Source organism: Delphinus delphis, chromosome 2, assembly GCF_949987515.2.
Source record: "Delphinus delphis chromosome 2, mDelDel1.2, whole genome shotgun sequence".
Lineage (NCBI taxonomy): Eukaryota > Metazoa > Chordata > Mammalia > Artiodactyla > Delphinidae > Delphinus > Delphinus delphis.
In genome coordinates, this window is record NC_082684.1 from 39,991,007 (window position 1) to 40,053,474 (window position 62,468).

Consider the following 62,468-nt stretch of genomic DNA (forward strand, 5'->3'; position numbering starts at 1 on the left):
AGATTTTTTTAAGTAATCAAACAATTTTTTAAATAAAATCTTATCACTGGAATGAAAAAATGATCAGTAGGTTAAATAGCAGACTAGATCTAAGTTAAAAGAGAACTGCTGAAGTGGAAGACAAATCTGAAGAAATTATGAGATGGGGGAAGGGAGGAAAGAAAAGAGAAAGAATGAGTATCACTGAACGAGTGGTTAATAGATATGAAACACAGAAAGAGAAGCTGCAACATATGTCAGTCTAATAATGTTTAAGAAGGAAAGAACTGGTGTCAGGGGAAATAGGGGGAGAGGTAATGCTCAAAGAGATAATGACTAAGAATTTTCCAGAACTAGGGAGCTGAGAATTAATATTGAAAATGTCTTGAACAAGATAAATAAAAATGAATCACCAAAAAAAAAAAAAAATACTTCAGGGCTTCCCTGGTGGCACAGTGGTTGAGAGTCCACCTGCCGATGAAGGGGACACGGGTTCGTGCCCCAGTCCGGGAAGGTCCCACATGCCGCGGATCGGCTAGGCCCGTGAGCCATGGCCGCTGAGCCTGAGCGTCTGGAGCCTGTGCTCCGCAATGGGAGAGGCCACAACAGTGAGAGGCCCACGTATCGCAAAAAAAAAAAAAAAAAAAATACTTCAGTATAAATCTAACAAAATATTACAAGATCTGTATGAGGAAAACTATAAAACTCTGATAAAGGAAATCAAAGAAGAACTAAATAAATGGAGAGATACACTATGTTCATGGATAGGAAGACTCAGTATTTTCAAGATGTCAGGTCTTCCCAAATTGATCTATACATGCAAAGCAATCCCACTAAAAATCCCAGCAAGTTATATCGTGGATATCAACAAACTGATTCTAAAGTTCGTACATTGAGGCAAAAGACCCAAAATAGCCAACACAATATTGAAGGAGAAGAACAAAGTTGGAAGACTGAAGTTACCTGAATACAAGATTAACTAATAGTTACAGTAATCAAGACAGTGTAGTATTGGAGAAACAATAAACAGATTAATGGAACAAAATAGCCCAGAAATAGAATCCCATAAATATAGTCAACTGATCTTTGACAAAGGCTCAAAGGCAATACAATGGAGCAAAAACAGTCTCTTCAACAAATGGTACAGAACTGGACATCATTTGCAAAAAAATTAATCTAGGCCCAGACCTTACACTCTCCACAAAAATTAATTCAAAATGGATTAAAGACGTCAATGTAAAACACAAAAGTATCAAGCTCCTAGAAGATAACATAGGAGAAAACCTAAATGACCTTGGGTATGGTGATGCCTTTTTAGATACAACACAAAAGGCAGGATCCATGAAGAATTGATAAACTGGACTTCATTAAAATTAATAACTTCTGCTCTGTGAAAGACAATGTCAAGAGAATTAGAAGACAAGCCACAGACTAGGAGAAAATATTTGCAAAAGTTACAGCTGATAAAGGACAGTTATCCAAAACGTTCAAAGAACTATATAACTCAACAATAAGGAAACAAACCACTCAATTAAAAAAATGGATCAAGACCTTAACAAACACCTCACCAAAAAATATATTCAGATGTCAAATAAGCATATTAAAAGATGCTCCACATCTCATCAGGAGTGTGGATTAAAACAATGAGATACCACTACACTCCTAGTATCTAATGGCCAAGCAGAAAGGCTCTGGGTTCAATGAACCAGTCATCTCTGGTGGTAAGGATGAAGTTCTGTACTGAAAACAGGGTCTTTGGGAAGAGCCCCAAAATGAAGGGAAAGACCACTGGACATCTTCACCTCCCAAACTCACAAGATGATAAAAGCTGGGCCTACATGCTTGCATGCACAGAGTAAGAGACAGAAAACACTGTTCAAGGGTCACTGAAACATGAAAACATTGTTCATGTTATAAAAGTAGTTTTGACCTTGATGACCCTCTAAAAGTCTTAGGGACCTTGACCACCCTGGGTTCTCAGGTCCACACTGTGAGAACTGTGTAAAGGATGGGATCCAGGAAAGAGGAGGCTCAGAGTAAAGAAACAGACTGAATTTAGCAAACATTTGAATGGTTACTCTATGCAGGTCACCATGCTTATTCAATAGAATGACAAAGTTGAGGAAATACACCTAAAAGTAGATCTTTTCCTCAAGGGGCATATAGAATAGACAGAGGTTAAAACAGAAAAATATAACCGAAGAGGTATAGGTAAAATGAATGACGGATTCTGTTTGGGAGAGTTGATAAAGACGTCAAAGACAAAACAGCATGTGACTTGGACCACCATGGGGGAGAGGCACCTTTTTAAGAAATTAATTTCAGACTCTCCCTTTCTATTCATTTTATAAACAGTGATTTTATCAGATAAAAACAGAAATGCTTGTCTCAGGGAGCTAACTCAGTTTCTAAAGACTAAGATAGTCTTATCTCGATTACAAGGAGCTAATGACTCTGGTTACAGCTATTTTACTATAGAATAGCTTTCAGGTGATAAGTAGTAATCAAAAATGAAATTGCTCCGAGTTTCAAGAAAGGGACATGAAATCAAAATCAATACTTTCCATTAGGCAAACCTTTTCCGAATAGTTTCATTTTCTAAGCTCTAACTAACTAAGGGTCAATAATTTTAAAGGGAGAATTCAAACGGTAGTTTGTCATTGCACAGAACAATACTATCAGGCAGTAAGGAAATGTCTAGTTTCCAGGTATCTGTCACCCTCTTACTAAGTCCAAAAAAAAATGATTTGAAATGGATAAAACCACTTGTAAGAGTATACAGTACAAGCATATAGAGCCTTAAAATTTAAATAGTCTCCTATCCCCACGTGATGCCTCACATGCTAGCAAGCCTTCATAAAATCCATTTGCCCCTGAGAGAGAAGAGCTTCCCTTTGACACAATTCTCACCCCCCTCATTGTTCTTACTGTGCTGTTCACCAACTCTCAGCTCAAATTTCACAGCTTCGTCCTGACGTCCTTTACTTTTTAACTTCTCCAAAAAGAATGTGAGTGTTTTCATTTTTATAATTGTGTAACAGCTTTCATAAAATGAATCCACAAGGCATGCAGTCTTCTGCTTATTCAAGCTCCCTGCAGCAGCATCTCATTCAGACGGGACTTTCCCAGTGACAGTTTAAAGGCCAAACATTACCTTCCCTGCCCCCCTCCCACTACCATCCTTCCTACAGCACATCAGCTCTCTGGCAGGAGGGAGGAGGTCAATTTCTTTTCTGAGAAAGGCAATTATCATTTCAGATTTTACCATCCCAATGTTATCTAAAGTTTAAAAGAGAAATGTGATACTCCAAACAAAAATACAATTGAAGATGTAGATACAAAAGTCTCATGGGAGTATGGCAGATAGAACCTAAGATGGTCTCCAAATGTCCCCATCTCCTAGTAGTCATGCCCTTGTTTAATTCCTTCATTCTGAGTTTAGCCAGAATCTATAACTTGCTTCTAACCAATGGAATATGACAAAGATTTTAATACCTGTCTTGGTAGGAGACTCTGTCCCTTCCTAGCTTTGATGAAGTAAGTGGCCATCCTGGGGAGGCTCACGTCTAAGGATGACCTCCAGCCAAGAGCCAGCAAGAGACTGAGGCCCTCAGTCCATCAGCCCACAAGCCCAAGCCTTTTCAGGGCCTGAGTCTTGCCAACACTATGTGAGCTTGGAAGGTGATCCTTCCCCAGTCACGCCTCAGGCCTTCGGATGAGAACCCAGCCCTGGCTGACAGCTTAATTGCAGCCTGGCAGACTCCTGATCTCCAGAAGCCCTGCCCAGACTCCTAACCTAGAGAGCTGACAAATGTGTGTTGTTTTAATCCACTAAGCTTGTTGTAATTTGTTATTCAGCAATAGATAACAAATACAGGGAGAGCACAAAGAAAATAACACACATAGCTATAATTATGACAGTAATGATCACCCCGAAAATCTAACAATTGATTTTATGCAAATAGACCCATTAGGGAAAACACTGCAATGCACCTGTAAAAAGTCTAAGGAAAGGATGATAGGGGCTGAGGGGTGAAGGGTTGTCTTCCACCTCCTCCCTGTAGAGAAGCAGGGGCGGGCTGGTTAAAGGCAGCCTAGCTTCTGGGGACTCTACAAACCTGAGATCGACAAAGTCAGCGTGTCTCAGCCAAAACTCAAAGGAATAGTGAAACCAAAGGAAAACAAACAAACAAAAAAGAAACGATCGGCAGGTACAGAGATTACAGAATGAGCTGGGAAGCAAGAGAAACGGGGACTAACAAGATGGGCAGTGAGAGGGCCTCCCAGGGCAGGAGTGAAACAGAGAAACGCTACCCTCAGAACCTGGATGGCCAAGGTCAGGACCAGCAGAGATAGCAGGCAGATGAGGTCATTATATATGGGCATTACTAGAAGATTAAGCCTTTTTAGAGCTCAGTAATGGGACCACCAGCAGTATCCTCAGGCTTACCATCATCACTGGACAAGCTTTTATAAGACTTCAGAGCCAGCTCTGAGGACACACCCTAAAGCAACCTCCACCCAGTGCTACAGCTACCCATCAGTCATGGCCAAACAAGAGGCAGGCCACAAAGCCCAGAGAGATCCCCGAGAGCCAATCAGCAGAGAGGATCCCAGAATGCTCCTGGATCTTCAGTAAAAGAAGTAGTTGTTGGAGCCCCTCTAAGAGCCCAGCACTGAAACCTCCCAGGTTGTTAAAGGCTGTACGTACACATATGCACCACAAGCCCACGTACTCACATGCTGCGCCACACTTGCACAAAACAATGAGCACTGGAAAAGAACACATCACAATTAATACTGCTACGTGAAATCTGAGTTCTGCACCTTCCGGTGATTTCTCCTGGAGTCTCCTCCCTGCAGTCTTACATTTCTAAACAGATCATTTGGTCTTCATTTTATATTCTTCACAAGGAAAAATGGAATCAATGACTAGGGACCCCATTTCTGAAGGTCGGACCTTTCTTGTAACATAAGGCACATACTATGGGAAGGATGTTGCAGGGAACGAGGAGACAGACAATTATTTGATGGCTACTGTGTGCATGATCTCAGTTAATTCTTGCAACTCCTCAGAGTGGAAAAAGACAAAGCCTCCAGGAAGTTAAACAACCTCCCTGAGGGTACCCAGCCAGTAAGTGGCAGGACCAGAGTTCAAAACGTGGGCATCTCTGAAACTAGGCCTGTGCTTTCTTCGACCATCCCACAGAGAGTTCGTCAATCTTTTGAAATTTATATTGCGCTAACTCAATCGAAAATCTAACTTTGATTGGTAACAGATTATGATTAAAGTAGTATATAAATATACTAGTATATAAGCCAGGGAAATTTTCACATAGCGTGGATAAAATCATTATATGTCTTAACCTTTGCTCCACTGTAAGTCAAACTATAAAATGTGACTTAGTGCATTCCTAAAATTAGAACTCTCAAAAATATTATACTCTGGTAATAAGAAAATCTAATGTAAAGGGATAGTATCTATGCATAAATTTAAACTGCCTAAAATCAGTTGTGCATAGTCCCTTAATGCAAGGTTGATAACTGCACATGAGAATTTTGTTTGCAATATGTGCTTCAGATACCTCCCTAATTTATTAGAAAGAGCTGTCAATCATTTTACCATCATTTTAACATACATAATCATTGTCAAATGGCATAATGGGCATGTTTTAAATCAATCCATAATGCTAAATAATAGTAATTAATTACTAAATGATATCCTAGTGATCTAAAAGAATAAATGTCATCCACATCTACCCACACTCAGGAGGTTTACTCCTCCCAAGAGATCTGGCCCGTTTCTATTACAAAACATTAGAAAGTCAGCTCAATCGAAAAAAAATGCTTCACTGGACTTACCAAATCAAAGGTGCCACGCTGAAATTAAAACTTAGGGAATTCTACTCAAATAGTATGAAATTAGTCATTCTAACTTTCAGAATGTTTCATTAGGAAAACATCAAATGAATAAATTGGTCCAGAATACTGTCTCCTTACCCATCTTTATGTTTTCTTCAGGAATTTAATTCTTGGTTTAAAAACAGAAGGAGGAGTTTGGGAAACAAAACAAAAACAAGCAGCGTCTCAGACTCTTTCTTCTACACCATTTATAATTACCCAGGCTTTGTCAGCTTTTCAAACTTAGAACAAGTGCACAACACATATTTGTCAAATCAGTGCGTTTCTCAGAACTCTGGTTACTATCCTGCAACACTAACAAGTTCTAAATGCTATCATCTTGTATTACAGAATTGTTACTTTTCTTAAGTGCAATAGCAGCATGAGGGTTATGGGAGGAAAAAAAATGTACACAGAAGCACACTGAACATCAGTGGTTAAAATAACATGATGTCTTGGAATTGCTTTCAAAATAGCACCTAAAAACAGGGGAGGGGGAGAGCGGGTATGTAAATGCAAAATGCTGATAATTTTTAAAGCTGGGTTACCTGAGTACACGGGGTTCATTATACTATTCTCTCTTCTTTCATATGCACATGAAATTTTCCGTAATAAAAAGTTCTGTGAACATCGTCATCTCAAACCAGAATTAGGAGTCCAGAATTGTGTCTTTCGATATTATTTCTTTCAAAAAGTAAACTAAATAGTATTAGAGCACAATGCCTAGAATTACAGATCAGCATCCCAGTGCTGTCATTTATGGGGTTTTTTTAATTGAAGTATAGTTGATTTACAATGTTTTGTTAATTTCTGCTATACAGAAGTGATTCAGTTATACATATGTATCAGAAAGGGAATGTAAAAAAAAAAAACAATACCTTTTAAAAATCTCACTAAAAACAAAGAAAAATACTTAGGAATAAACCTGACCAAGGAGGCAAAGACTTAAATGCTGAGAACTATAAAACACTAATAAAGGAAACTGAAGATAATTCAAAGAAATGGAAAGATAGCCCATGCTCTTGGATTGGAAGAATTAATATTGTTAAAATGGCCATACCACCCAAAGCACCCTACAGATTTAATGTGGTCCCTATCAAATTACCCATGACATTTTTCACAGAACTAGAATAAATAATCCTAAAATTTACATGGAACCATACGCTTTGTTTTGTTTTTCAAATGTACAGAAGAGTTGCAAGAATAGTACAAAGAACTCCCAGATTCACCAAATGTTAAGATTTGGCATATTTTATCTCCTTCTTTCTTGTATAACACACATATACATGAATCTGCACACATATACACAAACAGTTTTCTCCTAAACCGTTTGAGATTTAGTTGCAGACATCATGTCCCCTTACCCCTAAGGACTCTGGTTTCCCCTAAGGAAGACAGTCCCTTCCAAACTGCAGTAAAAACATCCTATCCAGGGAATCTAACATTGATACAAGGCTATTATCCAATATACAATCCAGATTCAAATTTCCCCAATTATTACAATTTGTCCTTTGTAGCATTTTTTCCTGATTTGGGTCAGATCCAAAACCATCTATTGCATTTACTTATCTCTGTAGTCTTCTTCAATCTGGAACAGTGCCTCAGGCATCTTTCATGACACTGACTTTTGTGGAATGTCTCCAAATGTGGGCTTGTCTGATAGTTCCTCCTGATTAGAACCAGGTTATGTGTTTTGGGCATAAGTGTCGCTGTATCCTTCTCAGGGCTTCAGACCAGGAAGCACAGGATACCAGTTTGCCCCATTACTAGTGATGCTAACTTCAACGGTTTGGTTAAGGTAGTGAACCCCACGTTTCTGCACTGTAACATTACCCTTTTCCCCTTTGCAATTAATAAGAAACCTGTGGGGAAATTCTCCAAAAATGTAACTATTCTGGCCTTCAAGTTTTCACACAATACTTTAGCATCGTGGATGACTACTGTATGAATCAAGTTTTACTACGATGGTTGCAAAGTAGTCATTTTCTAACTCTTTTTGTCTATATTTTTTAGTTGGCATCATTTCCAATCATAATAAATATTAAAAACTTATAAACAAGTTTACTCAAGAATTTGAGTACTTCTTCACTCAAAGTCAAGCAATTTTCTTTTAACTCCTCAACATCCTAAGTCCTGAACATCTCAAGTGTAACTGTTTAGCAGCGATCCCTAACCTTTACCTGCTTAGAGCCTAAATTTGATTTTTCCCTCCCCTGCTTTCTCTTCCTTCTGTCCTCCAGGACTAAGCAGAGTGGAAATTGCTGCTGGGATAAGTAGGATGGGTAAGAAGGAAATTCCAGGTTGTCGACCAGTAAGTGGAGGGAGGAATGGCCTGTGGGGTAGCAACTTGTGGATGCACCCGGCCAAAATGACACACTACCAACCAGTAAACCAGGAGCAACCAGATGGGGACTAGATATTTCCCCGATGAAGCCAAATATTCATCCACAACAGCCCCAAAGACCCATCCACCCAAGAATGCCCCGAGAGTTCCAGGGCATAATACAATTACATATTTCCAACATTGCCCAAACATGCCTGGCAGTTCCTGAGAAATTAGGCTTATAAACAGACTACAGCGACTTTAACAATAAAGACTCATAAGGAGAAGTATTAGTAATGGAACGAACAACATAAATGGAAAAAAAAGAGAAAAATACTTCACTATGATCTGGAAACACAAAACTATCGGCAACGCTGTAACCGAAAGTGGGATCCGGCAGCTTGCCACTCAAAAGCCAATAAAGAGGCAAGGTTGGTGGAAAGGAAAGTTTGCTTTATTTTTGGATGCTGACAAACTGGGGAGGGGGGTGGAGGGAGGGGCGGGGGGAGGCAGATTTCTGTCCAAAGCCCGCCCCCCACCCGACAATCAGTGGGCAAGAGCTTTTATAGGTGAAGGGAGGGGGCAACATGCAGAAACAGTACAGTCAGCTGTGCCAGTCATCTTGAAATTGGTCGTGTGGTGGTCTGACCAGTATCATCATGATTGTTTTAAATACGATTAATTTTTAGTTCCAGGGTCAGTTTGTTCCCACTTCCTTGAGGCCAGTTCTTGGAATTGTGGCAGCTTATGTCATGGCTACAGCCTGGTCATCATGTAGTTAACTTCTTCCACCTGGTGGAGGTTTTAGTATCCACAAGACAGCTCACAGGATAGGGCTCAGAATATTATCTATAGTCCTTGAGGAGGAACTAAAGGTCCTTAATTATGCTTAATGACTAAACTGTTATTATTTACTCTCGTTGGACTGTTTTCCTTTGTTTCTGCATTTTCTCACTTCTCTGATTAAACTTATTCTACGACTAAAGTTTTCCCACAGACAAAAGGCAGGCGGAGGACATGGGGGGCAAGGGCCATAGGGCCCTGCTCCATTTCAATACTTATTACTGAGAAACTCAAGAAACATAGGTCAAATACGCCACCACTTTATATAATAACCAGGCTGCTCACATTAACAGGGTTTTGGGGGGTTTTTTCCTACTATAGTCTCACCTTCTTTCTATTACAATTCCTCCCAACTGTTTCAACCTTTTAAAGATCTTATAAGCCTGAGTTATACAAATAAAAACACACATAGCCCAAGGGGAATTTAGTTTGAAGGTCTCAAAGATCCTTATCATTTCACCATAACTCTCTGAAAACCAAGGTGAGGCTCTCAGATTCTCCATTCTTCCCCTGGAATCTGCCCTCGGTCACCATGCTGTCCGAACGTAAGGACATTTTCGTTCTATTTGTTACATTCTTTTTGGTGAACATTATAAGTTGCCAGGCAAATATTTTTTAAATATCTCTATTTTATACACATTTACATGCCACATTCGTAAAGGAGGTCCTTCTGGATTCCTTCCAGAAATGACTGGAGAGGATTCAGGTTTTGCTCAGCTTTAAAACTAATTTTTCTCTCAAGAGGAAATTTCCTGGGGGACAAAAATAGAGAAAGCAGTCAGCTATAGCCCTAAGGCAACAGTGCCCAGGTTTGATTTATGTTCATGAGGCCATGTACCCGACACACAGTGACAGGACTAAAGAAGGGACTGTCACTCTGTGCTCCTACCTGCCTCTCACCTGTCATTCCCGCACTTACAGATGAGAGAAGGGCAGGGAGCATGGTTGCTTCGCCTGGAACTTGATAGAAATGTAAAATTCCCGGACTACAACCCAGACTTACTGAATCACAGACTCTGGGAGGGCCAGCAATCTGGTTTAACAAGCCCTCCAGGTGATTCTGATACAGATTAAAATCTGAGATGTATTACTTAAAAAAATAATGATGTCAAAGTATTTCTGAAAGCTCTTGGAGTAATTCTAATAAGTAACCAAGCTGAGATCACCTTTATGCTAACTGTAAGGGAATTGTGGGACTGTAAGCTGTAGATATGGTCAAGATTTGAAGAGAATTTTTCAAGACACTGGCTGAGAATACTTCCCTTCTTTTCATTTCCCTAGTAGAGACACATAGTAAGTCTCTCACTCTACTTCTGAATGAGAACAAAGACAAACTAATTATCCTCTACCTCTGGAAACCTTTCATAGTTTCAGCTCCATGCCAGCTGAGAACGAACATAATTAAGATTGCACCTAAAAATCAGCTCAAGAGCTAAGCTGCTTGAATATTACCATTTTTTCCATAAACAAAACAAATGGGCTAAAGTTTGATTCTTCAGTAGAGCTGAATATAGCGTGTAAGGAAGTCGAAGAAATATTTCTCTAAATAAATTGGGCAGAGAGAGCACGGCTGATTTTTTTTTCTAGGATACCAAATGTATCATCTTTACCCTAAATATAAGAAAATGAATAATGGTACACTGTCCCACAGCATTTGTGGGATGCAAAAAATTGCCTATAGATACTTCAGGCCCCTTTGCCTTTGTTTTTAAGAAATACAAGAATAAGGCCAAATCTAATTATCTTCCTCTTTTTTGAGTATTACTTTGTTAATAAAAGGCTAAAGCCATAATTTCTTTTCCTAGACAAAAAAAAAGTGAACTAAACTACACCTTTTATAAATGAGCAGAGAAAAAGAGAGGCTTGGCTCAAATTAGCCAATTTTATTATAAACACCTGATCTAGATTTTTTCATTTAAAAAGGGGAGAGCATGCTGGTATCTCCACACATATAAACTGATGGCAAAGAAAGAGGGCAACTACCCTGTACTAAGAGCCTACGATGTGCTCATCACCGTGCAGGAGATGTGACAGATTTGTCCTGACTTTAAAGATAAAGAAACTGAGGTCATTTGGAACCTTCCATGGTTCCATGGAAGTGAATTTCAGAGGTTTCAAATACAGGTCTGTTTGGCTACAGAAACCCATGTTCTCTGCACTATAGCAAAGCTGTGTTCTTGTCTGGGATAATAGTTTGTTTAAAAGAAAAATAATAAATTATTGCAGAAATGCTGACCCCCATCTTCCCATCTTTGTCCCTTCTCACCTTTCAAAGATGCCTACCAAAGGGCCTCTCCAGCCAGTACACCATTCATTCATTCATTCATTTAAGCCCCTAACATGTGCCAGGTCTGTACTAGGGGCTCAGACACAACACCTCCTGCGTGCTAGGTACGCGGCAGGTGTGACCAGTGGTTTTACTCGGACCTCCCTTTGAGGTTCCACCAACACGCACCCAGCTTCCAACACAGCTAACTTAACCAGCTTTCATAGATGTGATTCCATTTCCAAAAGCACTGAGCAATAAAGCAGTGGTGCCAAGATGCCGAAAGCAGGCCAACCCAGAGCCTTCCAACACTTCCGTTCAGTAGTTTTAACCTGACACGTCCGCGCGCTCACCTCGTTCACTGTCCATGGTGACCAGATACGGTCTCCGGCCGCTGGGAGCATGGCCCGCCTGGGGCCACTGGGCGGCCGATAGCTCAGGCCACCCTTATGCCCAGAAGGCGAACCCTGCCCAGAACTCGGGGCGAACCCTGAATTCAGCGCCAAGAGCTCGCGGCGCCTGGGTGGCAGGGCTCCCCAAAGGTCGGCTCTAGCCCGGGGACACCCCCCAAAGGGCTGCGTTGGCAAGGCCCTCTGCCCCGCGGCATCGAGCGTCCCCTCCACCTGGGCGTCCACCGCACGCCCTTCTGCCACATCCCTCCGGGACGGGCTGCCAGGGCCGCCTGTGCCTCTCCAGTCCTGCCCGGCCGCAGAGGGTGACGGGCGGAGGGGCGAGAGGGCACCCGGCCGAGGCTCCCGCGGGCCCTGCACAAAGGCGGGCGTCGGAAACAGGAGGACTTCCCACCCCCGGGCCCCGCGGCCTCACACCCGCGGCCTCCGCCTCCCGAGCGCACTTACTGTCGGTCGCCATGGTCCGGCCCGGGGCTGCGGGGCGGCCGCCAGCGCCTGGGGTACCGGCGCCGAGCCGGGCCGGCGCGCTCCTCGCCAGGCCCCGCGCGCTCGGGGGCCGCGCCGCGCACAGCCCCTCCCGTCGCGCGCCCCCGCCGCGCCGCCCCGCGCCCCGAGAGCCCAGGCCCGCGGGCAGAGCCGGCCGAGCCCCGGAGCCGGGCGGCTGACTCACCCCTCCCCGCCTCGAAGCGCTTGTCCTCCCTCCGCGACCCTCCCCCTAACACAATGAACGCAGCCCCTTGGAAGAACGCTCCCGGCCGCGCTCCTTTCCCACCAGGTTCCCCGCTACGTTCTCGTTTCCGTCTCACCTTTTCCAATGTCCACCTCATCCTTGCCTCGACCTTCCTGCCTGCGGCTTGGCACCTCCAAACACTGGAAGGAGCAAAGCAGGAAAAGAGAGTTGAGAGTGGGAGGCGCCGCTCAGCCAGGTGCAGGACACTAATCTCCTGGCCCGAGAGCTCCTGGGAAACCCGCCCAACACTACCCTGGTAGGTTCCAAGGGTCCCGTGCTTCTCGTGTTAACCACCTGTTTTGTCTCCAGTGTGAAATCAGTGTCTGGCCCATAGTAGGCTCTCAGTAAATATCTGTTGGGTGGGTGGGTGAATGGCTATATGACGGAGGCCTGCGTGAATAAATGAAGGATTGAATAAATGGCCAACTAACTGGATGCCACCTGGATGAGCAGCTGATTAACAGAGGACCACCGGCCCAACCCAGCCCTACCAGCTGACTGTGAGTGGATCCTCGAGTACCCTGAATCAGACTGAATGAGGGAGCCAATGAATGAGTTTTGTGCCTCCCAGGCCCTTCGTGATTCAGGAGGGCTCCAAGCTGAAGCCATCTGTGAGAGATGTATAAATGTTCCTGAAGTCCAGAAACCAATTTCCGATGGGCTCTTGGTATATCAGGGGGAGTGGTACCTGAGACCCCCCCCCCATGTCCCTGATGTAAACAATCAAATGACTCAAACATGTGTCCTGAAGTATATGGTGGCTGTTTACTTCTTACAGACACATCTGTTTGCTGCATTTGGGGAAGCACCTTCCACCCAATCAGTAGGGATCCCAGTAGGGATCACCCCAGCCCTGGGCTAGACACTGAGAAGACCCTGAAGTAAGGCAGGGGCAGAAGCAGCTCCCATTTGGCTGGGCAGACACAGAAAGCAACCAGGGAACAAGCCAGGACTCCTTTCTGATCCATCCACAGAGCACAGATGAGGGAGACATGGATATTCTGATTGGGCCGCATATCCAGAGCCAGTACATCTGAAGTGGGACTGAGGGCATCAATTTTTTGTTGTTTGTTTTTGATCGTTTTGTGTTTAACACAGGTGATTCTGAAGCACACTTATAATTAACCTCAGAGATCTGACTCATTTGGCTTTCACACCAACCCTCTGTGGTAGGCCCCAGTGCAGAAAGACTTGAAATGGGTTAGATGGAGAACGGGGTGGGGGGGGGGGGGGGGGCGGGGGGGGGGAAGGATTAAATATGACCCTGGAGTTTTTTTTGTTTTTTTCTTTTTGCGGTATGTGGGCCTCTCACTGTTGTGGCCTCTCCCGTTGCGGAGCACAGGCTCCGGACGCGCAGGCTCAGCAGCCATGGCTCACGGGCCTAGCCGCTCCGCGGCATGTGGGATCTTCCCAGACCGGGGCACGAACCCGCGTCCCCTGCATCGGCAGGCGGACTCTCAACCACTGCGCCACCAGGGAAGCCCAACCCTGGAGTTTTGAGGCTCACAAGCCAGGAGGTTAAGCTGATTTGAGGGGGAAGATGGTGATTTGGGTTGAAGTCATTTGAAGGGTCAGAAGAACATTGGTGAGGTTCTTTATTCATTAATTGAGCCTACCTGTGTAAGTCAGAAAGAGGAAAAATCATAACTCAACGTATAAGTTCAATAATGGTTTTCTGAATGACCAGTTCGAAAGCAAGTTTATTAACCTGGAGCCAGATGTCAGATGAGGAGGGTTAAGGAATAAGTAGACCTCAAAGAGGTAGAGGCCCTGGTATAGATAATTCTCTCCAAAAGTTTGGCAGTACAGGGAATGAGGAATGGAGAGCTTCAGAGGAGAACAGGCTTCAGGTGAGATTGGTTTTTTGTTTTGTTTTTTAAGATAGAGGATTGTTCAGAAGGAAAGATACTTCTGCCCTTATATTCAAATATGTAAAAGAAAGAAATTCGCTTTTCTACAGCTAAGTTAATTTTCTGGCCCAAGTCCGAATTCCACCTATTGTTAGGAACCTTGATTTGAGTCAGTTCGTGATAAACTCCATCAATTCAGAGGCAATTCAGAGACTTCCCTCCCCACTTTTTCTTGCAGTTGTGGAAACATTTGGAGGAAAGGGTTATAAAGCATCAGGAATGTGAAGAGGTATTTGGCCCTCGGGCACCGTGTCCTCCCTGTGAGGGACCACTTGTCTGAATTTCAGAGCTCATCAGACCTCCTCAGTCAGGAATGACCCCCAGTTGTCTGTCCACCAGTGCGGCATCCATTGTCCTCTTGCCCACACCCAAAGCCTCTCTGGGTCTGACTCTTTCTCCTTGACCTTCCCATTGCTTTTGAGGGGAAAAAGCATGACGTGCCCATGCCATTCTGGGGAAACAGGGAAACCTGGGAAGGAGTCTCAGGCCTTTTCTAACAAGCCACACACACAATCACTTTTTTGTTATTCTTTTACTGTAGTGATGAAGAGGAACTCTGCATGGTTTGCCAACAAACAGGACGTGTTTAATACGGTGTTAGACAAAGATCCCCCTAAGTCTCAATTGCCCCAATCTATCTGTAAGTTCTATCATCCCCCACCGGTCATTAGCAAGAGGACTTTTCTCTAAGAAAGTAAAAGGAATGAGTACGGGATGTTTTCAACTACATACAATGCATAAGGGTGGCTTAAACAGTAAGAACGTTGTATTGTCTCCTATTGTGAGGAATCCAAAGGTGGGTGGTCCCTTGGTTAGTTTGGCATCTCAACAGTGTCAGTGGAAAGTCAGACTCCTTCCCTCTTCCTCCTCAGCCGTTCTGAGTCTGTTGGCCGCAGTCCCCGCTCATGATCACAGTAAAATGAAACCTCATGTCCTCACAGGACAACTTTCCAAAAGGAGGGGGAGGGCATTCCTTCTCATCTCTCTCTGCAGTCAGGGAAGACAATCTTTGTGAAAAGCTCCCTCCATCAACTATAGCTGCAGTGGAGGCTGGGAAAGCAAATGTCTGTTATTTTGAGCTTCTCTGACATGAGGTAGGTTCTGTCAACAGGAAGAAGGGAGTAGGGAAGGGCTGTTAAGAATCTCCTCAGTTCTCTCCTTGATGACCCTTCCTCTCTCCATGGCCCAGGAAATCTGTCTCCCAATAAGAGGCTGGAAAAATGACTGTTAAAACACCCAGTTTTCTTGCAAATCTGTGTCTTGTATGTGGACCTTAGCTTTTGAAACTCAAAAGCCAAGGTTTGGGCCCATTTGAGTTCTCTACACAAACTAAGGCCACAGATGCCAAGGTCTACGAGCCACAACTACTGAGCCCACGTGCCACAACTACTGAAGCCCGCGCACTTAGAGCCCGTGCTCCACAACAAGAGAAGCCACTGCAATGAGAAGCCCGCGCATTACGACGAAGAGTGTCCCCTGCTCGCTGCAACTAGAGAAAGCCTGTGTGCAGCCACAAAGACCCAACACAGCCAAAAATAAATAATAAATAAAATAAATAAATTTTTTTAAAAAGAGACATGGTAAATAAAGTTACATATTAGGAGTGAAAACTACCTAAGTCCATATCAAGCTAGGATTCCAACACACTTCCAAGGGGAGAAGAAGGAGCCACCGCAGAGAAAGGATCTGAAATACAGAGAAAGGCGGGAATAGGTTTTGGATGAGAGTGGCTGGCATCACCAGTGTACAGAGTTCCACCTTGGAGAGAAAGATGCATTTTTCATCTCAGAAACTTAAGTTGAGGAAAACAGGCTGATGAAAGTCCTCTTTGTGGTTGGAAGAGGGAGGTTGAGGGAGTGCAGGCATGCTCTGTGGCCCCAGAGTTCCCTGTAATGTAGGACGCATGCTGAGTTGCCAGCAAGGAAGGGAGCAGAGAGAAGGTTGAGGGCTTAGGACAGTGGGAACGGTTTAAACTGCCTCTGTTAGGAAGGTGAAAGGGAATCCAAGGGATGAATAGAAGAAAAGGACTTCCGGTCCACAGCAAGGACCCACCTGGAATTAGGCCTCGGGAGCCCAGGAAGCAAGGCAGCCATGTGGAAGCTTTCTCCAGCATCACTGGGGAAAGCAGGGGATGGAAGGAGATGGGACTTGAAGGAAGGCAAAAGACAGAGGAATTCGAGGTCACCATGTCCCCATAGCTACTAGCTACAGGGCTCAGTGGGTTGGAAGGATAAATGAAGCCACAGCAGGAGTGAGGAGGGACTGGGAGAATGCAGAGGCCCAGGGCCTGGAGCCCCTGAAGACCTAAGTAGGAGGACAGGCTCGAATGGCCTGGGAGAACGTTTGCTCTTGGGGCTGTGTATCCATAAGGGGAGTCGGGACAGGGAAAAGACTGGACCAACCATGTGTTCATAAAATGCTTTAGCTAAGGTGATTACTGAAGTATTACTGCTGCAGGGCTTTTCTGACTTTGCCATAATTGTGACTCAAATGTCACCATCCATGTTGCTTGAGTTCACTTCCAGAATAAGAGAGGACAAATACCTCTTATACACATGGCGTACACGTGGCATGGAAATCACCGTATAGGCCCTCTGAACCTTGACCTGTGACCACATCCTGTTGACTTTATCAGCACTCTGGCTATAAACAAGCCTGAGAGCAGGGAGCGGGGAGGGGCTGCAGCCACTTTCTGTGGGTCTGCATCACGGCAGAGACTAGTTTTGGTTGAAAAAGCTATTGCTTTGTCTCTTTGTTAGAGTAGGTGAAAATAGAAAAATTACTTTAACTATGATTTGTGCATGTAGCCTGCGAGCTTCTGAGCAATATATCTGACAAGAGAAGCGAGGAGTTTTTGTTTGTTTTATGTAAAACTTGCCTTTGATTTTCATTTGGACTCTCTATCTGTCCTAAGCATCTGAACTCTCAGAACATTCAGATATGATATGGATGATGGTAATAGACAGAGACAGCTTTTTCAAAATAGGCATTAGATAATAAGTAGATCATGCTCTGATTTAACCCTTGCAAGTCACACAGGGGATGGGCTAATCAGGTACAAGTCCGGTCCAGAAAGTGGAGGGAAGGCCTGGGTCCTGGCCCTGCAGTTTGGTGATTAAGTTCCCAGCAGTTGCTGGAGAGAATCAAGGGCTTAAAATTTAAAAATCACAGCGCTTATGGTTGCCTGTCTCCCACTGCAGTTGCCTCTTAGCTGGTCCATACATGATGCCAGGTAAATGTTTAAGAAATCTAAGGTGGAATTTAGAAGAGGTAAGGGAGAACAGCCAGTCTCAGGAAAAAGTAAGAGAGGGTCGGGGAACCAGGCAGAAAAATAGGTCAAAATGATGGCTTTGCTGTTCAAAACTCTTTATGAATGCAACATTAATTTCTTTTTCTTTTTTTTTTTGTGGTATGCGGGCCTCTCACTGTTGTGGCCTCTCCCGTTGCGGAGCACAGGCGCCGGACTCACAGGCTCAGCGGCCATGGCTCACGGGCCCAGCCGCTCTGCCGCATGTGGGATCTTCCCGGACCGGGGCACGAACCCGTCCTGCATTGGCAGGCGGACTCTCAACCACTGCGCCACCAGGGAAGCCCTCTTTTTCTTAATAGTGATGAAGGGCAGCTTATTTGTTTAAAGTACATTTTAGCACTTTTTTTTTAAAGTAAAAAATACATAGTTATAGAAATAATACTAAAAAGCTCAAGCATCGTATACGAACCCTGGGATCATGTGTGCCTGGAGGAGGGGCGTGCAGGGGCCAGAGAATGCATCCTAAGAGTTCTCGATTTTTGCCAAAGGCGGGAGTCGGCCAACGTTTACCAAGTATGGGCCTCAGCGCAACGGGTCTAGAATCACCCCCCAAGAACTTGCTAAAAATGCATATTCTCAGACTCCAACCAGCACTTACTGGATCAGAAGCTGTAGCAGTGGGACCCTGGAACATGCATATTAAATGAGCTCCCCAGGTGTTGCCAACACAACCTAAAACTGGAGAACATTTGACCCAAGTAAGCGTTTCCTCACAGGGTAATAAAGCTGCCTGGAGACCTGGAACTTCAGACCCGGGAGTTTCCGCTTTGGTCTTCTCTGACAATGGAGAGTGGAGGCCTTGATAAGCTACTAAATGCTGAGAGATCAGCCACTAAGAAACAAAGGCAGTGCTAACAAACTTGTTCAATAGGGCTTCCCTGGTGGCGACACGGGTTCGTGGCCCGGTCCGGGAAAATCCCACATGCCGCGGAGCGGCTGGGCCTGTGAGCCGTGGCCGCTGAGCCTGCGCGTCCGGAGCCTGTTGCTCCTCAACAGGAGAGGCCAGAACAGTGGGAGGCCCGCGTACCGCAAAAAAACAAAAACAAAAACAAAAAAACTTGTTTAATAAATGGCTCTTATTTAGATCTAAAGACCTCTGTTTAAAAATGAAGTCCATTCCTTCTTTTTATCCTTCATAAAGATAAGAACTGGTCACAATTCTCAATAATTAATTCTTCATATCATAAGAAAAATCTCCAAGAGTTATGGGGCCACATAGTTGCTTTCTTGCCTCCAAGCTAAGTAACTCCGATTCTCTGTCAAAATACTTGTTTGTTTTAGCTAAAATAACAAGATACAATTTTTCAGATCTGTGTTTTATTTAAGGAATAACTCTTGGACAAGGAGGGAAGTATGGCTGTCAGGAAATAAAATACCCACTTCACTTTACCTCTGAGTATTTAATATTTTTTCCATTTGATATAAGAAAACAGAGCTGGATAAGTGTAAGGGGAAATGTAACTAAGTTTTAAAACATTGATCTGCAATAATAATATATTTCAAGGTAGAATAAAATTTATGGTTTTAGTAACTCATTTTTATGTCATTCTCCTTAGTTCTATTTTCTAACCCTTTAAACGTCTTGACCTCTTGATCTTGTGCTTCCCTCTCACCAAACCATCCAGTTTCTCTCCTCAAGCAAACTTCTGAAAAGAATGATCCATCCACAGTGCATCACTTCCAATTTAATCCTCAACACGCTACTAAAATTCACCCTCTGGAAAAAAAAAAATTCACCCTCTGTCTTAACGCATTCAGACGGCCATAAACTTGGTGGCTGAAAATACAAGCATTTATTTCTCACAGTTCTGGAGGCTGGTGGTTCCAAGATCAAGGCAATGGCACATTCAGTGTCTGATGAGAACTTGCTTCCTGGTTCACAGAGGGCCATCTTCTCACATGTGTCCTCACAGAGAGGAGAGGGAATAAGAACTCACTGGGGCCTCTTTTATAAGGGCACTAATCTCATTCATGAGAGCTCCACTCTCATGAGCTAATCACCTCCTGAAGGCCCCACCCACCTCCAAATACCATCACGTTGGGGATTAAGTTTTAACATGAATTTTGTGGGGACAGAAACATTCAACATTCAGTCTATAGCACCCTCAATAAAGGCAGTGACTTTCTAATTGGCGAACTCAAAAGGATAATTTTTGGTCTTTATTGTATCATACTGCTGCATATGATGACTAACTTACCACTCTCTCCTTGAAATTCTATTCCCTCAACTTGTGTGACACTTTGTTTTCTTACACTTCCTCCTGCATTTCATATCGTTATCAATAGTTCTTCTCCAAGGTCCTCTTCCCCTCAAATTTTCCTTATATTGGTGCTCCACCCTCAGTTCATTGCTCTATCCTCCACACTCCCTTGGTATCCTATCATCTCTCATGGTCTCAACAACCAATCCTTTGTAATATGTGTGCAATCTCCCCTGAGATTCAGACTCATATGTGGTGGTTAAAGCGTAGGTTCTGGAGCCAGACCACATGGGTTCCAACAATGGCTTTATCACTCAGCAGCTCTGTGATCTTGGGCAAGTTACTTAACATCTTTGTACCTTTGTTTCCTCTTCTCTAAAGTGATGATAAATTAATAACTCCTGGGACTCCCATTTCTGGCAGTATGACAGATCAGCTACTTTCAAAGGCTATTCTAACTCTTCCCGAATAAATTACTATAAAAATAATTATTCATGCATTCCTGTGCTCACTAAAAAGTAAGGAAAATTTCCAAGGGGAAGATGAAAACAATGGGCTAAAATTAGAGCAATGGCAGTAAGTCATAAGCAAGTGGGATGGAGACCAGTGAAGCAGAGTTGAACTGCTGACTCTTGCAATCAAGAACCCAAACTTTGAGCCCAAACTTGAGACTCCAGGGATTTTAGAGGTACAAGAATATTACTATTCCTGGCTCACGGTAGTGTTCCTGATGTTTTTTAAAACTATAAAACTTAAATCATTTATTGATCATTCACTTTTCTAAAAAACACAAACGTGAGAATAAAGGTAAACATACCCAAGACTCACCAGCCCTTGCAGAATAGGAAGAAGCCTGGACAGACAGCATGCAAATGTTTTTCCTTATACCTAATGTCTGCACTTCCTCACACATTCTAGAGTCCCATTTTTTGTCACCTCTTGCAGGAGAAAGGAAACTGAAGCTACAAGAATCATGTATAAGAGGGTCACAACAACTTTAAAGCTTTTGATGCTAACGGCTGGTACATTCTAGTTTGCAACTCTGATAAACGATATTAAATAAGAACTGTCAAATACCTACTCCCAGCTAACCTTTACTGTCATTCTTTGAAACTGCATCTCTGGTACTATTTATGCTCCTTCATTGTAGCTGTTGTTTCTCCCAAAGCACAAACCTAAAAGCCAGCAAAAAACAGCAAATGTAAGTCCCCTTTAAAGGGAAGCATCCCAAATTAGGCCCACCAGCTCCCACGTGTTAAATTCAAGAAATATATGAGCTCCAAATGAAAATTACCAAATACAGCAAGGATAGAACCAACCATGAGAGAGAGAGTTAGCAGAAACAACAAATAATAGACTGATTTGTTCAATTTCAGATATTGAAATTATCAAGTACAGAATGTAAAATAATTATGTTTGCAATATCTCATGAAATAAATGATGAACTTAAAAAACTGATCAAAGAATGAGAAAATATCAAAAATATCTAGGCAGATATAAATAAAACTCTCAGAAATGAAAAAACAAAGTGAAAATTTAAAACTCAGTGGATGGAGCCATGGCCTGGCTAGGACTTAGCTCCCCTTGGCACCAAGAATTCCAGCCTAAAGAGGCCTGCCTGGAAGGCCACGCCTCACTAGTTTTATTTCATGTAGTCACCGAGACTGTACAAATCGCTGGAGATACTCTCTTCATTTGATCAAAACTTGATGTCAGAAAGTGTGTAAATCCACCAAAGGACAAAGAGATATCTGACTATACAGCCCTGAGGAGACAGGCTACATTTTTCATTTTCTTCGCTGAAGCATTAAGTCCCAATTATGTGGAGTGCAGTTTTGTGAATGAATTATACTTGTAAATATAAGGGATTTTCAGAAAGAAAGCTAATAGAGTTATTTACTGGTACAGTAGGTATATGGGTAATTTTGTTGGTAATTCAATTTTTTTTTCCTTTACTTAGGACCATTTAATGTATCCAAAAAAGCTTTTTTTTTAAACTCAAAATAGATAAGATCACAGTCTCTTAAAAGCAATACATTTAATACATTCATAAGATTTCAAATGAGTGCATACATGCTATAGGTTTTCAATCTTCCTTGGACAACACAAAAAACACAGTACTCATATTGCAAGTTTTGACAGGAACATGAAATCTCATTTTGACTCAAAGACAGGTTTAAAAAATAATAAAACCAACACTGAACTAATTGAGCACCAGCAGGCTTCCTTAAATCTTCCATCCTATCCCACTTTTGAAATCATATGGCTGCCTTCTATACCAGCATTTCTTCTTCCCTACCTAACAATTCGACAAAAAAATTAGATAAAAAAAAAATTATAGATGTGTCACTGAATGAGTACCACAACAGGCTAAAGAAAAAAAAAAGCCCACTTATTTGTTGAATGTTGAAAGAGGAGAATAAGATTAGGTGGGAAAACTGTAAGTCGTTTGATTCATTCACTTCACTCTGATATCAGAGCACAGGAACTGTGCTCAAAGGAACTAATAAAGATGCCAAGAAAAATCCCAACATTATTTATAAAAGGAAGGCTGCACTCATGTCTATGAAGAGCTTATAATACCATGGAAAAATATTTAAGTTATAAAGTTAAATGAGAAAGTAGAATACAAAGCTTATACTCAGTATGATCTCAACTACGTAAAACCAAGCAAAAAAAAGGCTAAAAGTTCAAAATGTTAAGTTAGTGGTTGTATTTAAGTAGTGTACCTAATTGGATCTTTTCTCTTCTTTATTTTTGTCTCTTCCAACACTTTCTCTACTGGGGAGTTTTGTTTTTTGTGTTTTTTTTAATGATTAGCTACCAAAAAAGGATGCCTGATAGAAGTACTGAATTTGAGTTAATGAATTTAAGTCCAGCCTATAGGAAAGGATCTGTACATGTATCAAATTAGAAAACATTCCAGGCTACCCTCTGAATCCACAGTGTGTTAGCAGTAACTTCCGAGAGGCTGGAGGGCTTTGTCCTCTCCTCCAGCCAGGTGCAAAGTGTCACCAGATCCTGCCTGATGAAAACCTGCTGAATCGAACAAAAATGTCATGGATTTACAAAAAGGAACAGAAGTACCCACATTTGGCAAAAACCTATTTATAGTACAGGAGTAGCTCTTTAATACTATGATTAAACAAGGGGATGGCTATTTTCTCCTATCTTCTGTGCAGATAGCAAGTTTCAAAAAAGCTATCATCAATAAGAACTGTGGAAAGCCAATCCTGGCTTAGAAACAGAAATAAAACAGCTCTGCAACAACAGTGGACAGAGAAAAGCCACGATTTAGAAAATTATAAAAATTGCTTTCTATAAAATTGATGCCCTTGAAAACATTCGTTTACTGTATATACTTTAAGGTCCCCGCCCTCAAAAAACAGGGTGAAAACCTCTAACACTTTCTACCAAAGTAGCCACTGGTATGTTCATTCAGCAAACACTGAGGGAAGGCTCATAACGTGCGAGGTACTGGAGTGTCAAAGGGCAGACGGATATGCCCCTGCCCCAAGGACATCTTGGTCTCTCAGAGCGGGACGCGGGCACATCACCAACCATGATACAGGAATGAAAAGGAGATGCCACTGCTTTCCTACAACTCAAGAATAAGCTACAATTCTCACTGAATTATTTACACAAAAATCCTTACACAGAAACTTTCCTGACTCACTAGGAGGCAAAAATGCAACTACTTTCCCTTGATAAATACTTCTAGAAGGGACAGGCATTAAATTACATTTTGTGGTATTTGCCCTTAAACATCACAGTGCCCAGTAGTGAGGTCAGTTAACTATCTTTTAAGCAATGGAGCATTTTTACTCCAAGAATGAGATACTTTGAAGCCGAGAAAAACTGACCAGCCCTAGATCTAGATCAAGACTTGTCAGGACTGTCAAAAGCCGAGATCCAGGAGTGTAAATTTCAATTAAAATCTTCAGTCTCCTCTGCCATCCACTGATTTTCAATATGCTCCTGGGGCAACCGCTCCAGGTCCTTCCACACATTTGGGTGGTCCTCCAGATCTTCCTAGAGGGATCTCGCGATGTCCAGTCTCCTGTAATCCTCAGGCTTGACTAGGCTTCGCACAACCTGGAGGCACCACTGTTTCAGGGTGTACACTGGCAGTGTGATGTTTGCAAAAATAGGCTGTCCATCAACATTGCGAGACGGCACAAACAGCTCGGTTTGGTTAACTAGAAGCCCATCAGATGTCCCAGCATCTAGGAAGACCCAAAGATGACCCCGGTAGCTATGGATTCGGCGGCCCGTGCTGGGGGTCAGCGTCAGGTAGGGCTGCACCTCGCCGTCGAAGTTGAGCCACACGGGCAGCACCACGCGCGGGCTGCGGTTGTAGAAGATGACCTGGGACGGCTCGCGCGTGTTCACTGAGCGCACCATCGGCCGCGGCCGCCCTGCCTCCATCTCCTGCCGGGAGCGGGGCTCTTCCGGGTGGGACTCTTCCGGGCCGGAATCCTCCGCGCCGGCCTCCTCCGCGCCGGCCTCGGCCTGTTCCGCGTTCCCCGCCTTCCGGGGCACTACCTCTCGGAGCCTAAAACTCGGTAATTCAATATTTTGTCGGGTGTCAATGTTAACACTAAAGAAAATAAGCGGGCTTCCCTGGTGGCGCAGTGGTTGAGAGTCCGCCTGCCGATGCAGGGGATACGGTTTCGTGCCCCGTTCGGGGAAGATCCCACATGCCGCGGGGCGGCTGGGCCCGTGAGCCATGGCCGCTGAGCCTGCGCGTCCGGAGCCTGTGCTCCGCAACGGGGGAGGCCGCAACGGTGAGAGGCCCGCGTACCGCAAAAAAAAAAAAAAAAGAAAAAAAGAAGATAAGCTATGTCTTTTGATTGGTTGATTAATCTTTATACACAGAATGACTTTCTAGACATATGGCCTCTAAATAAAGGACAAGGTATTTCATTTTTAAATGTAATACCATTAGTTTCTGCTGAGAAAATTTTATAGGCAACTAGTTGAAGTTTACAGAGATAATACCTTCAGTTAACCAAGTATAATAATATAGACAATGTATCAATTATGCTGCAAGAGACTAGGAAACTATGAGATAATCAACTATTTAAAACATTTAACAAAGGCAGAAGAGTTAACAAATTTGAGACTATAGCAAAATTCATTTCAGTTAAATCATTTACACTATATGAAGTTCAACAAATTATGTGGGTTAACTGAAAATAGTTAACTGAAGCTAACATAGCCCAATTCATTAAGTATTATGGTGATAAGGTATCCGAAATCAACCTGTAGATAATTATATGAAAGATTTTTTGTCATTTATCTTAAATAAGACTTTTTAAAGCCTCATATTGAAGTGCTTGTAAGAAAAGCACTTTTTTATGTGAAGGGAGAAGCTGGGAAACATTAAAAGTAAGCACATGACGACTACAGAGCAGGGGACATCCACAGCTATCAGAGCTGCCGCGCCCACTACAAGACAAAGCACCATTTTACCAGCCATGGCTCTGATGAGGCGGTCGCCTTCCTGTCCTCTGTAATCTTAAAATAAGCCTCCAGCAGTTAAGATAACGTGAAGGTGCCTTTGTTCCTTGCAGCTAAATAGGATCCTGTCCAGACTGTTCTTAAAAAATCCAGACCCGCCGTATACAGCATATTAAACCAAATAATTCAAGCAAAAGAAACACCACATAGGGGCTTCCTTGGTGGCGCAGTGGTTGGGAGTCCACCTGCCAACGCAGGGGACACGGGTTCGAGCCCTGGTACGGGAAGATCCCACATGCCGCGGAGCAACAAAGCCCGTGAGCCACAACTACTGAGCCCACGTGCTGCAACTACTGAAACCTGTGCGCCTAGAGTCCGTGCTCTGCAACAAGAGAAGCCACCGTGGTGAGAAGCCCACACACCGCAACAAAGAGTAGCCCCTGCTCGCTGCAACTACAGAAAAGCCCACACGCAGCAAGGAAGACCCAACACAGCCAATAAATAAATAAATAAATTGATTAAAAAAAAAAACCACATAAAAGGGGGTTATACAATGTGCAATGAAAATTACTACATAGTTGTTCAAAAGATAAATGAAAATGTGAGAAGTTAAGCACCCACAGAGTCTCCTCAATGCCATTTTAAAAAGCGAGCATTCTTCAAACTGTAATTTAATTCAAGAATCAAGTGTAGGTTGGGAAGGCATTAATTACTGCTTATTTTCCTAGGTTCTTTATCTCAAAGCAAGAGTAATTTTCAGCCCATAGAGTTCATTTTTAAAGATACCTCAATTAAATATATTTTCTCTATATATACATGTGTGAATCTTCTTGTCATAACTGAAATAGGTTATTAGAAGAGGCTATATAGTGTACCTAATTCAACTTGATAAAAACAGACCCTCCTTGTCAATTGAACCATGAGAGCTTTGTCTCCCATCAGTCTGAGGATCTGTGTAAACACAAGCTTTCAATCATTACTCCTTAAGAAAATCACCTCAAAAATCACATTAACCACTAATAATCACTTTCGTTTCCTTGCCATCCAAGTACTTTTTAAAAGCTTACACTTTCCAGCTGTAATTATTTTGAAGTTTGGCATTCATATCTTTGCATTTTTAAAGCAATATGCAGTTCTTAATATTTTTGAAAAGTCAGTAAATGGTTCTGTATTATCTTGAATTTACAGCTGACAAAAGGATTTAGACAAAAAGAGATGAATATCTCAAGGACACACAATGAATCACTGACAGAACTAGGATAGAAATTTTTTACTTTCTAGCTTCTAGGTCAGAAAGTTACAAGTATTCAAACCATTTGGATAAAGTTTTTTAATGCATTTCCCTGTCATATCACTGTTCTGGAAATCCCTGTAGAAGACAAAAATCTTTGCCTAAAAGTTGGTTCAGTATCTCCTCTGGCAGTACAAAATACTTTGCAGACGGTACAACTGTATCTGTTTCAGGTTTTAACAGGCTGTTAAGGAGACTGGGAATGTTCCCTCACATTAAATACATCCACTCACAGTTAGGAAACCTTTGAGGCATTAAGAGAAAGGGGTTATAAACCCAGATGGGATCTTAGATGAGCTTACAACCACATAAACTCATAACAGTACCAGAAAACAAAGACAACACACTATGATTTCTTATAGAGAAGTGCACATTTCCAGGGTAGTTTTCTTCCGAAGAAATAAACTATAATAAATTATTTTATTTTCCAAGTGAAAAATATTCCCCGAATAAGCATCCATACAAGCTCCATTTTCTTCATGGCTACACTTCTTTTATTCATTGTTTGTTTTTTTATAGATACCCCAAGTAAACCTGGTATCTAACACTAAAACTATAATGAGTTTTCTACTCTGAACAATACTTTCATATATTAAGATTTCTGAAAGTAAAGTGGTATGGTTTTAAAATGTAGCTTGTGTTTATGAACACTGCCACACCCCTCTTCTCCCACAAAACATTAATTTCATAAATATTTCATATTAAAATCATGTATTTACAATTGGTGCCATTTTATTATAATCAGTTGACAATACAAATAGCTTACTTTAATAGGTAACCAGTATTTGGACACCATATTTTAATTCTGAAAACCCACTGTTAAACACAAATATGTTCTATTGGAACTCTGCCCAGTAAGCTTCAATTTCACATCTAAAGCAAATCTATCAAGTGCTTCACACCCTATCTTCAAAATATATTCATGAAAAATTTGCTATCAGCTAAAGCACTACATTGTCATATGTAACCATATAGCAAGTCACATCACCTTAATCCAATTTTGTTACTCTTTGTCAATCTTTCTACATTTTCTGCTCTTAAGATCCTGACTGTATTCAACTGTCAACAATTACAAAGATTGATAACCAGTGTAATGGAGGGTCCCTTGCAAATACTGTTAGTAGGAATGTAAATTGGCAGGCTTTTTGGAGTTCAATTTGGCAGTAATTAACAACATTTTATATATACACAGCGTTTAACAAACAAATTTATGTGTAGATTAGGTTTATCCAACAGATATACCAACCTGAGTGAGACAAGATATACACACAAAGATCAATGCAGCATTGTTTGAAATAGTGAAAAATGAAACGAAACTGTGCAGAAGTTAACAGAGCAGGCCTGAGACTGCCGTCCTAAAAAGGCTTTCTTTGCAAGGTTGGTCCTAGGCAAGAGTCTGCTAACTTGGCAGGTAAACAGTTCTCCACACTGATATAAAGCTTTCCCTAAAGACCCACACCTGGGTAAATGAAGGCATCACGGAACTGATGTACTACATAACCCAGACTGCCCCGCACCTGAGGCTCAACTGGTTTCAGATAAACTTTCCTTACTGTTTAAGCCATTCTGAAGTGGGGTTTTACTTCTTGCAGTCAGTCTGGATTTCCATCTCTGTTGGCTTACAAAAAACGACTCTGAAATTATAGGCCAGAGCCCTGTATCTGTACCCCAGATGGATTACTAACTCTGTGAATGTGGACAAGGCACTTACCATCCGGAGGTACAGTTTCTTCAGTGTACAAGTGAAATGATACCTTTTAAAAGTACTGTTGTGAAAAAAATAAGAGGGCAACTCACTGTGTTAGCTGTACAATGTCTGTAAACTTTAATGTTTATACAAATCCTAGCAAATAACCCGGTATACAAGTGGCCAATAATGGATCCCAACGTTAGAATATTTAAACCCCAGAAGCTCTGCCCAATATCCACATCATGAAAACTGCCCTATCTGTTACCAGAAACATCTGAAGTCAAGGAAAACAAGGGAAACAGTCAAGGGAAACAATTTTGTTTCACGGCTAATGTGACAGCACAGATTCTAATAAGCGAAGTTTTGTCTGGGCTAGTGTTAGTATTTTGATTTTAAAAGATTACACACATTTTCACTCACGGGGCATTTGTAGAATTCCTGAATATACCACACTGGAAAACAACATGGAGTTTAATCAATTTTAAGACAGGCTGAGCCAGCCACATGATGTGAGATGGTCTGCTATCAGCAGCAATTCAAACACCATGGCTAAAGCAATCTCCGTTTAAATCTCTCAAATGATAAATTAACAGAGAGGCACAGTCATGAAGCTATTGAATTTTTTTCTTTAAGTACCAACTTTCTGTACCAGACACATTCTGAAATGTACATTACCACTCTTAAAGGTTTTATTAGAAATAATCAGTATTTAAATGTTGTACCTAAACAATGTATTGAGTAATCATATTATATGTATAACTGGACAAATACATACATATATCTATACCTACACAAACATACATGTATACATATAGACATGTTAGGCCAAAGAGAGCTTTAAAACAAGCACAAAAGAATACTTAATTGATTACAGAAGCAGAAACTGAGCTTCCTAAGTTATCAATCACATAAGTTACTGACCATGTAAGTTTCAAACATTAAAAAAATAAAGCAAACAAGGCAAAAACTTTATTGCACTTAACAACGTAATATATAAAATAGTTAATATACATCATAAACAAACATTACCAAACTAGATATAAAATAATTAGCCATTTACGTATAATAAACATTAATATTTCAAGAAAAAAGATTTTAAATAGAATAGCTAACACTTCCAGAACTGTACTAAGATAGTATAATAGCACAAAAGAGTTGTAGGAAATAGCAATAATCTGCAAATAACAGAATTATTTCTATTACATTCTAAATCCAAATTTTATCATTTATGCATATTTCACAAAAGATGTTAAAATTAAATTTTAGAGTAATACTCTGATTTTTTTTACTTTTATTCTAGAACTATATTAAAGTATTGACATTTCAAAGAAATACCTACAGCTTCCCAGAAGAACTATTTTTAATACTCGCAGTCTTCCTGTTCAATACACAAAATATACATCTTTTCTTCTGTCAGAAAGCTCAAAATTAAGTACTCTACACCAGGCTCTTTGTTCTGTGTTTTCTTCTCCTCTTGGGTGCAGTGAACTCTAAAGACAAAAAATTAAGAAGCCTGTCAGGTCTAAAAAATATAATACTTAATTGATAATACACAATTAAACTATATAGGTTGGCATAATAGTAAGAACACCTTCACAGCAAAGATACAAGAAATCTTAAACCTGACATATACATGACTTTTATCCTTCAAAATGATACTGCAGTTGTAAACTTACTACTGGAGATCCTAATCACCCTAAATACTACTTGATAATAAGCTACTCTGAGGTTGTTTCATAGGGGTAGGCCCTCCCTATAGTTAGCATGGGCCCAGTATGCCAGAGCTGAAAGGTATCTGGGCCAGTGCTAAAAGAAAGTGACTAAGATTTCAATTGCTTTCCGATTAAACCTGAAAATGTAACCCAAAACAGCAGTACCATACATCTTTTTGGCTACCATGGCAGATGCCATGACCAACACTCAAGTAAGTGTCCATCTAGAAACAGCTGTGAACCTAGAAGTTACTGATCATTAAAAACAAAGCAAATAACAGAAGACACAAAAACATGAAAATTATGGAAGACGTAAAAGAAAGGAATATTCCCCTCCAATGAAAACTGAAAGGAGAGTGACAGGAAAAGGAATGAGAAAAGACAAAGAAAAAATTAAGAAGAAAAAGAAAATAGATTCCTGGAAAGAAGCGGCAGCAGGCCAAGAGAATGATGTCCAGAGTAAAGCAAGTCAGAGGCCTGGAGACTTCTTTTAAGAAGATGACACCGATAAAATGCCTAATGTGCTCTAGTGTTTCAAGGGGAGATTTATACACTGAGGAAGAGTTTGGGGGGTAAATTAGTGATAAATACATAAAGAAACAAATTAATAAGGCAAAAAAATTATTAACTCTTTAAGGCAAACAATAAGTGTTCCGATTAAGGGAGAATCATAGTATATATCACATGGCCCTGCTGCTAATAATGTTTTGTAAAATGCTGAATACTGATATAACTAAAATAATAACCATATTGAGAGGGTGGGAGATAGGAAGTATCATGTGTTTGGATTGGGAGGTAAAGAATACATAAAATTATTATATTGTAACATCTTTGTATGGTGACAGATACAACTAGACCTGTCATGGTGATCTTTTTGTAATGTATAGAAATATCGTATCACTAAGTTGTGCACCTGGAACTAACATAGTGATGTAGGTGAACTATACTTCAAATAAGAAAAAAAAGAATATATTAAGGAGAACTAAATCCTTGCCTCCCTCAATAGATAATTCATAGAACTGAAACATGAATAAGTGACAATATAAACATGTTATTTAGAAACATGGAGATCAACACCAAAATAATTATAAAAGAGTTGTCTCTAGGGAATAAAAAATGGGAGTCAGAGTCAGAAGTCTGTGGTAATGAGTGTTATAAAACTGTTCATTGTTAAATTCTGTGCTTATGTAATTATGATTTAATAAAAACCAAATCTTTAAAACTCACAAGCTGATAGATTTTAGAATGGGACTGGCCAGGCAGCCATAAAGGTATACATGTGTTTGATTGTTTACTCACAATAAAAGCTACCAGACAAAACTAGAAAGCAACTACAGTCTGAAACTCACAAGATTATAAAGGACCGTTTTATGCTGACATAAGCAAATCACAGAAGCAACTCAGATTTCTGAAGGAACAAATACTCTCTTTTAATTGTCTTTGTCTTCTATATGTTTCCATAGCACCCTGTTTCTTTACTACAAGGTACTGTGTTGTTTTTCTGCACACTAAACTGTAAGGTCCTCTGGGCACAGACTGATCTGATTCATTAAACAGTAGTTACTTAGGTCCACTATGAGCCACTCCCTGTGCTCAGATCTACACTCACTGTGATCAAAATAAAATGGTTCTTAAACTCTTCTACTATATATCTTTATATTCCCATACCTACCTAAGCACTTGAAACAAAATAGGCACTCAATAAATGCTTGCTGAATGAATACAGCGCCAAAATGAAAAAAAGTCATTAGGCAGATTCTTAATATACATTATGTTCATTATCATTGATGGAGTACCAATTATCAAGCCTAGCCTGCTATGTATAACTTATTCTGTACATTACTGTAATTATTACTAGAGATAATAATTATTTAAACTATTGTTTAACAAATACTACAAACAAATTAAGATCACAGCAATGCAAAAAGATGTAGCTATTTTAATTCATGTTGTGCAATTTACCACTTAGTTACAATCATCTCACAGGTGAAAATTTTACATTTACTAGAATTTGAAATTAAGTATTTTTTAACAATAAAATATTTTAAAAAGTTATATACAGTAATTCACATTTTGTGACCTTTGCCCTTTGTTAGAAATACACTTCAGACACCATCACAATTATGGATATTCATTTACTAATAATGATATTTTCCCTATCCTTCACCTCTCACCTGGACTGACCCCTGCCTCTCCATATCCATTCATTTACTGTATTATCACTTACTTTTAAGTGTCATGATTAACAGTCTGATTAATGCTAAAAGTCTCCAATGTACCAAAGTTAAAGCATCACAGGAACACACAGCCAACTGTCATGCTCTTCAAGGGTTCTAAACGATGCTCTGCAAGTAGTTCGATAAAATTTCATCTGTACCTGTTTCACTAAAACTTTCATTCTCCTCTTCCTCTTCTGTAATTACAGGCATACTCAGACTTAAAGATTTATCTTCCGTATGTACATTTTGCATGTCACCTGGAAATAGGTGAAAAAGTGATTTTATATGAAAACAAAGCTAATCTTTGAAAAAAATTTTTATATAAATAATGACATTATTATAATAACAAAAATTAGATATTTAAACTAAAAGCTAAAATTGTAATGGTAAACAGAAATATGCATATAAAACTACCTATCTTTTTAAAAAGTGTTAATAAATTTATAATATATTTATACCTACGTTTTGAAAACAGTCTCTAATCCTTCCATTAAAGTAAATAGAGGAAAAGGGAAGAAACAAAATTAGCCAAACATAGATATATTATTCAATCTTTATCACACACAGCATAGGTTATATCTGCAGACATCAGGGAATAATCATGTGTATTACTTCAATTTTATTAATTAATCACCAATGTAATTCTAAAGTTAATAGCCTTGTTTTTTTTTTTTTAAAGACTGATATGGATTTAATGACAAATATTCCGTATTGGTTGCTGAACACCAGAATGCTTTCCAAGGAACCATCATTAAATAAAACAACCTGAAAATAAGGCAACTCTCGCATACACAAGTGCGCACGCACACACACACACACAAAACCTGTTACTTTTAGGATCATTAAATTATTCACTATTTTAACAAACAGCTGTGAAATCACATTACAGTGAAGGAAAATGTGCACAAACTTCAGAAACACAGTTCAGATTGTCTATGAACACAGGTTCTTAATTTGTACTTTTTCACATATGTACAGCCTCCTGATCTTGAAGAGGCCACGTGATAGCCTTGTTTTTGAATGCAGACACACTTTCCTGTATCACCACATATGTTCTACAAGATATATTTCTCTTAGTCAAAATTTGCCAGTAACTTTCCATTTTCCAAAACATTGGAGGTTTTCTACATCAACTTTCTGTTGCTTGAAGAAATATCCTAATCAAATTATGTCCTATCAGGTCTCACTGAGCACATAACTTCCTTGTCCCAGTAGCAACCGCCCCCCACAGTCACTCTTTGATCCTTATGCTTCTCCACAACACTTACACCACCTCATATCTTAATATATAATACATAGTAAATGTAAGCTTCACAAGGATAGACTCTGGTTTGTTTAGGTTGATGTATCCCCAGTACTTAGAAAAGTGCCTGCCATACACTAGAGCCTCAATAAACTATAAATATGGATTCAACTATCTTATAACACAGTATTTCACAGAGTATATATGTTAATAAGTACCTGCCAGCACAGGAGACAAGAAATTAAATGAAGATGAGTTTAAGCTTTCTGCTCTGAACACATGTATTCTGGGATCTTAATGGGATGCAGATTTTATGGAATGAATAGATTGCTCCAGATGCAGTTGAGTAAACTGTAGCAATAAGCTTCCATTTTAAACGCAATTCAAACTTAATAAAATAATACCAATTTCCATTAAGTTATTAAAATAGAATTTTACCTTTACTTGGAAGTCCTAAGTATTAGATACAATAATTTTTTTACATGATTTTTAAGATGACAGATAATATTTTAGGAAATCTATTTCCATATCTAATCACATTTTTGGCAGTGGAGGGGGGTGGATTTTGAACCTATAAAATTTTTCAGTTGTTCACAAGATGATAATCAGTACAATCTACCTCAAATTACTAATATTGTTCTTTATAATCTTGTACCATGGGCATCCATATCAACTATTTATGATTTTTTTTAAATCCACATTTACAACCTAACAGAATCTATCCAACAATGTCAAGGGAAGGATTTCTGAGATAAAAACTGTCACTGAGAAAAAAAAACCTTCATCTAGTCACATGATGATTAACTACATTTTGAGATCTATTTCTACATTAAATGAGTAAGTTTAAAAAAGAAAATCAGGGCTTCCCTGGTGGCACAGTGGTTGAGAGTCTGCCTGCCAATGCAGGGGACACGGGTTCAAGCCCTGGTCTGGGAGGATCCCACATGCCGCAGAGCAACTAGGCCCATGAGCCACAACTACTGAGCCTGCGCGTCTGGAGCCTGTGCTCCGCAACAGGAGAGGCCACGATAGTGAGAGGCCCGCGCACCATGATGAAGAGTGGCCCCCGCTTGCCACAACTAGAGAAAGCCCTCGCACAGAAACGAAGACCCAACACAGTAAAAATAAATTAATGAATTAATAAACTCCTACCCCCAACATCTTCTTTAAAAAAAAAAAAAGAAAATCAATGTTCTCTAAAAGCTCTGAAAAACAAAATACAATGCTTCACCCACTTATCACGTAGCCAGGAACCAAGAAGTGAACACCGAACTTCAGGATGTTTATCTCAAAGTCCACATATTAAATAAAAGCTCATGAACTTCAGTCACAGATATGTTCCTCAGGCCTTTATCCAGAACCTAATTACATTTATTTATGTATGAATAATGGCAAACCCATTTCTTAAAACCAGTACAGTTAAGAAGCAGCAAAAAGGGAGAAAAATTGCTACAAGCCTGCACACTGAGAACAGAATGAAGACACCTACCACAACAAATGTGACAGAAAAACATAAGAACTGACGAAGTCCTGCAGCACAAAGCCGTAAGTATAAAGGTCAACTGCCCCACACACTTAAGCTATTTGATAGGATCATTATATTACAAAACCCAGTAAAATAACATGCTAATGATGATAACCTTGAATCATAAAGAGAAAACTAAATTATGTTCAGGATACATTGTTCTAGAAAATAGGAGAGCATAAAATACATGTAAAAAATAATTAATGCACATTGTAGAAAACAAGAAACATACAAAGAAGAATGTAGTATGTTTTAGAAAGATATCAACCAGAATAATTAACCGTTTAAAAAGTAAATTTTGACATTTAAATAATTAACCTCAGTTATTCACACAACTAATTCCTCAGAGGCTGTCAGGTCGATAGTTTTACTCTGCTCGAAGCTAATCATGTGGAATGCAATGATAAGTAATAGACAATTGCTCAATCTCAATACATACAACTATAGGACATGCAGCTAGAATACAACAATTACTTAAGTGCGTGTCTAACTGGAGCTCCAGATCCACATTTCCAATTACCCGAGAGACAGCAAATAAGGCAGTTAAAGATTCAGACTTGGATTCAAACAGACTGCCATTCAAGTTTCAGCTCTATTTATTAGTTAGGTGACCTTGGACGTGTGAAAAAAGTTCGGCAGATAATAAGTGTTACATAAATAATAGTTATCATCTTCACCAATGTATCACCATTACTATTACTGATGTTCTTCCAGAAGCATGCGTGTTATGTTCTAGGAATGGTGAACAGGTATAGCTGAAGCTTAAATAATACAAACTTGGGTAAATCCTATCAATATACTTGAGCACCTATTTACGTGCTAGACAGCTGTTACAGAAATTGAGCCTAAAAAGGCAGATCAGGGCAAATTCTTCCCCCAAATGAAATCTTCATTCTGTGATCCTTATTCTGTTAAAGTCACAACATCCCCCAGTTGCTGAGGCATTAAGCATCTTTGTCTCATCCCTCTCTACCAGCCTAAATATTTGGTTACCTGTAGATATCCATTGGCTTTCCTGTTAATCTGCTTGTCTAATTCCTACAGCCACCCGGCCAGATCCTCATTACTCCTTAACAGCCTTTTATTTAGTGTTCCTATCCTCAGTTTGTTCCCACCTACCTTCCATACTACTCCCAGATTGATTTTCTTCAAAGAAAACTGGTCATACCACTTGCTTGCTCAGAAGTCTCACATGACTCCCCTCTGCCTACTGAATGAAGTCCAAACTTCTTGGTTCCACATTTAAGGCCTGGTCACAATATAATCCTCAACATATCTTTCCACGTTAACAGTAACTCTTCAACACATCCTTTATGCTCCAGGCAAAATGGGCCCCTCAGGGCTTCCCTGGTGGCGCAGTGGTTGAGAGTCCGCCTGCCGATGCAGGGGACACGGGTTCGTGCCCCGATCCGGGAAGATCCCACATGCCGCGGAGCGGCTGGACCCGTGAGCCATGGCCACTGAGCCTGCGCGTCCGGAGCCTGTGCTCCACAATGGGAGAGGCCGCAACAGGGAGAGGCCCGCGTACCGCAAAACAAAACAAAAAAATAGGCCCCTCACATGCTATACTTCCAACTACCTTGCCTCTTTTCATGCCAATCCCTCTACTTGCCTTAGTCTAAGGAATTATTGTTACATTTGTTTGTTTTTTAATCTTTGGATTTTTCCTGATAACAAAACATATGGTTATCACATAAAAGTCAAACAGAAATTTATGGACTTAGAAATTTCCCATCCCTGAGAATTAATCATTGTTATATGCTTCTAGATTTCTTCAATGATATATATTGTACTTCTGTCTACATTTTTTTAATTGAAGTATAGTTGATTTACAATGTTATGGTGTACAGCAAAGTGATTCAATTTATTTATATATATATATATACAAACACACACTCACACATATGTACATATACATATATATACACACATATTGTTCCTTTTCAGATTCTTTTCCGTTACAGTTTACTACAATATACTGAATATAGTTCCCTGTGCTATACAGCAGGACCTTGTGGTTTATCTATTTTATATTATAGTTTTGCATCTACATATATATTTATTAACAAATGAATCATACTCTTCTTTAAAAAAACATTTTCACTAAGCAACGTATCAATATATTTTGGACATATTTTCATGTCAGTATATATAGAACTTTCTCCAGCTTTTTAATAACTGTAAAATATTCCTTTATATGGATTTTTCAACGTTAAACATTTTTTCAATGTTAAACATTTGAGTTGTTAACAGTCTTTGTCAATAATCCTGCAATGAATGTCCTGTGTGTTTTTGTCACTTGTAAAGGATAAATTCCTAGAAACTGAATTGCTAAGTTAGAAGGCATGTCCATTTAAAATTGATTAAAATCAGCTGACAGATGATTTCCAATTGCTCTCTAAAAAGGATGCGCTAATTCATTCTCCCACTCAAATTCAGATTTCACCTCCTCACACTTTCACTATCAATGGGTATTCAGTTACCTTGAATCTTTGCCAAAATAACGCATTACATGAAAATCATGTTTTAAATTACATTTCTTTCATTATTAATGAAATTAAATATCTCTTCATATGCATGGTAACCACATTTTGTTCATGAATTGCCTGTTCATGACCTCAGCCCATTTTTCTAAAGGGTGGTGGTCCTTTTCTTGCTAATTTATAACAGCTCTCCTAAAATTAAAAAGTTTAGCATTAGTCTTATGTGCTGCAAATGGTTTTACAAGATCTTTTGCATTTTATGGAATATAAGACACCTCTTTTTGAAAAAACTATGAAATCAAAAATACTTTTCTACTTTGAGGAAATGAACTTTTAATTAAAGAGAAACTTTTTAGTAAGCACTTGAATCTTTTTTTTTTTTTTTTTTTTTTGCGGTACGCGGGCCTCTCACTGCTGTGGCCTCTCCCATTGTGGAGCACAGGCTCCGGACGCGCAGGCTCAGCGGCCATGGCTCACGGGCTCAGCCGCTCCGCGGCATGTGGGATCTTCCCAGACCGGGGCACGAACCCATGTCCCCTGCATCGGCAGGCGTACTCTTAACCCCTGCGCCACCAGGGAAGCCCAGCACTTGAATCTGTATTAAGATGCAGAATAACAAATTACCTCTGCTTCAGAGGAGCGACAAAGCTGGTTACCTGGAATAGTTGAGTTACAATTAAGGATCTAATTCAGATCACATTTTGGTGTACTTTCTTTCTCATGGGTTAAACCCTCCCTAATACACCTGAGGTAAATTCAATAACAAACCTCAGCTATCCTTAAAAGTTAATTTCAGAGTTTATGAAAATGTTTTCGCTAACTACATTAAGTAAAAAATTATGGCTAGTGAAAGAAGTGATATTTCATAAGTTACGTGTGGCCAACATTTCAGATGAAAAGGAACTTTCATTTAAGTTCTTTCCTAGCTTGCACTCGGCTCCTCCGTTTCAACTGCATAAAAAAACTCTTTTCCAGACGTTTAAGAAAGCAGCTTGACCAACTTACCTCTCGGCTGCACTTGTAAGAAGTAAGGTGGATAATTAATAAAAAATGCTTGTGCAGGTTTCTAAACCTAAGTATCTTTGATACCTTAGAAAAAAATCTACCAGAAGTTACTTTTTTAAATATGATCAAACTAATCAATCCTTTCCTCATGTCCTCTGTTTTGGTTTGGTTTTGGCTGAATTAATATATAACTACCATTTTTAATGCGGTACAGAGCTAGGAGTTTGGATAAATGCATAGTTGTGCAAAATATTGAATATAGAACAATTCCATCACACCAAAAATTTCCCTTGTGCCCTTTTGCAGTCAACACCTCCCTCCACCCCCAGTTCCTAGCAACCAATGATCTTTTTTATGTCTCTGTAGATTCACCTTTTCCAGAATGTCTTATAAATGGAATCATATCATATATAGCCTTTTCTGTGTCTCATTTCTGTCACTTAGCACAGTGCACTGAGATTCATCCATGTTATTACATGTATCAGTAGTGCCTTTATTCCTGAGTAGTACTGCACTGTATGGTTATACCACGGTTATACAATGACCAGTTGAAGATATTTAGGCTGACTGCAATTTTTCGCAATTATGAATAACACTGCTATAAACTTTTGCATAGAAATTTTTGTGTGAATATAAGTTTTCATCTCTCTTGGGTAAATAACAAGGAGTAGGACTGCTGTGTTATTTAGTAAGTATATGTTTAACTTTATTAGAAACTGCCAGTTTTCCAGAGTGACTATACCTTTCTGTATTCCCACCAGAAATATATGAAAGTTCCACTTGGACCTAAAACATTTACTATCTGGCCCTTTACAGAAAGTGTGCTGACTCCCTACATCTGGAGGATATTTTTTTAAATCAAGAATGGATGCTGGATTTTATCAAATGTGTTCTTGGGTAACTATTAAAATGAATTCACATTTTCCCCTTTAACCTATTTATATGGCAAATTATATTGATAGATTCCTAACTGCAACATCCCTGCATCTCAGAATGAATGTACAGTCAAGTTGTTTTATATCTGAGATTCTTTTGATACATAAAACTTAGAATTTTTTCACTAATACTTATAAGTGAGATTAGTCTAACAGTTCTCTTCACAATATCTGCTAGCTGTGTAAAGAAAACTAAAAACATTCTCCTTCTGAAGTATTTCTTGATTATCCTTAACAAATGTGGTATCTCCTCCTCTGAATTCTCAATGCACTTCAAGCATTAAGTTACGGAACTGATCATATCTGGACTGTATTAAAGGTATTTAACTTCAGTTCTCCCTCCGCTGCCTCAATATAGGAAAAAAATATGTTACAAGGCTATAACATATCTTCATATACTGCTACAGTGGCTCTGTGTTTCTTATATTAGGCACTAAATATTTACTATGTTTCTAATGCTCCTTTTTTTCCCCCTGAGCCTGTTAATCAGATTCCAACTTTATGTATGGTGAACATATACTATTTGTGCAATGCTTAAAAATTAAACTTTTTGAGTATATAGTCATTTTTTTAAAAAACCAAATACCAAAAGTAATTTTATAGATAAACTATTTCAAGAGAAAAGCAGGTTCAGCTTAGCTAGTGAAGTGAATGGAAAATACAGTTTATAGAATGTATTACTTATCATACCTTATTCTACACATAAGTTTGATTCACACACAAAAATTACTAATAAAGTATGCTCCGTATAATTCTGGATTGATTCTATAACTATCTAACTATATCACTTTGGACAAGTTATTTAACCTGTATGGGCCTAAATTTCATCATCTATGAAATGATGAATTTGATGACTCCTAGAGTCCCTTACAGTAGTAAGATTCCAAGAATCTAAGATAATTTATTTTTAATATTAAATCTCACAAGGTTTTTAAACAAGTAATCCTTTTTAATAAAGAAAACATGGTGAGAGGAGGTTGTAAATAAGACCTGTTTTCCCTTTTTTAAGTCTCAAAAAGTTACCTCTGTTTCTGGAAGACATCTTCCCTCCTGCTGGTTTCAGTGTCTCTTTGTTTATTCTTTTCCTAGTTGCTTTGGTTTGTCCTTGACTAGATGCAGAATCAGAGTCAGAAGAATCAAGTTTGACCTGACGATGCCTTCTTGACTTGGATGCCTAAATAGTTGCAAATCCAATTAATTACAATGAATCGCAAAATGAACCCAACTGACAGGTGATTTAGGGAACAACAAAACAGACAAACAAAGATGACGAAAGATTCACAGAAATATTGTCATAAAGTACTTTACCATGATACTAGCTTGGTTAATACCTGTTACATGTATATACTCTTTTAGCTTTACAACAGGAAGAGTTCCCTGCAGCTGTCATCCTCATCTGCCCAAACGGAGTTAAAATATCCTTGCTGGGTTAAACTGTTGCAGTTGCATGGCTGGGAAATGGAGGTGTAAAGGACAAGTACCACCATTTTTACCACCTGATAACCTATTCTTTTCTTCTAACAACATTTTATTTTCCTTAGTTAGCACCATGTACTTCAAATGGAACTACTTTATGCCTGGCTCTACGTATGGCCATGTGGCCCCGATCTAGTCAAAATGGGTTTCACAAATCAAGGCCACCATGATTTGTTCAGAGGTGGGTGTGTGATGTGTGTCATAGCTGATATAACTCAATTTTAGAATTCTGTTTAACTATTAGAAAGGAAAATTCTCCCTTTCCACTGAACCTAAAGCTGGGAACATGCAAGGCTGGAGTTGTCACGAATCGCACTTGAAGGCAATGAAAGCAACATAAGAGGTGAGAAACGGAGGGACAGTCCAAGGACTTTTTAGTTACATCAGTCAATAAATTCCCTTATTTGCTTAAGCAGAGCCCTGACTACAGGAGTTTTCAATGAATGTCATATATGTGGTGCAGGTATTAACAACAGTTTAAAAGCTACCATGCACTGTATGTTAATTATACCTCAATAATTTAAAAAACTACAACTATGCAATAACACACTCATAACAATTTATGGGGATTATAATTTAATTGTTTAATAATTTTTTTAAGTATTTCACAATGTCTTAAGAAATACATTAAACAACAATTAGCTTATATAATATGGAAATAGTTCTGGTTTAAATGAATTTGGAATAATTTATTGTCCTTGATGCTTTCATTCAACAATATTTTGTACTCAATTTGCTGTAGTACAGCAAATATATAACACTTAACTAATCTATAGTCACTTTTAATTTTTTCATTTATTCCTTTTTATTTCTACAACCAGAGAAGGATAGTAGTTTCCCACAGAATAAAGTCATTTTTAGATTCATAAAAAAAAAAAAACAGAAAAAAATACGAGCTTATTGGTGCTCCTTCCTGAAACCCCACTAAAATGAGAGGAAAGGAATAAAAATGAATAAACTCACAAAACGGAGATAATAGGAAACAATGCGGCTGTAAACAAATCAACAAAATTTTGGAAGTGTAAAAGTGATGGCTGACTTAGAATGCAGAAAGCTGAAATCTAATTGCCTGTATTGAGGAAGTCTACAAGGAAAGCTGGTCCAAGTGGATCAGGAATTGGGGTCATCAGAAGTGGGACTAAAAAAATGGGTAGATATATGAAAAATCTACATAGGGAATAGTAGCCCATTTAGCAGCCTCAAAGCCGAACAACTGACCTCTTCCTGTAGAAAACAGGAGGCTTGCTCTCTGGAGAGTCTAAACCAGAGAAGCTGAGGCTCGAGGAGACCAGTATAGCTAAGAAGCGGATAAAGCCTCTTACTAGAAATAGGTGGGTTGAGTGAAGCCTCCAGAAGGAACTGTGAGCCTGTTGGCAGATTCTCTGTAGGCACCCAAAACATTGGCAGCTGGGCTTATTTACCACTTTCCTCCCCCAGGCAAGGGAATGGAAGCCTGCTCTCTGGTAAAAATGACTAGATCCAAGAAAAGCATGGAGGCTAAAAAGCTATATCTCCACATGACCACTCTTAATGACCTGAGGATCTTCAAACGTTTGAAAAAAGCCAACAAAATGAATGACAGAGAATGGAATAAACAAAAATAAAAACTCTGGGGAAAAAGGAGGAAACTTCAAAAAACTAAATAACATCCTCAAGCAGATAAGCATATTGCATCCAGAAAAACAAAAAGATAAAGAACACATTTTTTAAGTAAGAAAAGATTCAGAGAACAAGAAAAAAAATCTTAGTAATCAAAAAATATCAGCAGAAATAATAAAAATTCAATATAATGACTCAGAAGATAAAGTTTAAGAAATCTCTCTGGGGCTTCCCTGGTGGCGCAGTGGTTGAGAGTCCGCCTGCCGATGCAGGGGACACAGGTTCGTGCCCCGGTCCGGGAAGATCCCATATGCCACGGAGCGGCCGGGCACGTGAGCCATGGCCGCTGAGCCTGCGCACGGAACCTGTGCTCCGCAACGGGAGAGGCCACAACAGTGAGAGGCCCGCGTACCACAAAAAAAAAAAAGAGAGAGAAAAAGGTGAAGATGGTTGCCTCTTGAGATCAGAAGTACAGGGGCAGGAAGTGGTAGAGCAGGAGACTGCTGGATTATATAAACTTTACAGTATTATTAGTTAAAACTATGCACAAGTGTTACTTTGATGAAAAAATTAAAACGACTAAAAAAGCATCACATAAATTTCTAAATTACCTTATTAAAGAAATAACTTACCTCAACAAAAACTGAAAAGGCCCTTGATTTTATTTTCGCTAATGATTCTGCCCTTTCACTTCTCTGGAAGTAAAAATAAACAGGAAAGGGAAAAAGTTAAAACACACAAACACTGAGTGAAATTATGAATTCCCAAGTATTTTTTTTATCAGAAATAAGATTTGAGACAGAAGGTAGGGTAAAAGGAACTAACATTTATTGGACATATATTAAGTAAAGGCATATAAACATGCACTACTTTCTAACAGGTGCCATGATAACATCCCCATGGCTGTGGATTGCTTTCATTCAGGATTTAAGGAGGATATGAATGAAATTCCTGGTGACCAGGCCATTCCCTCCTCATCTTCCTATGCCCAAAGATGGCTCCTTGCCTCATGCACTAAGATGGATGAAAACTCTGGAGACAGAAGGCAGTAAATAGTAGCTTGTGCTCCACACTGGCTGAAAGGCCGAAAAGACATAGTATTACAAAAGCCTTACTCTGCCCGTCAGGACTGAGGACACCTTCCACCACCATCCTTCCCTCTCCCTGCTGAAAACTGTGAACATCCCACTCCCAATCTATAACTGATGTGGTCTTTCACAAGGTTTCCAGCAGAGAACAGGCTAGCCCTTCATAGAACCCATGTTACAGAATTTTCTGAGATATGTATTAGAATACTGACCATGGGACATTATGGTTAATATACAGAATCACAGCCACACATAAAATGAAAAGAAGCTAACCAAACTATTGCCCCATAAGCAATCATATAGTGAATTTTTCTGACCTCTGACTGTTGTGAATTTCCTTCACTCTTTTCTTCTCCATCTTTAGCTTTCAATTTTGAGGATAGATTCTGAAAGATCAAAAAAGTTATATTTACACATTTACAATTCAAACCAGCTAAAAATTAACTGAAAATCAATTTCAGACCAATGAAAATCATTTACTTTAATTACTAAAAAACTAAAAGAATATTTCACAGTATCAAAACATGGTTCACCACCTGACATTAAGATCGTGGTTAGGTTAAAGAAGAGTTACAAAATTCATCAAGAAAATACCTAAATCCTCCTCACTAATGAAAGATGACATGCACTTTATTTGGTAGTGAGAAAGCTGGTTTATTCTCCTTTCCTTCAGGTTTTCAAAGGTCTTAGTAATGCTCATTAAAGAGAGTTGTTAAAAGACAGCACTACAATAGATGTTTACGTTAAGTGCCTAGGTCATTTGTGCAACCCATTTGTAGCACTTAAAATATTCAAACATCCTAAAATGTGCTCTCATTAAAATAAATGTCCGGAGAGGAAGCAAATTATTTCCTTCTTCCCAAGGCCGTTATCTCACCACTTTCCTTATTTATCTTTTCTAAAATTGAGTTTTGAGCCATCTCCCTTTATATAATCCAAAAGTAGCAACGAATCTCTCTGAATAATGCTATATAAGATAATAATGCCTATCTAGCATTTGTGAAAACACTAACACATTATCAAACACATAGTAAGTAATCAGAAATTACTTATTTTTTCCTAGAAGTATTTAGTAAAATTAGATGGAGTAGTGGTTTCAAAAGTAAATTTAGCAAGGCCGGTCTTCAGGTTTCCGGAGTAAAAAAGTTTCTCTAGCTGAAAAGGCTAATGTGGAATATGGGCAGTTCTAGCATGAGTATTTGGATCAGAAAACTAAATGGAAGACTTGTGTTGATGCGATTTGTAAATGGATAAAGGAAGGCAGGTAGAGCACGTGAGAAACAGAAAACACATGCTCTGTCACAATGGGAGAAGCCATCACTCAAGTCTAGCTGTCCACTGCCATGCAGCAAAGTAGGACCAGTTACCAAACCTCTCACTTTTAACAGAAGTTGGATGTCTGGAATTTTAAGTTAAGTCCACAGATATTTAAATGTTGGTAATTAATTCAAATTTTTTAAATATTAGGAACAATGTTATGCAAAGAAGAAAAAAGTATGTGCAGGCTTTGGCCCAAAGACTGCCAATGTGTAACCTCTGGAGAATGCTAAATTATAAAGATTGTAATAAATCCATGGTACACCAAGATTATTTATTCCTCTATAATTATGTATACTACATAGTGTACGTGTGAGTGTATAATGGATATTATTTAGCTATATATTATATAATTACAATTATTAATTATAATTATTTAATAATATGCTATATAATTACATATAAAATCCATTTGTAAGATTAAATAAGATCACATGGCTAATAACTGGCAAAGCTGATACTAAAAAAGTAAAGCACTCGAGATCTTAGCTTCACAAGAGGTAGCCACTAAGCAAGGCTGCCTCTCAGTCACGTATAGCCAGTCACGTATGATGCAAATGCAAAGGTGACATATCAAACAGTTACAAACCTTTCTGTCTTTGTGCCATTGCTGATGCTCCAAAACTATGTTCTTGATATTGTCAAAAAAATCATCCTTTATCAAGCTGAGGGCTTTGTCTGGATTGGATCTATCAGCTGAAATTATATGTTTCATTCTCTGATAATGGTCATGAACATTCAGCATTTCCTAAAAGTGAAACGATGAGTCCTTTAATTCAATTTTCAAGGAGAATCTTAAAGGCAAAACCATAACAAAATAAAATCACCTTCCAAAGTGACAGAGTTGAGAAGGAATAACATACTACAGTATATTGAAAATGATATAATTATGCAAACTAGTACAACATTATTAATGAAGAGTCTGCTTTCCAGAAGTATGGAATCATTGAGTTCAACTCAACAAACATTAGGCAATACACACTGTATGCAGAAACAATGGCGAGAGACTAGTAAATATAAGATTGCATTCCTAGATGTAACAAAAATGATTTATAGTATAGCATACCTTCAAGTATTACTCCTGATAACTAAGATCACATTTTTATTTCATATTGTCACATGAAGGACATTTACACAGTTCTTTATGCTCAGCTGGAAATTCCTACCTAATGACTCTCTCCCAATCCTCCACAGAGATGGGCTGACGTTCACGAATCTCAAAGCTCTGTGCCTGTCCCCATAAGCTTCCTCATTACCTCAGTGATAAGATTCAAGATTAAATGAAATAGTGATTTATGACACCATTTGAGGCATCATTTATTAGACCTTCCTCCCCCAGGAAACTCCAGACAAATGGGCAGGTATACAGGGTAAAGAGAAAGGTAGCATAAATACGGCAGGCGGACTTAAGAATCACATAAAACCAACACTGGGACTTGGCTCACAGACCAGCAGAGAACTATCCATCACAGATGGTCAACAACCTCTGAGTCATCCCCAAGATAGGCTACTCAATGCCTTTCTAGGAGATTTTGACGGACTCCATCGATATCTGTTCAAGCAATTCAAAACTGTTCAGGAGTGGCGAGTGCTCACATATGCAAGATCTTCAAGGGGGAAGAGTGTCCAGACATGGGAAGCCCCTAACTTTTTACACGGTACAATGTGCTATATTCCCATTATTTTACATGCACTACAATACAGGGCAAAGACCACTAGCTGGACCTGGTTTTGAGCCTGAATTCCGGCACCTGCTAGATTGTGGCCTTGAGCAAATCCCTCAGTCTAAGAATCACGTTCCACATTTGTACAAAATGAAGTAACGACGCCTAATGCACTATAAAAGTATTAAGTGAGCTTATACAAGTGGAAGTATTCTGTATGATGTAAACCACTATACAAAATCAAAGGATTAAGAAATAAAAGACAGTGTATGGGCTTTGGAGCTTTACACACCTGGACATTCAAATCCAGTGTCTGTGTCTTACTTTATGCAAATTACTCAACTTCTTGATCCTCAGTTTCCTTGTTTTAATTTTTATTTATTTATTTATTCTTATGGCCATGCCACACAGCATGTGGGATCCTAGTTCCCCGACCAGGGATCGAACTCGCGCCCCCTGCAGTGGAAGTGCGGAGTCTTAACCACTGGACTGCCAACGAAGTCCCTCAGTTTCCTTGTTTTTAAAACTGGGAAAATACTATCTCTTCTGCAGGGTTATTATGATGATTGGTGAGATAACATACAAAAAACATTCAGCATAGTTCCTGGCACATGGTGAATACTGAACATGTAATGCCATTAATATAATTGTAAATATAAATGAAGAAACAGATTCAAAAGTGAAATGATTTGCTAAACGTCATATTTAAGTAGCAGAGTTGGAATTAGAAGGCAGATGCCTTAAAAAAATTGTAATTATGTATGGTGATGGATGTTGACTAGATTTACTGTGGTCATCATTTGGCAATATATACAAATATCAAATCCTTATGTTATACACCTGAAACTAATATAATGTTATATCAATTATACCTCAATTTTTAAAAAAAATCAGATAATTTCATTCAATATCCTATTCTCTTGTTTTATTATACCTCCTTAACCACAAAAGAGAACTAATGAGCGGCAGAATCATGACCAGAATTCAAGTATGCTGACATGAAGACTTAATAGCATTTGTAGGCAGTAGAAGGAAAATAGAAAAGTATTAAATTTAGGGATTATCAGTGAAAATGGGTCATGGGCTATGCTAGGACAGGACAAATAAAGCCAACACAGGTATTGAAGGAAAAGGCTACCAAAGATAAAGATGCCAGATAAAGTCAGGATGACTTCACACAGACTACTCCATTCTCAGAAGCTTCTAGGAATAGGCATTTCATAGCCTTGCCCTTCTGACCCTCCTCTCAAATCACCCTAAAAGATATGGCTTTGCACATCACCCCAGCTCTGTTCTCTAAAATCTCCCATACCTGCTTGCCGACATATACAATTTATTTAACAGAGGAATCTTTACCTCAACACATTGTAGTAAAAGAGCTTAAAATGAAGAAAAAAAAAAGTTTAGCAATGTATGTTGAAAAAAATTAACATTCTACCACTAAATTAGTCAACAATCAAAAATTACAACCAACTGGGTTCAAATCATCTTCTTTTCATTGGGAGAATACTGATAAGAACAACATCTTACTGTTATAGAACACTCTCTGCCTCTCTCTTTATAATTTATATCAGTACTTCTTGGCAAATCCTTTCTGGTATCCCAGCATCTTTCACTCTCCACGACGGCTATTCCAAACTTTCTCAGTTCTTGGTTCTGGCAGGAGGCCTCTTAAAGTTCAGGCTATCGGGTCTGTTTGCCTTCTACTTCTCTTCTTCACAACCAATTATAGGAATCCATTTTCACCTCCTTCCCTAAGGTTTCAAAGGAAGAAGTACCTTCTCCTGCTCAAGGCTAATCTCTCCACCAGGCTCTTGGTCACAGACCCACCACCTCACAGCAGGGACTGTGCTGCTTCTCTTCTACACAAACCCTCCTTCTAACTGGCTCCTTACCCCAAACCTAAATATACACTCTAAGTCTCTCCAATCTCTAAAACTTCTAAATGATTCCCCTCTGCCAAAAAGACAAAATACAAATTCCCTCTATTACACAAAGTTCTTTTCTCACATTTATTTTTCTACATAATCTTCTCCCACCTCTTTCTTGCTCAGCTGCTAGAGGGCAAAGATCCTAATTCTTGTTATACTTCACGAGATGTCTGCAAATGATATATTTCCAACCCCAGTCCCAGCTCAGAGAAGGCCTTTGCTATCCAACAAATAGGCACTGCAGCCATACAGAACCTTAGCTCCATCACTTCCTAACTTAATGTCTCTGTGCCTCAGTTTCCTCAACTTTAAATCAGGGATAAAAACACCTACTTTAAAAAAAAATTAACAAAAAATTTTAAATTGTTTAAAACACCTAATTTGCAGAGATGTTAAGGAGTAAAATAATATACACAAAACATCTTGTAGAGCTCCTGCACTATACCATGTCTTTAGATATTTAGCAAACAATTTCCCTCTAACTGAGTAATTCTTACCATTTTGGGGGACATGAATACCTTTGTGAATCTGAGGATAGAGTACCTCACCCTAACCAAGCGTCCATACGTATAATAATTTTCAATACAATTTAGGGGGGAAAGGGATCCATGAACCTTTCAAGGCCATCCATGGACCCCAGATTAGCAATTCTTGCTCAAAAATAAAGTCAGTATACAGAGCAGACCCAGAGCACTTTCAAAAATCAATTTGCTATCTGAATTAGAAAATCATAGATGCAACCTAACGGCTGAAGTTATTAAAACACGGCAGCACCCAGAACACAGAGAAACATTTGAGCAAATCAAAGATCTGATCCCTCTTTCATTCCTGATATAGGAAAAGACTGAACAGGGCTCAGGGGAAAAGCAGTAACATTTACTAAGAAGAATCTACTATGTGCTATAGGCCACACTCAGCACTCTTCAGGTACAAGTTGGTCTCGATTCTTACAACTGGATGAAATAAGGGTTGCAATCCTAATATTAAAGAGGGGGAAACTAAGGCTCAAAGAAATGAAAAACACATGACTAAGGCCCCCACCTGCTCGTGCTCGCTCTGCGCACTCTCTGTGTACGTATGAATCCATTCTTTTGAAAAGAGAATGGATCACTGATCAGAAGGCTGCAGCCCTTTAGTGAGGTTTTGTTTTAACCTCAGGGCAACATTCCCTCTCAGGTAAAACTCTGTATCACTACTTATCAATGCAAAAGAAGATTTTTCTCAACACCGCACAACTCGAATAAAATACCAAAATATATTAGATGGAAAAGCTGTTTTAAGACCGTACCCCTTATCCATTATTCTTTTTTTTTTTTAAATGTATTTATTTATTTATGGCTCTGTTAGGTCTTCGTTGCTATGTGCAGGCTTTCTCTAGTTGTGATGAGCGGGGGCTACTTTTCATCGCTGTGCGCAAGCTTCTCATTGTCGTTGCTTCTCTTGTTGCGGAGCACAGGCTATAGGCGCGCAGGCTTCAGTATTTGTGGCATTTGGGCTCCGTAGTTGTGGCTTGTGGGCTCTAGAGCGCAGGCTCACTAGTTGTGGCACACAGGCTTAGTTGCTCCGCAGCATGTTATCCATTATTCTTGACTTCAAATTTTCGTTTCACCAAAATAGCTTCACTGTTTTCAGTGGTGGGTTTTTACACAAGCATTGTAAAAATGTAAAAAGGAACTTAGGAAATGAACACATATTATTAAAAAAAATAATGTCACTAAATTCTTGTTTTATGACCTATCTAAAGTCAAATACAAATGGTGGTTTCAATATTTGAATCTAAATATCCTTAGTCCAAGACAAGTCTCCTACATCTTTCTGTTTCTCACTGTGTTTCAAGATTTATTCCAGAAATTTTGATATATTTAGGATGTAACATTCCTGACACTTTAGAGAAAGTAATAGCATTCTATGATTGGTTAAAAGCATTAGAAAAGTTTTCAGTATCCAGTAGATGAAGGTATAACCTCAATATGTAGTTAATAAAACAATTTTTTAAAAAAATTCAGGAACATAAGAACAAATTTACCTCTAGTACATCTGAAGTGATAAGTTTCATTACATGATCACTTGGGTCCTTAAAGTCTTCAGTAACTTCAGGTCGTTGAATTTTTTTCTTCATTCTGTATGACAGCTAAATAATAATGAATGTCTTTAAAATAGATGTCTTTTATAAGATATATTTTAAGTACTGAAATAAGTAAGCCAGCAGCAAAAACTGTCTATCAGTAAACATGGATAAAAAAAAGCAGCTCTAAGTATATATTTATTAAATAATCCATGTTTCAAAGACTGTTAGACTTTTGAAATAACACAACTTGTGGGATTTTAGTTCACCGACCAGGGATTGAACCCAAGCCCTCGGCAGTGAGAGCGCGGGGTCCTAACCAATGGACTGCCAGGAATCCCCAACACTGTTTCCTATTTTAAGAAGGCTTTCTTCGAGTATTGGAAACTATATAATAGTCTTTCCACTTTCTGGAGACTTAGGTACTTTATGGACAATAAAGCATAATTTCTCATTTTGAGAAACAATCTATTTTAGATAACATACCAATGTAGGCATTGCTGTAAAGTGAAATGCTCTGTCTAGTCGTAGCTTCCTAAAAATATAAGCTGCATCAAAATGTTGTGCATTTATCAAATCTTGCTGAAATTTTAAAATTTCATCCCAATCCTTCACGGCAACTCTAATCTGCAAACAAGAGGAATAAAAAAGTTGTTAGTAAATCTTTTTTCACAAGTGTATTATAATTTTGAAGCACTGGCATTTCTATTTAAATCAGTTGGTTGTGAAAATATTGTACCTGTTTCATATTTCTGCTGGAAGAAAACAACTCACCGAATATTACCTTTTGTTTTGGTTGACACAGTTGGGTGTTATATAATCCATACAGCAGATACAAAGCACAAACTCTGATTTGGAAGGTGTATGGAGGTAAAAAATATCTCCAAGCCAAAGCCAAAGCTTCCTTTGTAAACGCGTTCTTTTCTAAATTTCTCATTCTACCACTAGAAAACAAAGAGAAAATATATTATGGCTGTGAAAAAAAACAACAGAAGAGGTATATACTTGTTTAAATAGCAGCTGCTAGAAAGTGGATGGGCATTCCACAGCTGATCCTTTCATGATTTAAGCACGAAGACCTAATTTTCTGCTGTGCTTCTTACACTGAGACACTAGGTAAACATGATGCATCTTCCTAAAGCATCAAATTTATTGCTGAACTGGGAGCAAAAGGAGTGGGGTTATAAATTATCACTGGTTAATAATTTAAAATATTTAATATATAAAATAACCATGGTAGGGGGCTTCTCTGGTGGCGTACTGGTTAAGAATGCGTCTGCCAATGCAGGGGACACGGGTTCGATCCCTGGTCCGGGAAGATCCCACATGCCGTGGAGCAACTAAGCCCATGCACCACAACTACTGAGCCTGCGCTCTAGAGCCCACGTGCCACAACTACTGAGCCCACGTGCCACAACTACTGAAGCCCGCGTGCCTAGAGCCCATGCTCCACAACAAGAGATGCCAACACAATGAGAAGCCCGCGCACCGCAATGAAGATTAGCCCCCGCTCACCGCAACTAAAGCCTGCACATAGTAATGAAGACCCAAAGCAGCCAAAAATAAATAAATAAATATATTTTTTAAAAAAAAGAAAGAATTGGGGTAACCCCTGAAAATTGATTCTAAACTACCACTTTTCCCAAGAGGGATACAGTGAAAGATCATGGGTTTCAGAAACAGTAAGACACACTGGTTTCAATATCTACTCTACCACCTAGTTGCGTGATCATGGAGAAATTACTTAACCTTCTTAAACCTCAATTTCCTCATCTATAAAACAAGGATAATTACTGATCTCAGAGTTGTTCTATGGATTAAATACAGCTATAAATGCATTACATTTACTACCATTAAAAAAAATTAGTTCCTCCCCTTTCATTAACTGTACCACAAACAGTTCTCCATTCTCCATCCCCTACAATGTACAAACTACACAGGTAGTTATTTTACATCAACTAAGAGAAAAGAGAGAACGTTTACATTTTATTCAGCAAAACACAGAGTTTTAATCACAGGGACTCATTCATTCAGTCAATTATTTAGTCTTTTCAATATTGTAAGTATTATGCTAATGAAATACCAGATTCATCCAGTCACTGTCCTCACAGAGCTCAATCTAGTGGAAAGTAAATTTAAAAATAATAATAACAGTGAATATTTATTGAGCACTTAGAGTGCACTTACCATATAATCACAGTTAGTGGACTCTGATCAAATTCAGGCAGTTGGACTCCATTATCTATGCCCTTAACCACTACACTATACTGCCTTCTGAACTACACACTTATAATAAAATGTGGTTAAGTCAAGAGACAGGTCTTCCCTGGTGGCGCAGGGGTTGAGAGTCCGCTTGCCGATGCAGGGGACACGGGTTCATGCCCCGGTCTGGAAAGATCCCACATGCCGCGGAGCGGCTGGGCCCGTGAGCCATGGCCGCTGAGCCTGCGCGTCCGGAGCCTGTGCTCCACAACGGGAGAGACCACAACAGTAAGAGGCCCGCGTACCGCAAAAAAAAAAAAATGTCAAGCGATAAAATAAGCACAAAGTGCTAAAAGAGAAAGAGAGCATGAACACCTTATTTAGTCTAGAAGGGCAAAGGAAGCCTTCCCTGAGGAACTGTCATGTGGGCTTAAACCTGAGTGAAGAATAAGGTACCCAGGCAAAGGGAGCTGGAGGTAAAGCTCTAGGCTGAGGAAACGCCTGTAGAGGGCCGCGTGCAGACGCTGCAGCAAGAAAGCGAGTGCATGGAGTGGACTGTAGATGAAGCTGCAGCGATGGGCAGAGGCCAGTCACGAAAGGTCTTGCCAGCCATGTTAGGGAATTTGAGCTGCACCCCAAGGGCAATGGAAACCACTGAAGAGTGGAAAGCAAGGATGTGACGTGAGCAAATTTGCACTTTAGAACTTCGGCGGTTGTGTGAAAAATGAAATCTATCATGCAGGGTTTTGTCTTTGCTTGTGTGTTTGTTTTTGTTTTTAAACATGGAGTTCTAAGAAAACGAGACTAGAGGAGGGCAAAAGATGGTGACCTAGGTCCGGGTGAAGCAGTGGAGGTGCTTAGAAGCAGTGGAAGAGTTTAGAAGGGCGGCCAAGTAGAGGTATACGTATTCGGAGGAGGCCGCAAATGGAAGGAACCCAAGCCAACGAAATCGCCCAGGGGAAGCGCGCGGCCAAGTACAAGTGAGAGCTCAGGGGAGACGGAGGCAGTGTTCAGAGACTGCCGCTTTTCTCAGCCCTTCCCAGGTGCGGCGAAGCGAAGGGGAAGGAAGAAACCTGTCACGCCGCCTCTGAGCGGGGAGGCAGGCGGGTAGTGGACAAGAAACACCCACCAGAAGATGGTCCCGAACTTCATACTCCTCCAGAGGTCGGTGAAGTCCTCGAAGCGCACGCTGTCCATCTCCTGGAAGCGGCTGAGCAGCGCCTCGCAGTCTGCCTTCAAACCTGCAGTAGCCCCCATAGCTGCAAAGCTAGGACGCCACGCGCGGTCCACCAGCCGATGGTAGCCGAGGAAAGCTGGCTCTGAGCCCCGCCCCCTACGACAGGACGCACACACCGTCCGTGATATCCGGCCCCGTGACGTTATATCCGGCCCCGGCAGCTCCACCTCCAGCCGGGTCCGCCCAATACCGCGCGATGTTAACTGCCTCTGCGTTGCGCGTTTGCTTTTAGCAGCTCAGCTGTCTTAGAGGAGTAAGATGGACGTGTTTAATTTCAGTAGAGAAGTTTACATCTCAAGTGGCCTGTGAGCCCAAGAAGGATTTTAGGTCAACGTGAGGCTAGCTTATACAAATCGATATTACCCTTACTGTCCCTATCCTTTAAAGTAATCCTAGAGTGACAGAAGTCAAGTTTTACAGCTAAGGAGGAAAAATTCCTAACCTCAAACCACCCTCACGGGGAAAGAGGATCTAAAGAGGGTTTACTGAGAAGCAGACTGGACTAATTCTCTTACAGTCTGTACCCACATAATACGGTGCTTAATGTGTGGCTCTCGTTGTATCGCTGACAGTCTTCTGCAGCCACTCTTGAGAAGCTCTTCTAAACATCTCCCCAGCACCACCACAATCTAGCACAGTACTTAGCAGAAAGTACTGTATCGGCTTTATGTATACTTAATTGATTATTTGGTTGACTTGGTCTTGTGTGTACACACCATCTCCTAGCTTCTCTCAGGAGCTAGCTATCAAGTAGTATTTTGTACCTTTCACTATTTCTCTGATTGCATGTCATGCTATTCTTATTCTTTAAGGAGAGATATGCAAAAAACACAAGGGCTTTCTGTCTGTAGATGCGGTTCAACTCACTCAACTTTCCTGATATTGATCTTTTGTAAAAAAAAAATTTTATGTAATATGCATTACAGGAAAACTTACGTAACATGTCTGAGTAAAAAGCATAGCAGGAATACAAACACGAATGTACCTTCTACCTGTATAGGAACCAGAACATGACCAACACCGATCACATCAATCTCTAAATTCCTCCTCTAACCTATTCTCCTGCCTCTGCCATTAGTTTGGTAATGACCACCTTATTTTGTTTCTCATTCTCTTGTAAATATTTTATCACACGTGTACGGATCTCTAAACAATATATTGTTTAGTTGTGGTTGATTTTGAACTTTATTAAAATGGTATTGAAATTTCTTTTCCTCTTTTTTTTTTTTTTTTTTTTTTTGCAGCACGAGGGCCTCTCACTGTTGTGGCCTCTCCCGTTGCGGAGCACAGGCTCCGAACGCCCATGGCTCACGGGCCTAGCCGCTCCGCGGCATGTGGGATCTTCCTGGACTGGGGCACAAACCCGTGTCCCCTGCATTGGCAGGCGGACTCCGAACCACTGCGCCACCAGGGAAGCCCCCTCATTGTAGTTTTGATTTGCATTTCTCTAATGATTAGTGATGTTGAGCATCCTTTCATGTGTTTGTTGGCAATCTGTATATCTTCTTTGGAGAAATGCCTGTTTAGGTCTCCGGCCCATTTTTGGATTGGGTTGTTTGTTTTTTTGATATTGAGCTGCATGAACTGCTTGTAAATTTTGGAGATTAGTCCTTTGTCCGTTGCTTCATTTGCAAATATTTTCTCCCATTCTGAGGGTTGTCTTTTCGTCTTGTTTATGGTTTCCTTTGCTGTGCAAAAGCTTTGAAGTTTCATTAGGTCCCATTTGTTTATTTTTATTTCCATTTCTCCAGGAGGTGGGTCAAAAAGGATCTTGCTGTGATCTATGTCCTAGAGTGTTCTGCCTATGTTTTCGTCTAAGAGTTTTATTGTGTCTGGCCTTACATTTAGGTCTTTAATCCATTTTGAGTTTATTTTTGTGTATGGTGTTAGGGAGTGTTCTAATTTCATTCTTTTACATGTAGCTGTCCAGTTTTCCCAGCACCACTTATTCAAGAGGTTGTTTTTTCTCCATTGTATATTCTTGCCTCCTTTATCAAAAATAAGGTGACCATATGTGTGTGGGTTTATTGATGGGCTTTCTATCCTGTTCCATTGGTCTATGTTTCTGTTTTTGTGCCAGTACCATACCATCTTGATTACTGCAGCTTTGTAGTATAGTCTGAAGTCCCAGAGCCTGATTCCTCCAGCTCCGTTTTTCTTTCTCAAGATTGCTTTGCTTATTTGGGGTCTTTTGTGTCTCCATACAATTGGTGAAATTTTTTGTTCTAGTTCTGTGAAAAATGCCATTGGTAGTTTGATAGGGATTGCATTGAATCTGTAGATTGCTTTGGGTGGTATATTCATTTTCACGATGTTGATTCTTCCAATCCAAGAACATGGTATATCTCTCCATCTGTTGGTATCATCTTTAATTTCTTTCCTCAGTGTCTTATAGTTTTCTGCATACAGGTCTTTTGTCTTCTTAGGTAGGTTTATTCCTATGTATTTTATTCTTTTTGTTGCAGTGGTAAATGGGAGTGTTTCCTTAATTTCTCTTTCAGATTTTTCATCATTAGTGTATAGGAATGCAAGAGATTTCTGTGCATTATTTTGTAACCTGCTACTTTACCAAATTCATTGATTAGCTCTAGAATTTTTCTGGTAGCACCTTTAAGATTCTCTATGTATAGTATCATGTCATCTGCAAACAGTGACAGCTTTACTTCTTCTTTTCCAATTTGGATTCCTTTTATTTCTTTTTCTTCTCTGATTGCTGTGGCTAAAACTTCCAAAACTATGTTGAATAATAGTGGTGAGAATGGAATGTCTTGTTCCTGATCTTAGAGGAAATGGTTTCAGTTTTTCACCATTGAGAATGATGTTGGCTGTGGGTTTGTCATATATGGCCTTTATTATGTTGAGGTAAGTTCCCCCATGCCTACTTTCTGGAGGGTTTTTATCATAAATGGGTGTTGAATTTTGTCAAAAGCTTTCTCTGCATCTATTGAGATGATCATATGGTTTTTCTCCTTCAATTTGTTAATATGGTTTATCACACTGATTGATTTGTGTATATTGAAGAATCCTTGCATTCCTGGGATAAACCCCACCTGATCATAGTGTATGATCCTTTTAATGTGCTGTTGGATTCTGTTTGCTAGTATTTTGTTGAGGATTTTTGCATATATGTTCAGCAGTGGTATTGGCATGTAGTTTCCTTTCTTTGTGACATCTTTGTCTGGTTTTGGTATCAGGGTGATGGTAGCCTTGTAGAATGAGTTTGGGAGTGTTCCTCCCTCTGCTATATTTCTTCCAGAGTATGTTGACTGTTCTTGGACCTTTGCTTTTTCATATAAATTTTAAATTGAACTTGTCAAATTTCTCTAATAGTACCATTGGGATTTTGATTGAATTGCATTAAATCCATGTCACTTTGAGAAGGATAACATTTTTATCATACTGAGTCTCCCTATCCTATAAGTATTTAAGTAATCTTTAGCATCATCAATAAAGTTTTATAATGTTTCCTGCATGTGGATCAATTCCCTGAGCCTATGCACACAGCCACAGTGTGATGATAGTGGTTTTAGCAGGGCTCTCTTTGACTGTCTCTTGCCCTGGTCTTTCTGTTAAGTTGTCTGCCTCTTTTGGTATCACACCCAGCTAGTAGATTCCACTAAATGCCAGCTGATTGTTCTACTGCTTTTGACAATGTTCTACTGCTTTTGACAATGTCCTGGGGCATGAACTGCTTCAGAGTTCAATTATGTTTAGGTTCCTTTGCAGAGATGGCCATTGAATGCAGTCTTGAGGTTTGTTCTGATCCCAGAGGGCTCTTCTTAGTTGTCTCTTTCTCGGGCTCTCTCTGGTAAACTAGCTGGTCTGCGGTTTAGCTTCTTGCTGCATGGAGCTACCAGCCTCCTCTTAATTACTTGCCACCAAAATATGCATTGTTTTCAAGAGCACCTTGAAGTTTGAATTTTCTCACACTCTTCCAAATAAAATCAGTTCCTCTGGGGAGAACTTCAGAGTTCTCTGTTTTAGTGGACTTTTCTCTCCCCCTGGGCAAAATCTCTGAGCCAATGCTCAAGCTGGGAACGGGGACTGTGTGCCATGTCTTTCAGAGTGATACCCCTGCTTTATAAGCAGGGTTCTGGAAGGGGGCATTAGCTTCTGCCTCTCAAACTGCCTCTCCTGGCATGGAACCCCCATGTGAGCTGTGTGAGCTGGGGCGAGGGTGGCTGGGGTCTCAGCACTCATAGCCTCCTGGATCTGGGATACGGCCTCTGTCCTATGAACAGTGTCTGAAAGGAAGAAAGGAGTTCCTAATCTCTCCAACCTGCAGGACGTACTTATCTCTAGTTTAACGTTTGCAACATGAAGCTAAGGAGGATGAGAAATGCTGGCAGCTTGGCTCTCCCAGGGAGATCCATAGCATTTTTACTAAGATCTGGGGGAAGAGTGAGCTCCACCTTCTTGGCCATGCCCGCCCAGGGTGGAGCTTTTGTCATACTGAGCAGGGTGGGGGAGGCAGCAGGTCATGGCTCAGGTGCCACTGACTCTTGCTGTTCCTACCAAGATTTAGTAGGTTTTCTTGAATAAATGTTTCTTCATCTGCTGTATTCCCTTCAAACGATTTCAAGAAACTTTAAATTGTTGTTGTCTAAAATTTTCACAAGTTATCGTTGTTTCACGGGGTAGTAAGTCCATAGGGCTCCTCATACTGCCATTTTCCTGGGGATGCATTTAAAGGCTACTCAGGTTTTCAACCATCTAATGTAGAACAACTCACCTCAAGAAGATAATTAACATTTTAGTGTGATAAACATGAATGAGGTGAGCACAGCACAACATGGGAACACCTAGGAGAAACTCCTAACCAGTCCCTGAGAGGATAAGCTTTCTAAAGTAGAACTGAATTGTGAAAAATCAGGGAAAGAATTAAGAAGATGAAGATGAAAATAGGAAGAGTGCTGCTGATGCAGAAAAAAAGCAACTGCAAATGCGCAAAGAGGAAGAGAGAATGTTAGGAAGTTTTATCACTGCAGCACTGGATGCAGAAGAAAGAAGTTGTAGTATTTGGAAAAATAGGCAGGAGATCCCAAGGTCTGGAATGCTTTGTGCTGGGAGATTCCCGCCCCCCCGCCCCGAAATTCTTAGTGTTCTTGTACATTCTGAGCCTTCTGAGTGAAGATGCTTGAATATAAGTCCTAAAGACAGAAAACTCTGAAGAGGTTTAGAGACTTATCTCCCCTGGAGCCATTTGCTTGCATTTCAAGGCTGTAAAGGAAAGACAGAGACCCTCCTTCCTCCCCTCACCACAGAGAAATTTGTTTACATTCCTTAGATGGGCAGATGTGCCAGCTGCTGCATGTAAGCACCAAGTCTCATAATTTGAGGGTTCCTCTCTTGTAGTACAAAGCCTGCTGCACATACAGGTGAATATCTGGCCCTCACTGTGTAGCCTGTGGGGAATTGGGGCACCAGGGAACCAGAATTAACAAGCTCTATGAATAATAAATGGTCTGTTCTCTGGTCTAGAGGTCTGGTGTTCCTGTGTGTGTGTATCAGACCCTCACTTTTGGACTTAATACCAAATATAAAAGCATTTGAACTATCAGCTAAAGACAATCAATAGCTATGAATATTTTTAAATATCTGTTTTCTGTTAACAGAAATAATCGTATTTCCTATACAATATTATAAAGATACAGAATTTATTAGTAGTAACAGTCTTCTGATACTCCACCCCTCAAGGACAATTACTATTTTACATTCAGAATTTTTAAGTATGGAAATAACATAACCATAGTTTTGTTTTAGGAAGATTGGTTTAGCAACAGTGCAGTGCAGCAGGGATGGGGCAGATAACAGGGGAGGTAGAGGAAACCCAGGCAAGAAAGGATGAGGCTGTATTAGTGGACATGTAGAGAATGGTGTAAATTAAATACCTAGAAAAAAAAAAAGACTCTGTCACTTACTTTGACGATTTGATAACACTAAAGCATTACTGTTAAAGTTTTAGGTGTAATAATAGTATTGCGGTATGTCAAAAAAAAGAATATAATTTTTAGAGATACATACTGAATTATTTACAAATGAAATTATATGATGTCTAGAATTTGCTTCAAAATAATGGGTGGGGAAGGGAGGGATGCGTAAAGGTACTGATGAAAAAAGCCACGAGTTGAGATTTTTGAAGCTGGTACTGCGGCTGATGCTGGATAAGGCACCCAGATGTCTCAGGAATGACTTACTCTTCTGGCTGCTGGGAGTGCAGCAGCAGGTGGTCCTCAGCTGTCAGTCCTGCTTGGGGGTTGTCTCAGCGGAAGAAAAGCGCCCTCATTAAAGGTCATTTCTTCTCAGGGCAGCCCACATTCAATGACTGATCACTGTAGGGGCCTCAGCCCTCTCTGTAACTTGGTACCCTTCTCAAGGGCTATCCCAGGTCCACACCTCCCATGTGGCTGCTGAAAGCCTCTGCTGGGACTGCATCTCAGCTCAGTTTCTCCCTCTGCCCACTTCTGCTTTTTCCTGTCCATGTGTTTTTCCTTAAAACACTCCCTGATAAATGTCCTGCAATCTCCATCTTGGAGTCTACTTCCCCAAGAACCCAAACTGCAGAGACACTTTTACATCATTATACTATTCTCTTTACTTTTGTGCATGGTCAAAAGTTTCCATAATGAACATTTAAGAAAAGGACAGCATCAGACTGGTTGTGGTGGATAAGGGTAAAAGTGACAAGTTTTGTCTAGGGCTCCGATTTTGGAGACTGGGTGGCGCCATTCACTGAGCAGGTGATGCAGGAGGAAGAGCCATTTGGAGGGCATATGAGGAGTTAGTTCTTGCTTTTTTTAGGATTTTACTTTTTTTCATCATTTTAATTTATTTTTTAACATCTTTATTGGAGTATAATTGCTTTACAGTGGTGTGTTAGTTTCTGCTGTATAACAAAGTGAATCAGCTATACATATACATATATCTGCACATCTCCTCCCTCTTGCGTCTCCCTCCCACCTCCCCTATCCCACCCCTCTAGGTGGTCACAAAGCACCGAGCTGATCTCCCTGTGCTATGCGGCTGCTTCCCACTAGCTATCTATTTTACAATTGGTAGTGTATATATGTCCATGCTACTCTCTCACTTCGTCCCAGCTTACCCTTTTCCCCACCCTGCGTCCTCAAGTCCATTCTCTACATCTGCGTCTTTATTCTTGTCCTGTCCCTAGGTTCTTCATAACCATTTTTTTTAAGATTCCATATATATGTGTTAGCATATGGTATTTGTTTTTCTCTTTCTGACTTACTGCACTCTGTATGACAGACTCTAGGTCCATCCACCTCACTACAAATAACTCAATTTCATTTCTTTTTATGGCTGAGTAATATGGGGAGTTAGTTTTTGAGAGGCCAAACTTGACGTGCCTGTGGGGAGCAGTCTGGCCTGGACATGGACTATCAAGCTAGAGGTAACTCTAGGTAATGATGATGATAATGAGTTATATTACCTTGGTAATAACTCTAGGTAAGGTAATGATGACTTAGAACATCTTTAATGACCAATACAAACTTCACTTGTGTTTACCCAATTATAGCTGAACGTGTTAGAACCTCGTAGAATGGGAATTAACCCATTGATAGCAGGCACCACATTCTAGAATATTTCTATCACCTACAGGTCTCACAATAACCCTGTCTTAGTCTGTTCAAGCTGCTAAAACAAAACACCATAAACTGGGTAGTTTACTCTTCATGGTTCTAGAGTCTGGAAGTCCAAGACCAGAATACTATCACGGTTAGTGCTAGCTGGTGAGAGCCCTATTCTTGGTTGCAGATTCCTAACTTCTCACTGTATACTCACTTGGCCAAAGGGGCGATGGAGCTCTCTGGAGCCTCATCAACAAGGGCACAAATCCCATTCATGAAGGCTCCACCCTCATGACCTAATCACCTCCCAAAGTCCCCACCTCTGAATACTGTTACCATCTTGGAGGTAAGGTTTCTACATATGAATTCTGAGGGACCACAAACATTCAAAACATCACAAACATCTTAGACTCAGTCAACCCTCGGTAATTGTTCTTTGAATAAATGGATTTCATTGGAAAAGCTAGAAAATGGTCCTGTTTTCCCCATTCCATTCCTCTGATCATTTCTTCTCTGGTCTCTGTCACACAAGATCCTCTCCTACCTTCAATCATGTGAGTTGTCCTTGTGCAAGCAGAGTGCAAGGTTTTAGGAAAAATCAAAGATGAATCAGATAGGAACCTCACTCTGAAGGAACTAAGAGTTTGGTAGGGGAGATAAGACATGCATAAATGAGCACAGAACATTGAAAGAAAGAAAGAGAAGTAAGAAAGCAGAAGGACTAAAGGTGAAGTTCACAGGGATGGCAAATACCTGCAGTTGCATTTGCCTACAAAGAGGAAAAGCATCTACCCAGGCTGTGCTGGCTGCTCTCTAATTTGCGATGTTCGTAGCTTACTTCAGTTAGGTTTTTGCTTTAAA

At 39.9% G+C, this 62,468-nt stretch overlaps 2 protein-coding genes across 3 annotated transcripts; both read right to left on the minus strand.

The window, feature by feature from the left end:
- Nucleotides 1–23,800: 23,800 nt before the first annotated feature.
- LOC132419525 (von Hippel-Lindau disease tumor suppressor-like) lies at nucleotides 23,801–24,459 on the minus strand. The gene is given in 1 exon segment (XM_060003421.1): nucleotides 23,801–24,459. A coding segment is annotated over 1 exon segment (501 nt). The 5' UTR covers nucleotides 24,302–24,459.
- Nucleotides 24,460–28,984: 4,525 nt separating this feature from the next.
- On the minus strand, nucleotides 28,985–54,087 carry SNAPC1 (small nuclear RNA activating complex polypeptide 1). 2 transcript variants are annotated; one of them, XM_060003424.1, is made up of 10 exons: nucleotides 53,911–54,087; nucleotides 51,364–51,523; nucleotides 51,066–51,206; nucleotides 50,541–50,645; nucleotides 45,509–45,667; nucleotides 43,920–43,988; nucleotides 43,147–43,209; nucleotides 40,463–40,613; nucleotides 32,407–32,505; nucleotides 28,985–29,807 (listed from the first exon to the last, which is right to left on the minus strand). In XM_060003424.1, exons 1-10 carry the CDS (start codon nucleotides 54,036–54,038, stop codon nucleotides 29,755–29,757), a joined length of 1,128 nt encoding a protein of 375 aa, XP_059859407.1. In that variant the 5' UTR covers nucleotides 54,039–54,087; the 3' UTR covers nucleotides 28,985–29,754. The 2 variants fall into 2 exon arrangements, with proteins under 2 accessions (XP_059859407.1, XP_059859406.1); XM_060003423.1 differs by having other exon boundaries at nucleotides 51,319–51,523.
- Between the last annotated feature and the right edge of the window lie 8,381 nt (nucleotides 54,088–62,468).

Bases quoted from the DNA above. Each gene is read 5' to 3' on its own strand.
- SNAPC1 (XM_060003423.1), bottom strand. From the start codon at position 54,038: ATGGGGGCTACTGCAGGTTTGAAGGCAGACTGCGAGGCGCTGCTCAGC. The intron at 45,668-50,540 runs GTAAATTTGTTC...TTTCACTTTTAG, and splicing joins TCACTTCAGATGTACTAGAG to GAAATGCTGAATGTTCATGA. The intron at 40,614-43,146 runs GTAAGTTATTTC...GCAACTATTTAG, and splicing joins CCTTTTCAGTTTTTGTTGAG to GCATCCAAGTCAAGAAGGCA.